Source organism: Neoarius graeffei, chromosome 8, assembly GCF_027579695.1.
Source record: "Neoarius graeffei isolate fNeoGra1 chromosome 8, fNeoGra1.pri, whole genome shotgun sequence".
NCBI classification, from domain to species: Eukaryota; Metazoa; Chordata; class Actinopteri; order Siluriformes; family Ariidae; genus Neoarius; species Neoarius graeffei.
In genome coordinates, this window is record NC_083576.1 from 2,906,559 (window position 1) to 2,978,647 (window position 72,089).

The following is a 72,089-nucleotide window of genomic DNA, read 5'->3' on the forward strand; positions in this document are numbered from 1 at the left end:
TGTTTTGGAAGCAAAGTATGAAATTCCTGACAGCCCCGTGGTGAATGTGTCACATGCCGAGGTTCGTCTGCACTCCATGTTTTGATATCTAGCACATGCTCTTTTTCTTCAACTGTTAAAGTCTGAACCTGTATTCAGAATACACAGACTGTCAGCAACTGTGTGTGTGTGTGTGTGTGTGTGTGTGTGTGTGTGTGTGTGTGTGTATATTATTCAATGCAAAAAGAGGGGTCATTTGCTTGGACCCCAGTCACTCCTAAAACACAGACCAGTGCAATAGATTCAGCATCTCTCGCTCAATTACTTTTAAACATGCAAATAATTATATTATAACTGATTTAATAGATAATAATAAATATTTTAAACACCTGCTCCCTGCATTAGACGGCCTAAACACTGCAGAAAACCAAAACTGCAGAAGCTCACGTCACGGGAAAAGAGTACTTTATCAGACCCAGGCTGTTGTTGTTGTTGTTTACCCAATTGTCTGGCTGCATTATTGTTCTCCACATCAACATTGCTGTTTTTGCTGAGGGACAAATGCGGTGACATGCGCGCGCACACACAACAGCAGCCCTGTATTCCCACTTAAACCAGACAGGAAAAGTGCATGACTTTGTGAAATTAAGAAAAGTCTGCATTCAATGCATACCTGACCTTTTTTCCAATGTAAAATTGAATTAAAATAAATTCAAAGAAAACAATTTATACATTATAGAAAAAATATAAAAATGTTTATCATATTACAATTAAACATTATTATTCTTTTATTATGGCTTGTTACTTATGTTGCCATTTTCCCCCATATATATATATATATATATATATATATATATATATATATATATATATATATATATATATACACACTACCATTCAAAAATTTGGGGTCACCCAGACAATTTTGTGTTTTCCATGAAAAGTCACACTTTTATTTCCCACCATAAGTTGTAAAATGAATAGAAAATATAGTCGAGACATTTTTCTGGCCATTTTGAGCAATTAATCGACCCCACAAATGTGATGCTCCAGAAACTCAATCTGCTCAAAGGAAGGTCAGTTTTATAGCTTCTCTAAAGAGCTCAACTGTTTTCAGCTGTGCTAACATGATTGTACAAGGGTTTTCTAATCATCCATTAGCCTTCTGAGGCAATGAGCAAACACATTGTACCATTAGAACACTGGAGTGAGAGTTGCTGGAAATGGGCCTCTATACACCTATGGAGATATTGCACCAAAAACCAGACATTTGCAGCTAGAATAGTCATTTACCACATTAGCAATGTATAGAGTGGATTTCTGATTAGTTTAAAGTGATCTTCATGGAAAAGAACAGTGCTTTTCTTTCAAAAATAAGGACATTTCAAAGTGACCCCAAACTTTTAAACGGTAGTATATATATATATATATATATATATATATATATATATATATATATATATATATATATATATATATACAAATTTCCACACTGATATTTTTAAACACTTAGGAAAACTCTTGGTAAAGAGGTAGTAAAATATGTTTGGTGACAACAGCTCCAGATGTTTATTTCAATGTGAGCTCGATCTACATTCTTGGAAATAGTCCCAGGTTAAAAACAGAGGAGATACACCATATGACAGACAAGTGCTATGATGTCATAAAATATAACAGCCTATCATGTTCCAATACGCAAATGTAGCTACTGTACGGTAAGTAGAGTGTAGGAGAGTAATGCATTTCTGTACATCAAAAATTGATTCATTAGTTAATTTTTGTTGCAATTAATTAAATACTGAAGAATTAAAAGCAGACACAAATAAATACAGGTTCGCTAAACTCACATGCTTATGGTATATTAGGTATATATGACATATAAGCACATTACGTAAAGTAGTAAAGATCCAAAGTAGCACTTCATCTAGTTGGCTGTGTTAAAAGGTTTGCACACACCGATAAATTAACTTGTTAACAAGCAATCTAGCAATCATAAATCATTTAAACATAGATTAAATAACTAATTTAGAACTTTTAGGGATTCATTGGCTGAACCTTTACAACTTCCAGTGTTTCTTTATCAGAAAGGGTTCCATGCAGAACATTGTTTTGGGTGCTAAGAACCACTAAGTACCCAAGGAACCCTTGAAGAACCCTTTTTTCATTTCTTCTTAATACCTAGGACATATCAGACAAATAGTTCATACTTCTTTGAAAAAGGGGTTCTTCAAAGGTTCTTTCATGGTACTTTGCATAATTAAGAATATTTCCTCCTATAAAGTTTCTACACTACTTGGGGAACCATTTCCAATAGGACCTGGGTTTCCTTTCTAGAACCCCTGTATAAAGCTACACTCTTTGAAAAAGAGTTCTTGATAGGTTCTGTGGATAGTTACATATTTTTAGTTTTCTAAAGTGGTTTAAGTTGGAAATCTGTCTCACAGAGAAACACAGTGCTGTAGAACATTTCAGGGATGCTAAGAACCCTTAAGGAATCCTGCTAATTATTTTCCTTTTTAAATACCTGACAGGCATTTCAAATATAGTTTCTTTTTTAAAAAAAAAAGAACCTTGAAGGGTTCTTTAAGGGGTTCTAGCCTCCTTAAATAGTTGTACTTGGAACTTTCTGATAGATCTAAAAGTTTCCGTTCTTTTTTTTCTTTAAATGCTGTCTGGATCAATACAGTTGTAGTTTCACTTGGAATAATCACTTTTAGAGAAAATTTCTGCTCCAGAGATCTAAAGTGATCCTCCAGATGGACACCTGAAGAACTCTTAAAGGGGACTAAATTTTCTAAGAGAATATTATTGCATATATCCAGCTTGCTACCCATCGCAGGATGCTTGCTGTCAGTGAGGTAGATGAAAATCCCAGAATGTAGCTGACCTGTTGATCCAACAATTATGGAGATTTGTTGATTTCACCATTTTTTTTTTTTGTAGAGAAGTGTAGAGAGATTTTTTGGGGGGTGTATTGAGACTATAAGTACACCATGGTGCCAACGTTTCTAGCAAGCGGGGGGGATAAACAGCAACAGAATTTTACCACAAAAAAACTAGCACTAAAGCATGTACACCAAGCAACAATGAGAAAGTGGCAAGGACAAAATGGAGCACTGTCCTTTCCACTTGCATTGCTATTGGCTCACAAGGCAGACGGTCATTCCTATTCCTGGTTCATTTCATTCACACAGAGCTAGCAAAGGTACTCGGATCGTGACTTATCACTTTTGTAGGTCATTTGTGAGTCTATACTTGAACGTGAGCAAAGGAGCATCCTCTCTGATTCCTGCGTCAGCCGTCGAGTCCAGAGATCGCTCGCCTGTCCATTCAGCGTCCTCTGCTGCATCGCAAGAGTCTCAAATTTCACGTAGGTCTCTTTGGAAAGGTCATCATCCATTTCAGTGTTCCTGCTAATATTACAGTACAGCAGTGAGATCTTGTAGAGAAGGAGCACAATGAGAGGAAGCACAACAACACAAGCAATTCCACTGATGATCAACAGCCACCTGTTTTGTCCAACATCCATGACCGTGTCCAGAGTGCGAAAATTCACACAATGCTCTTTCCCAATTTTGGGAACCAAGCAGACTGTGTACATCTGGTTGGGAAACAGGTTCTTGAGAAGAACCTTACCACTTCCAACCTCAGTGTCCATGGTTTCCTTTATCTGCTCTGCATCATATGGAAAGTACACCACTGACAGGGGCAATTCACTGGGACACCCCTCACTCATCCATACCACAACAGCACTGTCTCCTGTTTCCTCAACCACCTCAACATCTCGAATGTACAAGCTATCTTTCTTCCTAGCTTTATTCTTGGTGTCATCTTTGCTCTGATCCATCTTGGATGTATTGCCAGCAGGTGGAGATCTCTGGATGCCTCCACCTGGGCCTATGTGCAACTTGCTAGCTATAGATTGCAGTGTAGTCCAAGATGGCTTGGATGTGGTGGTGGTGGTGGTGGTAGAAAAGGAAATCAGAGCCTCTGTAACAGCAGGAAAAGTCCTATGAAAGGGAGGAGATGGAGTTGTGAAGTCCATTCCAGCCAAAGATAGCGTAATGGTAGCTTCTGCACTTCCAGCAACATTTTTTGCCTTGCAGCGATAAACACCAGTGTCCTTTAACACAATTCCATGCAGACTAAGGATGGACCACCGAACACCTTCGCCTGGAGACTCCTGCACAACTGAAGCATACAAAGAACAAGGAATTACACTCATCATTAGAAATAAACTTCAATAAACACTTAATGTTTCAGGATAAAACTAACAATTATTACCATTTTGTTATTGTTTTGAAAGTTAATGGTTACCTAGAGGTAGCGGATTTCTTCTCAAACATTTATAAATCACATAAGTCATTTTATTGACTCTTTTATAGAATACAGTACACCCTCAAAGCCACCTAGAAAGATTGGGCTGTTAGATGAGAAGGTGGTGCGGTGGTGAGCACTGTATTGCCTCACAGTAAGAAGGTTCCAGGTTCAAACCTTGGTTGACTGAGATCTTTCTGTGTAGAGTTTGCATGTTCTCCTCATTTCTGTGTGGGTTTGCTCTGGTTTCCTCCTGCAGTCCAAGGACGGGTTATGCAAGGACTTGTTAGGTCAACTGGCTACTCTAAATTGTGTGACCATTAACAAGTTTAATACCATCTTACAGTTCAGAAGATACAAGTAGAAATGAAGCTTAAAATTTGGCCTGTTGATGGCGCTAAAGCTTTTGAGTAGCAGAAACCTAAACTGGTGTGGAGATATCTTAGTAATTTGTCTAAAAGGGTGCCAAACTTCATGCTGATGGTCCACTTTCAAATTTGTCAAATCTGGTAAAATGTAATTGGCCAGTGGCAGCTAATGGCAGTCAATGGCAGCCATTTATCAAGTCAATTAAAAATAATCTATTAAAGGTTATTTACAAAGATTTTTAATTTTAAAATTTGACAGCAACATTGTTTAGAGGGTGGGTGCTACAGCATTTAATGTGTGACTGTTTTGATTGCAATTTCATTCCTCACACAGGTCGTGGACTCAAATTTCGAAGTTGACTGTTACCTGGGTTACTGAGCGCTGATCCGTCCTCTCTGCTCCACAGCAGGCTTGGTGTTGGGTAACCCGTAGCATCACAGCGCAGGAGCACGTTACTGCCGAGGGAAGATGTGATCTTTGTGGCTGAAGTAATCACCGTTGGTTTAACGCACTGATCCAGTTCCGCTCGTTTAAACAGAATCCCAGCCAGGTTCTCTGGGCCACTGCAGGTCACCAATGGGTCCATCAACACCACAGGACCCTCTGCCATCTTGGACATCTCGATAAGTTTGGATAAGCGGCAATCACAATACCACATGTTGTCCTGGATTCCTAGAAACATTGAAGGCATTTTTTTTTCAATAATACATTACATTGCAGGCATTTAGCAGACGCTCTTCTCCAGAATGACATACAACAGACCCAGAGCAGCCTGGAGAGCAGTTGGGGGTTCACTGACTTGCTCAAGGGCAATACAGCCATTCCTGCTGGTTCAGGGAATCAAACCGGCAACCTTTTGGTCCCAAAGCTGCTTCTCTAGCCATTAGGCCATGGCTTCCTCAATGTTAGCTTTTTGCAATGTATTTTATTTTATTACTGTCATTTTTTAAATTAAAATGTCAACTACATGAATTTTGATTAATAAAACACTTTTTAGTTGTGGATTTTTCAAAATCACAATATGAGTAACTTCTGACAGCTAAAAAAAAAAAAATCAGAATTTTTACAAATCAGTTTCAGGCTCAACCCTCTCTGGGTGTTAGGGTTTTGCTGGGATTCGAACCTGGTTCGTTGGTGTGATAATCCAGCAAACCCCCACTAGGCCACCAGGGGGATGACTCAAATGCAGAGGCGTGAGGCGGAAGTAGAAAAAGAATCAAAAGGTTTATTTAAACTATATACACTATATACAGGGCAAAACAAAAGACAAAAAAAAAAACCAAAGAGTATAATCCAAAAGAAAAGCAAAGTGCAAAAATACAAAAGCTAAGAAGATCAAAAAACACAGTACAAAGGAAACTGGAGATAAACATAACAGCACAAAGACTCCGTGACAAGAGGACTGAACTCAGGGGTATAAATAGACAAACTAATTAAGGACACAGGTGAAGATAATTAGGCAATTAACACAAACACAAGACACAGGAACAGTGGCGGCCTCTAGAGGCCAAAATAAACACGACATGAAAAGGAAATAACAGCGGCCTCTAGAGGCCAAAACAGTCCTAGTCCTAACAGGACCCCCCCCTCTAGGAGCGTCTCCTGACGTTCCCAGGGCGATCCGGATGGGCCGAATGGAAGTCCCGGCATAGTCCTTTATCAAGGACATCCCGAGCAGGAACCCAGCAGCGCTCCTCAGGACCATAGCCCTCCCAGTCCACCAGATATTGCAACCCGCCGCGGACCCGGCGGGAGTCAAGCAGGCGATTCACAGTGAACACAGTCTGCCCCTGGAAGATGCGGGGGGGTGGGGGGTTCCTAGGGGCAGGGGCATACGTAGACGTCAGTACGGGCCGTAACAGGGAAACATGGAAAGTGGGGTTGATCCTCAGAGTCCGGGGCAACTGGAGCCGGTAGGAGACAGGGTTCACCCTGCACACCACCTTGAAGGGGCCAATGTAGCGAGGAGCAAGCTTGCGGTTCTCCACCCGCAGTGGAAGGTCCTTAGTGGACAGCCAAACACGCTGCCCAGGGCGGAAAGCGTGTGCAGGTCTTCTATGGCGGTTGGCCTGAGTCTGGTTGGTTCTGGAGGTCTGTATGAGGGTCTTCCTGACCTTGCTCCAGGTCTTGCGACACCGTCTCACATATTGGTTGACCGAGGGCACCCCCGCGTCCTCCTCCTGGTCCGGGAACAGAGGTGGCTGGAACCCGAATTGGCACTGGAATGGCGACAGCTTGGTGGCCGATGACTGCAGGGTGTTGTGGGCGTACTCCGCCCATGGCAGCCAGGTGCTCCACGATGTCGGGTTATCCATAGCCAGGCCTCGCAGGGTGGTTTCCAGGTCCTGGTTGAGCCTCTCCGTCTGACCATTGGACTGTGGGTGAAACCCAGAGGAGAGGCTGGCAGTGGCTCCGATGACCTTGCAGAACCCGTGCCACACTCGGGAGGAGAACTGGGGCCCTCGGTCTGAGACGATGTCCTGTGGAAGACCAAAGACTCGGAAGACATGATTAAACAAAAGTTTCGCAGTTTCAAGAGCAGAGGGGAGTTTGCACAGTGGTATGAAGCGGCAGGCCTTGGAGAATCTGTCAACTAAGACCAAAATGACCGTGTTACCTTGTGACTCAGGGAGACCCGTGATAAAGTCGACTGCCACGTGGGACCAGGGACGCCGGGGAATGGTCAGAGGATGCAGGAGACCCTGGGGACGCTGTCGTGGGTTCTTGGTTCTGGTGCAAACCTCACAGGACAGGACAAATGACCTTACTTCCTGCTCCATGTTAGGCCACCAGAAGCGTCTTTTCAGGAAGTCCAGGGTCCTCCGAGCTCCCGGGTGGGCGGTGAGAGGGGAAGAGTGACCCCACTGGAGAACCTTGGCCCGGGCTTGATGTGGGACGTACAAGAGGCCTGGTGGCCCCGTCCCAGGACCGGGGTCCTGGCGTTGGGCTCGTCGGACAGCCTCCTCAATACCCCAGCGGACAGGGGCCACAATCCGGGACACAGGGATAATAGGCCCGACTTCATTCTCCCTGTTAGTGGCAGAGAACAGTCTGGACAGTGCGTCAGGTTTGGTGTTCTTGGAGCCGGGGCGGTATGAGAGGGTGAAGTCAAATCGACTGAAAAACAGGGCCCACCTAGCCTGTCGAGGGTTCAGTCTCTTGGCTTGCTGGAGGTACTCCAGGTTCTTGTGGTCAGTCCAAACCAGGAATGGATGTTGTGCTCCCTCCAGCCAGTGCCTCCACTCCTCAAGGGCCAGTTTGACCGCTAGCAGTTCTCGATCCCCCACATCGTACCGGGACTCAGCAGGACTCAGGCGGTGGGAGAAGTAAGCGCAGGGGTGCAGCTTTCCTTCCGAACGTTGAGAGAGCACCGCGCCGACACCACTGTCCGAGGCGTCCACCTCCACGATGAATGGTTGGGAGGTGTCCGGGAGAACCAGAATGGGTGCCGTGCAGAAGCGGTCCTTGAGGTCTTTGAACGCCTTTTCTGCCTGAGGAGACCAGCCATAAGATCCACCTGTCCCTTTGGTGAGGTCTGACATGGGTGCTGCCACAGAACTGAAGTTCCTGATGAACTTGCGGTAGAAGTTAGCGAATCCTAAGAACCGCTGAACCTCCTTAACGGACTTGGGAGTAGGCCAATCCCGGACGGCCAGGGTCTTGGCAGGGTCCATTTGGAGTTGGCCTGTCCGTACAATAAATCCCAGAAAGGAGACCTCGGGAACATGAAATTCGCATTTCTGGGCCTTGGCGAACAGATTGTTCTGTAGCAGCCTCTGGAGAACCTGGCGGACATGGTGGCGGTGCTCCTGCACGGTCTTGGAAAAGATAAGGATGTCATCGAGGTAGACAAAAACGTATAGGTTAATCATGTCCCTTAAGACGTCGTTGATTAGGGCCTGAAAAACAGCTGGTGCGTTGGTGAGTCCGAAGGGCATCACCTGGTATTCGTAGTGCCCAGACGGGGTGTTAAAGGCAGTCTTCCACTCGTCTCCCTGTCGGATACGGATGAGGTGGTATGCGTTCCGTAGGTCCAACTTGGTGAAGACGGTGGCGCCTTGGAGCAGGTCGAAAGCTGTGGACATCAGCGGAAGGGGATATCGGTTGCGCACAGTGATCTTATTCAGGCCCCTGTAATCAATACATGGTCGGAGCCCCCCATCCTTCTTGCCGACAAAGAAGAAGCCGGCTCCAGCAGGTGAAGTGGAGGGTCGAATAAACCCAGAGACCAGGGCATCTTTGAGGTATTCCTCCATGGCCTTGCGTTCTGGCTGAGAGAGTGAAAACAGTCTGCCACGAGGAGGGGTAGTCCCAGGGAGCAAGTCGATGGCACAGTCGTAGGCCCGGTGCGGAGGAAGAACGGCGGCCCTGCTCTTGCTGAATACCTCCTTGAGATCCCAGTACTCTGTGGGAACTTGAGATAACTCGGTGAGATCAGGGGGCTCGGCAGGAGACACAGGAGAGCTAGAGAGCAGACAAGAGGCATGGCATGCAGGGCCCCATTCCACAACCTGGCTTGTTACCCAGTCTATGCGAGGGTTGTGGCGAGTAAGCCAAGGAAGGCCTAGAATAACTGGGAACTCAGGTGAAGGAATCAGGTGCAGGGATATTTCTTCCTTGTGACCTTGAGACTGGAGGAAAACTGGAGAAGTAACTTGGGTGACTCTTCCATCACCTAACGCTTGGCCATCGAGGGCAGACACAGACAGTGGGACTTCAAGAGGTGCAGTCGGAATATTGATGCTTTGGGCGAAGTGAATATCCATAAAGTTCCCAGCTGCCCCTGAGTCTATCAAAGCTTGACAAGAGTGGACAGACTCACCCCAGGAGATGGAGACCGGGATGTAGATTCCTTGGCCAGGGAGTCCGGGAGAGAGGGTAGGCCCCGTCACAACCCTCCCTCGGCTGGACGGGGCGGTCCTTTTCCCAAGAGTTCGGGACATGATGCTCGGAAGTGACCAGGTTTGCCACAGTAGATGCAGCACTTGTCCCTCCTTCTGCGCTCCCTCTCAGATGCGGAGAGGCGAGTACGACCCACTTGCATGGGTTCTGGACAGTCACTGAAGGAGGTAGATGGTCTCCAGGTAGAGGTAGGGAGGCTGGGGGGGCTCAAGGCTTGGTGGCGTTCTCTCATCCTGTTGTCCAGACGAATAGCATGTGAGATGAGGGTTTCGAGGTCACTTGGGCATCCAATAGAGGCCAGACCGTCCTTGATGGGGTCAGACAGACCATGGTGGAAGGCTGACACCAGGGCAGTCTCGTTCCATCCACTTACTGCTGCGAGTGTTCGGAACGAGATGGCGTAATCTGCGACGCTTCCTCCTTGCCGGATGGACATGAGCTTTCGGGCTGCGTCGGTACTGATGTCTGCCTGATCGAAGACCCGAAGCATCTCTTCAGAAAACAGCTGGAAATCAAAGCACTCAGGTCCCTGTCTTTGCCAGATAGCAGTAGCCCAGGCTCGCGCCTTACCAGCTAATAAGGTGATCACAAAGGCAATCTTGCGGCGATCCGTAGTGTAGGTGGTAGGCTGAAGCTCAAAGGTGAGTTGACACTGGGTAAGGAACTCTCGGCACTCACTGTGCTTGCCGTCATACCTCTGTGGTGCAGGAAGGCTGGGTTCGCGAGGTGAAGAAGGCAGCATTGCAGGAGGCACTGGAGCAGGAGTGGGAGCTGGATCAGGAGCAGGAACTGGATCAGGAGCAGGAGATGCAGGCAGAGATGTCAGCTGTGCCAGGGTTTTCCCAATTTGCTGAAGCAGTTCCTCGTGGCGAGCGAGGGCCTCACGTTGGCTGGTGAGCGTACGTCCATGAGCGTCCATGGTTGCTCCGAAGCGTGTCGGAGCTGCCATAATTCCCTGAAGGTTGGCCGGGTAGACAGTTGAAGCAGCCTCTGCTGAGTCGGTCAGCACGGAGTCTTTCTGTTAGGGTTTTGCTGGGATTCGAACCTGGTTCGTTGGTGTGATAATCCAGCAAACCCCCACTAGGCCACCAGGGGGATGACTCAAATGCAGAGGCGTGAGGCGGAAGTAGAAAAAGAATCAAAAGGTTTATTTAAACTATATACACTATATACAGGGCAAAACAAAAGACAAAAAAAAAAACCAAAGAGTATAATCCAAAAGAAAAGCAAAGTGCAAAAATACAAAAGCTAAGAAGATCAAAAAACACAGTACAAAGGAAACTGGAGATAAACATAACAGCACAAAGACTCCGTGACAAGAGGACTGAACTCAGGGGTATAAATAGACAAACTAATTAAGGACACAGGTGAAGATAATTAGGCAATTAACACAAACACAAGACACAGGAACAGTGGCGGCCTCTAGAGGCCAAAATAAACACGACATGAAAAGGAAATAACAGCGGCCTCTAGAGGCCAAAACAGTCCTAGTCCTAACACTGGGTTTGGGTTAAGATGTTAAGCTAACTAACTAGCCAGCTAACTTTATTTAATACTGTCAGGCGCGTGCACCTCAAGGCGCGCCTCGGGCTGCGCGTGCACCGAACGACCTCCAGCATGCGTGCTGTGAACAAGGCGCACCTGTTCTCATTAGTGAACTAAGTGTTGGGCTATTTAAGGACTGTGTTGATGGTAATGTGATGCAAAGTATTATGCCACATTCAGTGTGCATTACTGAGCCTTCTTTCCCATTTCTGTGGTTTTCCTGGTTTCGCGACTCCTGTTCCTGATTCTAGTTCTCGTCCTCGTTTTTGCCTCCGATATCCTGTTTGTGCCTCGACCGACCCTTTGCCTGCTTTCGTGTTTATGGCCTTACATCCGCCTCTCTCACGCACCTGACAAATAACTTATTTTAGGATGATATTAGCTAGCTGGCAGCACGGTGGTGTAGTGGTTAGCGCTGTCGCTTCATAGCAAGAAGGTCCGGGTTCGAGCTCCGTGGCCGGCGAGGGCCTTTCTGTGCGGAGTTTGCATGTTCTCCCCGTGTCCGCGTGGGTTTCGTCCGGGTGCTCCGGTTTCCCCCACAGTCCAAAGACATGCAGGTTAGGTTAACTGGTGACTCTAAATTGAGCGTAGGTGTGAATGTGAGTGTGAATGGTTGTCTGTGTCTATGTGTCAGCCCTGTGATGACCTGGCGACTTGTCCAGGGTGAACCCCGCCTTTCGCCCGTAGTCAGCTGGGATAGGATCCAGCTCGCCTGCGACCCTGTAGAACAGGATAAAGCGGCTAGAGATAATGAGATGAGATATTAGCTAGCTAGTTATGTATGTTTAGCTAACGTGCTAAAATGGCAGTCCATCACTGGAACACTAGCTAGCTTACTTAACAGACAGTTAGCTCGGTTTAGTAAACAGTTAAACAATGTTTAATTTTTAAAAACTATTTTAATTTCAGTATAACAGCTAGATAAGATAAAATTTAGGTTACCTGATGAAGTACCTCACTAGGTTTGCTTGTGAACTGTCTCAGATAAAATGAACTGTTTTATAATTGTAAATAAAACAAACAGCACACAAGTATGCTATCATCCTAGATAATGTTATCAATGAGTGAATTGTGGAATTCAGCAAGTCACCACCAAGTTACCAAACGTTAATGTGAAATATTACACTGTATAAATAAAGCACATATACTACCGTTCAAAAGTTTGAGGTCACCCAGACAATTTTGTGTTTTCCATGAAAAGTCACACTTTTATTTCCCACCATAAGTTGTAAAATGAATAGAAAATATAGTCAAGACATTTTTCTGGCCATTTTGAGCATTTAATCGACCCCACAAATGTGATGCTCCAGAAACTCAATCTGCTCAAAGGAAGGTCAGTTTTATAGCTTCTCTAAAGAGCTCAACTGTTTTCAGCTGTGCTAACATGATTGTACAAGGGTTTTCTAATCATCCATTAGCCTTCTGAGGCAATGAGCAAACACATTGTACCATTAGAACACTGGAGTGAGAGTTGCTGGAAATGGGCCTCTATACACCTATGGAGATATTGCACCAAAAACCAGACATTTGCAGCTAGAATAGTCATTTACCACATTAGCAATGTATAGAGTGGATTTCTGATTAGTTTAAAGTGATCTTCATTGAAAAGAACAGTGCTTTTCTTTCAAAAATAAGGACATTTCAAAGTGACCCCAAACTTCTGAACGGTAGTGTAGATACTCTATGTTCAACAGCAAATGTCCAAAGAATATATAGCGACAATATTTTTATGTAAATAAGACTGCTAGTCACATTTGCTAGCAAGGCGAACCGAGCCTAATCAGGATGGAAGAATGGTGGACTCTTGTCTGAGAAATAGTATTTTGTATTCGTATTATTTTCTTTCTAAGTGAAAACTCCTCTCGATAGTGGACGTCTGAACCTAACTGTAGCTTCTGGAACCTCATTTTGCAATATGAGGCCTACTGGAAGTCATATGTTTAATATCCTGGAGTGTTTCCAACACAAGCAGTAAAACATCAGGTTCTTCGCTTCAGCAGCACATCATTCATATCCGGGTCTGTCGCAGGACCTCGGGTTTGTTGACTGTAAACACAAAACGAGTCGTTTCCATGATGAATATGAGCAACTGCATGGTGAAGAACACCAAGACACTGGTTATACGTTCCATAATCATTCCTGTAATCATTGTTCCTCATATTCAGCTCCTTTAGTGATCCTGCTCCAGGATTCAAAAGCCCTGAGGTATTAAAAAATAAAATAAAAACAATCCTTATGCTTCTTATTATTAACATTAGTAATATTTTACTCTAGTTCTACGATGATAACAAGTTGGTACATGATGTTTAAAATCGCTAAATGAAGTCTACAGATCAACTTAAACCCGAGTCGCATGTGGAAACCGATTTAGCAGATTAAGCTGGATTTAATGAGGTGAAGCATGCACACACAGAAACTCGGGTTATCTTTAGACATGATAAACTCACTGCGGGAAAGCAAGCAGGTCAGATACAGTTAGATCGGTGACGGAGAGGGGAGAGCGTTACTGTTAGTCACTAAACAAAGAAACGTTGTCAACGTTGAGGTTGATAATTTTCCTAACCACAATTCTAACTCGCTTTTACTTTCAATTTGATTACAATTTTTGTGGATTGATTGATTTTTCACTAAATAAAGTTTTTTTCTGTAATGAGTTAATGCTAATGAAAGCATAATGATCATCATTTTGGTCATTTACATTAATCGCACAAAACTAGTATGTACTCTGTACTTATATACACCATGTTCCCATTTTTCATTATTTGCCCCAAATATAAATATCTCATCTCATTATCTGTAGCCGCTTTATCCTGTTCTACAGGGTCGCAGGCAAGCTGGAGCCTATCCCAGCTGACTACGGGCAAAAGGCGGGGTACACCCTGGACAAGTCGCCAGGTCATCACGACACATAGACAACCATTCACACTCACATTCACACCTACGCTCAATTTAGAGTCACCAGTTAACCTAACCTGCATGTCTTTGGACTGTGGGGGAAACCGGAGCACCCGGAGGAAACCCACGCGGACACGGGGAGAACATGCAAACTCCACACAGAAAGGCCCTCACCGGCCCCGGGGCTCGAACCCAGGACCTTCTTGCTGTGAGGCGACAGCGCTAACCACTACACCACCGTGCCGCCCAGCATACAGTATTTTACGATTAAAATGTAAATTTTATAATAATACTGTAAGTGCTGAAGATTAATCTCTTCTCACGTTTTGTTTGTTCGTATGTTTGTTTTTCCCGTCCCTGGCCAGAATGTACACACAACAGGATTTATTTCTGTTGGGTATTAGTGAAATTAGCAAACGTGACCTCAACATCCAATTAACATTAGCTGATCTTCTCCAGGTGAGACAGTGAGGCCACTGATACCTGACAGTGAAGCTTAGCAAGAAGAAATATAGATTTATATAAACACTCAGTGCCATACTGGACATTCAAACGGTTATCTAATCATCTAATCAGCCAATCACATTTCAGGATACCGACAAAAACCAAAAACATCTTCTCATTTTCCTGTTTTGGTTTCCATGGTCACCTCAGATTCCTGTTCTTCCCTGACAGGAGTGGAACCCGATGCAGTCTTTTCCTGTTGGAGCTTCTCCATCTCATGGTTCAATGTATTGTATGTTCTGAGATGCTTTTCTGCTCACCACAGTGGTAAAGAGTGATGATTTTAGATACTGTAGCTCCTGTAAGCTCTGTCTGTTCTCCTCTGACCCTCGAGGTGTTTCCACCCACAGACAGACCTGCTGCTCACTGGGTGTTTTTTGCACCGTTGTGTATAAAGTGTAGAGACTGTTGTGTGTACAAACCCCAGGAGATTAACAACTTCTAAAATATTCAAACCTCAACAACAGCTATGACATGGTCAAAGTCACTGAGTTCACGTTTTTTCATGTTCTATTATTGAGGTGAACATTAACTCATGTTCTTGAGCAGCTCAATATACTTCCTAAACCTACTGTGAATCCATCATCATCATCATCATCATCATCATGACTCACCCAGTATGATCTTCTGAGACGACCTGCTGGTGGGAATCATTCCAGAAAAAGGACTCCAGATGTCCAGAAGATCTGAGGGCAAAGTGTTTAACTTATTGCTGGAGATGTCCAGGTATGTGATGTTCACCAGGTAACCTGCAGCTTCTACAGAAACACTTGTTAATCGATTATTGTGCAGATCCAACGTCCTGAGAGCAGGCATCTCTCTGAGCACCTCCCAAGGGAACGTGGAGATTTCATTTCCATCCAGACGGAGTTCATGCAGGACCTTCAGGTTGTAGAAACTGGAAGGATCCACAGAGCTGATGGAGTTGTAGGTGAGCCACAGATACCTGAGCTCGGTGAGGTAGTAAAACGCCTCATTTTTTACTCGACGCACTGCTGTTTTCTCCACACGCAGCTTCACTGTGTCCAAGGGGATGTTGACGGGGATCTCGGCTGTGTCGGGGTCGTTACACAACACTGTCCTGGGAGACAGAAGATGCACAATGGTGAAAAATTCAAATCTGGGAGTTATACATTTTGTTATACAGTGACGGTAAACCAGTTATTCTTATTTAAATCACATTTTATTCATATTATAATTATCTTACAACTATATTTATGCTGATCAAATCTGCAGCAGGAATTGCAGTAACAGCAAGATGCTTCTCTCACAGCTGGAATGCTAAATTTAGCATTTAGCGAGTTAACTACTTAAGCTAACTGGTTACCAGGAAATAAGGAACTTTTGTTTTCCCAAAGCTCATGTGATTCAGACAGATTTAGAATTTTTGAAATGTGAACTAGAAAAAAAAATCATTGTTGCTGTAATTCATGAAAAGTGTTAAATATAAGATTTTAAAAATATATAATTTTATTGGCACAAAAATGAGGAGAAAAAAATCTATATATTTTTAAGAAATTAAAGAAACAAAAAAGAAATTAAATAATAATAATTGCTTCTCATTTTCAAGGAACATTTCTGATTATTTAAAAAAAATATTATTTTTAATATTTATTATTTTGAAACAGAACAACTGTTTTGTTATCCTTTTCTTTATCTGTGTGTAATGGAATGAAATGTGTGACGTTCCTCACGTGTATTTCACGTTTTATTTTTTATGAATATTACTTTATTACATTTTTGCTTTTACTCATTTGCAATGAAACATGGTTTTAAAAAATGTGAAAAAACTCTCTCTCTCACACGGGCGCACACACACACACACACACACACACACACACACACACACACACACACACACACATCAAAAACTCAAAGACTGCATTCATATATGAACTGACTTCATTTTAATTTATTTTTATATTTTTTATATTATTTCAAATTCCTCTTTTCTCTTATAACATGCTCATTCAATATGTGTATAATATAAATTCATAAAAACATATTTAACAATATTCTGTTCTTCTCCCAAATATCGATGGTTTATACAAATTCAACTGAAATATTTATTCTAAAATATTAAATCTGTTTTCTTCTTTTAATCTCCGTAATAAATATTTATACCAATCGTCATGGAGCCCCAAAGAGCCGATCCTGAGGGCTGCTGATGACAGCTGTAGAATGGAAATGATACTGTAATCATAATTATTTTAATTACATATTAATTAGATATTAAATACTTTTTGCATGAAACTTTTTTAAATTAAAAAAATATACTTTAATTTGAGAAAGGCAGCAGAACTCATGAAGTTTGCTGTTGGGGAAAAAAATACTGCAAAGATAAAAGTTGAACTCTGTGTGTGTGTGTGTGTGTGTTACCTGGTCCCGTGGAACACACAGGTGCACTGTGAAGGGCAGAAAGGCTGTGTGAAACCCCAACAGCACAGCAGAACCTGAAATGCCAGGACACACCGCATCCTTCTCTGAGTCACACACACACTCTCACACTCACACACATTCACACACTCACACACTCACATCACACACTTTCAAACACACACAGGAATCCATGCTGAAGGGGAGCGGCTGTTCATCCTGACACTTACACTCACTCTGAGATGAGGAGACGATGTGTAGATGAGGTTGGATTACAGAGGATTTCTCAGTGTGTGTGTGTGTGTGTGTGTGTTAGAAAGGAAAGGTGATGACCTTTCAGGACATACTAATTGGCTAACAGAGTTTCCCTGATCATGTGACCTGATTCTGTTTCTCGTCTCTCTCTCTCTCTGCACTGCATGCTGGGAGATTGGTGGTGGAGGGTGTGGTGAGTGTTGACTGAGAGCTTGCGACTTTCTTTTCTAAAACTTTTCTCTTGTTTTTTCTTGTGATATTTAATTTCTGAGTATTTTGTAGTTGTTGGTAGTGTGGTTTAGTGTGTGTTTTTGTTTGTTTGTTGGCTGTTTGGAGGGGATGGTGTCTCCCGGGACGCCACTCCTGTCCTTGAAACATGGACTAAGGGTGGTACCACAACCTGTTGTTCCAGTGGAGCAGGTGTTGCTCGCGGTCGGAGCACAACTAGGTCATGGAAACATCGGGGCAGTGATGTGGCTGTGGTGACTGATGGTAGGGAAGTGAACAGTGGTGTGGCTGATGTGACTGATGGTGGGGAGGGGGGCAGCGGTGTGGATGTTGTGACTGACGGTGGGGAGGGGGGCAGCAAAGTGGCTGAGAGTGTGGAAGTGAACAGCGGTGTGGATGTTGTGACTGATGGTGGGGAGGGGGGCAGCAGTGTGGATGTTGTGACTGACGGTGGGGAGGGGGGCAGCAGTGTGGATGTTGTGACTGACGGTGGGGAGGGGGGCAGCAGTGTGGATGTTGTGACTGACGGTGGGGAGGGGGGCAGCAGTGTGGATGTTGTGACTGACGGTGGGGAGGGGGGCAGCAGTGTGGATGTTGTGACTGACGGTGGGGAGGGGGGCAGCAGTGTGGATGTTGTGACTGACGGTGGGGAGGGGGGCAGCAGTGTGGATGTTGTGACTGACGGTGGGGAGGGGGGCAGCAGTGTGGATGTTGTGACTGACGGTGGGGAGGGGGGCAGCAGTGTGGATGTTGTGACTGACGGTGGGGAGGGGGGCAGCAGTGTGGATGTTGTGACTGACGGTGGGGAGGGGGGCAGCAGTGTGGATGTTGTGACTGACGGTGGGGAGGGGGGCAGCAGTGTGGATGTTGTGACTGATGGTAGGGAAGTGAACAGCGGTGTGGATGTTGTGACTGATGGTGGGGAGGGGGGCAGCAGTGTGGATGTTGTGACTGATGGTAGGGAAGTGAACAGCGGTGTGGATGTTGTGACTGATGGTGGGGAGGGGGGCAGCAGTGTGGATGTTGTGACTGATGGTAGGGAAGTGAACAGCGGTGTGGATGTTGTGACTGACGGTGGGGAGGGGGGCAGCAGTGTGGATGTTGTGACTGACGGTGGGGAGGGGGGCAGCAGTGTGGATGTTGTGACTGACGGTGGGGAGGGGGGCAGCAGTGTGGATGTTGTGACTGACGGTGGGGAGGGGGGCAGCAGTGTGGATGTTGTGACTGACGGTGGGGAGGGGGGCAGCAGTGTGGATGTTGTGACTGACGGTGGGGAGGGGGGCAGCAGTGTGGATGTTGTGACTGACGGTGGGGAGGGGGGCAGTAGTTGGCCAACGTCATCTGAATCTGCTTCACCCGCTCAGGTTGAGTCCGGAATCTCTGCGCCTGGAGCTACGGATACCGGAAGTCGTGTTTCAGTGGAGTTGATGGAGGCTGAACAGAGCAGGACGGAGCGGGAGGAGGTCGGTATGGGGAGATCTCAGCAGGATGCAGAGTGTTCGGCTGAGTTATTGAACGTTAGACCTGACAGTGTGGCAGAGGAGCTGATGAAATCGGATGGTTGTCATAGTAACAGTGTGACTGATATGGAATATAACTGACTCTGACAGCGCCTCTGTAACAGAAAGTTTTTCTCAAAGTGAAGAAATGTACACGCTCAAGTAAATTAATAGTTTTTTGGACGAGACTTTCGGTAAAAAAGTGAACATTAAAGATTATTTTCCGGATGTTGAAAATGTATTAAATCAGTTACTACACTTCAAAGAGCTGTTGACATGGACTTATTAGATGGGAAGAAACGTTATCGTCTAAAGAAGCAGGTCACTGGTCTGAGAAAAGGTTTAAAAGAATCTAAAAGTAGAATGGTAAAGAAAAAGAAACTCATAAAACAAAAGTTTTCAATGGCTGCACAACACCAGGTGTTTCATCTCTGCTGGTTCTATCTGTCTGTCTCTTTACTGCTCTGTCTCTCATTTTTCTACATGCAGCGTTTAAGAGAAGCTTCTTTAAGCTTCTTCAGACTCTGACAGACCTTGACAGACTCTGACAGACTTTGACAGATTTTGACAGACCTTGACAGACTCTGACAGATTTTGACAGACCTTGACAGACCCTGACAGACTCTGACAGATTTTGACAGACTCTGACAGACCTTGACAGACTCTGACAGATTTTGACAGACTCTGACAGACCTTGACAGACCTTGACAGCCTCTGACAGACCTTGACAGATTCTGACAGACACTGACAGACCTTGACAGATTCTGACAGACACTGACAGACCTTGACAGACCTTGACAGCCTCTGACAGACCTTGACAGATTCTGACAGACACTGACAGACCTTGACAGCCTCTGACAGACCTTGACAGACCTTGACAGACTCTGACAGACCTTGACAGATTCTGACAGACACTGACAGACCTTGACAGATTCTGACAGACTCTGACAGACCCTGACAGATTTTGACAGACTCTGACAGACCTTGACAGACGTTGACAGACTCTGACAGACCTTGACAGACTCTGACAGACCTTGACAGACCTTGACAGACTCTGACAGACCTTGACAGACTCTGACAGACCCTGACAGAGCCTGACAGACCTTGACAGACTCTGACAGATTTTTACAGACTCTGACAGACCTTGACAGAATCTGACAGATTTTTATAGACTCTGACAGACCTTGACAGACCCTGACAGACTCTGACAGATTTTTACAGACTCTGACAGACCTTGACAGACTCTGACAGACCTTGACAGACTCTGACAGACTCTGACAGATCTTGCCAGACTCTGACAGACCCAGACAGACCTTGACAGACCCTGACAGACTCTGACAGACCTTGACAGACTCTGACAGACTCTGACAGATTTTGACAGTCTCTGACAGACTCTGACAGACCTTGACAGACTCTGACAGACCTTGACAGACCTTGACAGACTCTGACAGACCTTGACAGACTCTGACAGACCTTGACAGACCTTGACAGACTCTGACAGCCTCTGACAGACCTTGACAGACCCTGAAAGACTCTGACAGACCTTGACAGACTCTTACAGACCTTGACAGGCTCTGACAGACCTTGACAGATTCTGACAGACACTGACAGACCTTGACAGACTCTGACAGACCTTGACAGACTCTGACAGATCTTCACAGACTCTGACAGACCCTGACAGACCCTGACAGACCTTGACAGACCCTGACAGACTCTGACAGATCTTGACAGACTCTGACAGATCTTGACAGACTCTGACAGACCTTGACAGACTCTGACAGACCTTGACAGACCCTGACGGACCTTGACAGACCCTGACAGACTCTGATAGATTTTGACAGACTCTGACAGATCTTCACAGACTCTGACAGACCCTGACAGACCCTGACAGACCTTGACAGACCCTGACAGACTCTGACAGATCTTGACAGACTCTGACAGACCTTGACAGACTCTGACAGACCTTGACAGACCCTGACGGACCTTGACAGACCCTGACAGACTCTGATAGATTTTGACAGACTCTGAAAGACTCTAACAGAACTTGACAGACTCTGACAGACTTTGACAGACTCTGACATACTCTGACAGACCTTGACAGAGTCTGACAGACTCTGACAGACCTTGACAGACCCTGACAGACTCTGACAGACCTTGACAGAGTCTGACAGACTCTGACAGACCTTGACAGACCCTGACAGACTCTGACAGACCTTGACAGAGTCTGACATACTCTGACAGACCTTGACAGAGTCTGACAGACTCTGACAGACCTTGACAGACCCTGACGGACCTTGACAGACCCTGACAGACTCTAACAGATCTTGACAGACTCTGAAAGACTCTAACAGAACTTGACAGACTCTGACAGACTTTGACAGACTCTGACATACTCTGACAGACCTTGACAGAGTCTGACAGACTCTGACAGACCTTGACAGACCCTGACAGACTCTGACAGATTTTGACAGACTCTGACAGACCTTGACAGACTCTGACAGACTCTGACAGACCTTGACAGACTCTGAAAGACTCTAACAGAACTTGACAGACTCTGACAGACCTTGACAGACTCTGACAGACCTTGACAGACCTTGACAGATTCTGACAGACTCTGACAGACCTTGACAGACTCTGACAGACCTTGACAGATTCTAACAGACTCTGACAGACCTTGACAGACTCTGACAGACCTTGACAGACCTTGACTGACTCTAACAGACCTTGCCAGACTCTGACAGACCTTGCCAGACTCTGACAGACCTTGACAGACTCTGACAGACAGCTAAAGAACTGGAGACCCGTAGCGCTTCTATGCTTGGACTATAAAATCATTTCAAAGGTTTTATCAAACAGATTCAAAAATTTTATTGTGTTTTTAATTAGTGCAGATCAAACTTATTGTATTCCACATAGATCAATGTTTGATAATTTATTTTTAATGTGATATGTTTTTGATGTCTGTAAGTTATACAATGTTAAGTATGGTATTATATCCATTGACCAGGAAAAGGCTTTTGTTCATGTTTATCATGAGTTTCTCTTCTCCACACTGCAGGCTTTTGGAATTGGGGGGAGTTTTTTATCCTGGGTAAAACTTCTCTACAATCAGGCTTGCTGTTTAGTGAAGGTGGGGAGAGGGTTGAGCTGCCCTGTGCCAGTTCGGAGAGGGATCAGACAGGGCTGCCCCATCTCAGGCCAGCTCTACAGTATTGCTATTGAACCTCTCCTGTGTAGGCTGAGCAGCGGGTTACAGGGTTTATGTCTCCCAGAGCTGGCTCAGAGCCACTCTGTAGCCATTTCAGCTTATGCAGATGATGTCAACGTTTTTATCCAAGATCAGAGAGATACCCAGGAACTTAAAAAAAGTCTGGCAGTGTATGAAAAAGCTTCTTCCGCCAAAGTAAATTGGGACAGTTGTGAAGCCTGCTTGATAGGTCAGTGGAGCGTAAGAGACATCCCTGATCTTCCTGGGAACTTATGATGTGGGGAAAGAGGCATCAAAGTTCAAGGAGTGTACCTAGGGTCTGAGGACTTCCAAAAGCAGAACTAGGAGGGAGTGCTGGAGAAAGTAGATGCCAGGTTGTCTAAATGGAAATGGTTGCTTCCCCAGCTGTCCTACAGGGGAAGAGTTCTGATAGCTAATAACCTGGTCGCCTCTTCTCTTTGGCATAGACTGATCATCTTAGTGCCACCACCAGTTCTTGTGAAGGACGTACAGCGGCTCTTGGTGAACTTCTTCTGGTCGGGTCAACATTGGCTGAAAGCACCAGTTCTCTACCTCCCTGTAGCAGAGGGAGCACGGAGGCTACTCAATGGCTGTGGCTATTGCTGGCTGACTTCTGCCCAGCTGCTGCTGAGGAAGGCTGGCCAGCTGGGACTGGGCAAACAGCTGTTTCTCTTTAGATCTTCTGAAGTTGACCTGACTGGAATAACACCTTTCTACAACTCGGTGCTTGAAGCATGGAGGACGTTCAAGTTCACAAGGACCGCTGACCCCAGACCTGGAACATGGATCTTTGAGGAGCCACTGTTCCACAATGACTTCTTCACATCCACCACGCTTTCCTCCACATCATTAAGAGCCAAGTTTGTCGAGGCTGGTGTTATTAAACCTTGGCAGAGTCACTAACATCAGGTCCTCCAGGGTGCTGAGGAAGATAGTGGAGGAGGTCTGGGAGTCCCTGACTGTACCGCTGAGGGTATATGCACAAAACCGTACCCTAATTGACCAATGGCACAAGGCTCAGGACTACGTCTTTCCCGCACTAAGCATCAGGCCTGCTGTTGAGGAGTGGCGAGAGGAGAGCGGGCTGCTTCTGTCCCTGAAAACACCAGCGCTGGGCAACTTCAGCTCTTGCGGGAAGAAGCAGATCTATCACAGCTGCGTGAAAATACTGAACTTCTGCCCTCTGGCCGAAGTCAGGGAGTCGAGGTGGACTCAGGTCTTTACTTCAGACTGCACACCTAAAGGCTGCTGGTGGATTTCATACAAGCTACCTGTTGAAAAACGGATGGCTGACCTCCAGTGGAGGATCCTTCATGGAGCGATAGCTACAAACAGACACAAGGCTCACCTGGATCCAAGCACTGGGGAGGGATGTCCATTTTGTAATCAACCAGAAACATTAGAACATTTAGTGTCTCTTTGTCGTCGCTTAGTGGGTCTGTTTAGGATACTGAAAGAGTGGGTGGAAAAGCTGGGGGAGAAATTTTCTGTTCCTTTGTTTATCTTTGGGCCAAAATACACAACTAATAAAAGACAGACTCTGGTTTTAATTAACTTTTTACTTGGAAGTGCAAAATTGGTAATATGGAAGACCAGAAAAAAACAGATACAGGGCCGAGGTTGGACTGATGTGGTGCAGAGCTTGAAAGGGTTAGTTACAGCTCGTCTCCGAGTAGAACATGCTTTTTACAAACTGACCAACAACCTGGACACTTTTATAGATTTGTGGGGAATCAGACAGGTTTTATGTTTCAATTTTTTTATTACATATGGTGTCTGGGTTTGGATGACTTTTAGAAAGAAATGTTCTTGTGTAATGGATCTGATGAGTTGAAGTAATGAATGTTTACTAATGCATTTTTTCTTTTATATTTTTATTTAGAGTTTACTTTCAGTAGATCAGAACACAAATGGAAATTAAAGTAATTAAAGATGATTTTGAAAGTCAAAGTCTCTCTCTCTCTCTGTCCCTGTGCGGACTGTTGCGTGTGTAGTGACACCTGAGTGTGAGCTCTCATCTGGACCATGATTTATAACTATTGGCTCAAAGAGAAGCAGAGAAAGAGAACAATAAAGGAAGGAAGAGGATTAGAGAGAGAGAGAGAGAGAGAGAGAGAGAGAGTTAAAAAAACAGAGGAAAACAGTTTCTTTTAAAAATCTATCAGTTATTTTGTCAATGTTTTATATATATTTATGAATGGAAACTTGAGAACTGGGCGGCACGGTGATGTAGTGGTTAGCGCTGTTGCCTCACAGCAAGAAGGTCCTGGGTTCGAGCCCCGTGGCCGGCGAGGGCCTTTCTGTGCGGAGTTTGCATGTTCTCGCCGTGTCCGCGTGGGTTTCCTCCGGGTGCTCCGGTTTCCCCCACAGTCCAAAGACATGCAGGTTAGGTTAACTGGTGACTCTAAATTGAGTGTAGGTGTGAATGTGAGTGTGAATGGTTGTCTGTGTCTATGTGTCAGCCCTGTGATGACCTGGCGACTTGTCCAGGGTGTACCCCGCCTTTCGCCCGTAGTCAGCTGGGATAGGATCCAGCTTGCCTGCGACCCTGTAGAACAGGATAAAGCAGCTACAGATAATGAGATGAAATTTGAGAACATGATCTAAATTCATCTTTCTCCTTCAGTAAACACTTCCTCCTCCTGGTCAGAGTCACACTGAATCCTGGCTGAACATTGAGTGTGAGCTGGGAACACACACACACAACTCGGCAAAATTTCTTCAGTTCCACCTCCAGGCGTATTTTTAGGAGGAAACCCAGAGAGCTGTTGTGTTCTGTGGGAGGATGAAGAAGGAGAACGATGCTGGTGTTAAAATTGCGCCCCCTGTAGGTGACATTTGTCCCAAACTGTATTTTAGTTTTAAAATGAATTACATGTGCTGTATAAAATATTTATAATTAAAGTGATAGATGAACAAAAATAGATTATGCCTCGTGGAGAGAGAGAGAGAGAGTTTTAGACCGGAGAAAAGGAGAGAAAGAGTGTGATTGGGAGAAAGCAATAGTAGGAAAGAGAAGTAATGAGAAATAAATAGAATGAGAGAAAAGAGAGTGATATACTGAGAATGTGGCAACAGCAGGAAATGGGGAGCGAGAGAGAGAGAAGAGACAGACAGACAGACAGACAGACAGACAGACAGACAGGGTGAGGCCGAGAAAAACAGAGGGAGAGACAGTGTGAGACAGACAGACAGACAGACAGAGAGAGAGCGAGAGAGGGGTGACAGACAAAGACAGAGAGAGCAAAAGAGAGAGAGACAGACAAACAGGGAGACAGACAGGCAGAGAGAGCAAGAGAGAGAGACACAGACAGACAGACAGACAGACAGAGAGAGAAAAACAGAGAGAGAGACAGACAGAGAAAAACAGAGAGACAGACAGACAGAGACACACACAGACAGAGAGAGAAAAACAGAGAAAAAAACAGAGACAGACAGAGAGAGAGAAAGAGAGAGATGGAGGGAGAGAGAGACAGAGAGATACAGAGAGAGAATTAGACAGCCAGATAGAGAGAGAGAGAGAGAAAAACAGAGAGACAGCCAGAGAGAGAGAGAGAGAGAGAGAGAGAGAGAAACTATAAAATAGTTATAATTGTTATAATTAAAGTGATGGTTATCAGTGGATTGTGTCCCTTTACATCAAAACAAACAAACAAACAAACAAACAAACAAACAGCCTCTGTAGTTTTCCGGCTTATCGCCTCCAGTTGAGCACAATGAGCACAGGAGAGAGTTTATTCCCAAATACACCAGGGTATTTATTTTATTTCACGCAAGCATATCAGAAAAGCCACTGTCAAGCGGGCGGCACATTTATGTACAAAACAGAGTCATGGTACAGCGTGGGCTACTACGCATTCTTCAGGGAGTGTACAAAAGATGAGTGCAAGGAGAGAGAGAGAGAGAGAGAGAGAGAGAGAGAGAGAGAGAGGGACTTCACCACGAACTAAACACACTTACAAACAAATCAAACACTACCATCGAGAGCAAAGCAGCAGAAAGGAAGAGGATTCGATCACTGCACATCAGGAGAGAAGCGAATGAGCCAGGGACACACTCGCAACTTTACCAACTCAGAAAAAGAAACTTTTTTTATTCATTTTTTGGATCTGTTAAAAATGAGTAACCATTAAATGCATGAACCATGCCACACTTAACACCGAGGTTCACAGTCTTCACCTAACATCATTATGGGGATCCGGAGAAAGATCCCAATGCACTTACACTGAGAACGAGCTCACGATAATGGGCGCAAAAGTGCACGAAAAACTCTCAAACACCAACAGAGCAAATGAAAGGATGATGATCTCACACCTTCGTCATCCCGGACTGTAACGACTTTCAGCAAGATAACGGTCATGTGACTGTCAGGGAATAATATCATCATGGTATCGGAGATGCACACATCAGAGCTTGGGATAGGGGATGAGGTCATTCGACATGCACAGACTGTTTTTCTCCTGAACAATGCAAAACCAAGATGCAATTTAATCCGCAACAAATTTACCTGCATCAGTGTGCGATTTCATTTTGTCATCAGTGTTATAAAAGCATCATTGAGTTGAGAACTTATTTAACAAAGTGTGAATTAAAAATAAAGTTCATAAAACAAAAAAGACACAAATTATATTTTAGAACTCAAATAAAAAGACGACGATGTCACTGATACACGTTAGTGCGAGGTGAGATTTTTATATTTCCAAATGCAGAAATTAAAAAATATATATATTTTCTGTGCATCTGAGAAACATGACCTAGCTAGATTAGCATTCGAGATTAGACAATTTATTCAACAAAGTTAATTAAGATATCGCTCAATTAGACATTTTTTCCTTAAAATTTAAAAATAAACAAACTCCATGAACACCCAATGTTGTTTTCAGAAATCACTCAAATGACAACGATGTCATTTTGATGCACAGTCAAGTGAAGTGTTTTTCCAAAAAAAAAAAAAAAACAAATCCAGATGAATTTAATTTTCAGAGATTTTCTGCACATCTGCTTACAATTTTTCTTTGTTTTTTTTAGAAGATATGTCATTATCGTGACTCAAAGAATCATGAACATTCCCACTGGACAGTTTTCTCTGTAAACATGAGCGAACAAGAGTCGACAACTTTTCTGACAAAGTTCTACAGATGTACAGCATTGAGTTCAGATCAAAAAAAAGAAAAGAAAGAAAGAAAGAAAATGTCAATGCTTTATGTGTCACTGTAACACTGATGCGTGGGCCTCGGTGTACAATTTTTCATCATTTTCGAGTTACAGGTCATTAGTGTTACTGAAAGTGTTAACATTACGTTAACGAGCAGATTTTCTCTTCAGAATGATTTATTCACTAAAAAATATTTGCAGATCTTTTTCTGTCTGTTCTCTAACATATGAAAAAAAAAGTGTGGGGGGGCACTTACTTTTGAACAGTGAGTACTGATGGATTTTTACTCGTGTCATCTATCTCGGGCTCTAATCTGTACATCTGTGATTATTACATCATCTGAGTATTTGATCTTGTCGTCATGCCTCGCTTTAAAAACTCCACAAACACGAAATTCATCTTTTTTTTTCTTTTGTTCTTTCTTTTTTTCCTTTGAACACCACCCCTCCCCCTCCTCCCCCATCTCCCTTTATTTCCCCGTAACACGGAATGTTGTTGTATATTAATTCACCTGAAACTGATGTGCTTCCATACAGTATGTGGACATTTACAGAATGGCTATATACAAAAAAAAACTTAAAAAGGAAAAAAAAAAATTATGGTCTACTTACCTGTAACTATCATCTGTAAGAAAATAAAACAGGGGTAAAAACACTGTCAGCTGTGCAACTGCTAGTAAAGAACTCATAACCTTTTTTTTTTTCCTTTGTCTGGATATGTTTTGTAATGATATCTGTAGAAAAATAATAAATAAACCCTTTGTTACATTATTTCTTTCTAATTTTGTCTTTCTTTTTTCTGTTTTTTGACTCTTTTTTTTTATTTCCAAAATAATGCAGAATGTACAAGCAGTCTGCTGCGTCTGGGCCAAAACTCTCATAGATTAAAAAAAAACAAAAAAAACAAAAAACTTTTTTTTTTAACCTTTTCTTTTTGTTCATGTGCGAAGTTCTTTTAAAAGGAATTCACTGGAAACACAAACACACATGAAATAAAATGTGCTTTATACCCATTAACCGACCCGCACGTTAATACTGACGTCTTAAATCAAAAGAAAGAAAATTATTATAGTGTGGCTGAAAAAGATGAAGCTATAAACGTTTCTTGACAATCTCATGTAAGCGTAATTAAAAATATCAAATAAAAAAATCCACCACTAGTTAGACATAACTGTAATAATAATATTAATAATCATAGGGTTGGCCATGGGGTTGGTCATGTGACACACCATTGGTCATTGGATGGCACCAGCCAGTGCCTGAGGCTCTGCCCCTTCCTGTGCTACTTCCTGCTTTATGTGTAGGCGTTGAGTCGCTCTTTGGAGCGTGTGGAGTGGATGTCGTGCAGCTCCTGCTCCTCTTTGGACTTGCAGTCTTCGTATTTCTGCATCTTACAGGCGTCCTTCACATAGGCCCAGTTAGCCGACAGAACCATCAGGTAGTGGATCTGAAATCAGAGACATCAGGAAACGTCAAGTCACGTCACATTCAAACGTATTTAGGTTTAACCGTATTCATTCCCCGCCCCTCGCTCGAGGCCCCGCCTCTGAAAGCTTAAAGCATAGCTGTAGGCTAAACCTTGAAGATGGATTGAAACTCGTTATTAAATTTCTATTTGATTACAAAATTTTTAAATAAATCTGAATATCACGTGCTCATTTCTGATTGGACAAGCTGCGTCACATGACTCACAAACAAACAGAATTGCACTTTACTCTGTTATCGAGTCGATCGAAAATGATTTAACGTGAAGTTACTCATGTTATCATTCATCGTGAGGAATAAATCTTTCTTCTGAAAAATGTGATGTGTTTTTTAAGGGTAGTATCTCACTGGGCTGCGACAAATTGCGAACATCATTCGCGAGAGAGTTTCAAAAGTGTCTTGAAACATTCGCGGGGCTTCTCAATTTCCTCGCATAAGTCACAAAGTGTCGCTCCTTCGTCGCTGAACTTTTGAACACGTTCAAAAAATTCATGCCACAAAATTTCTCTCAAAATAGCCGCAAATGCGTCGGTGGTGTCGCAAAGCTGTCGCGAACCCTTCTCAAGCCAGTTTCCGTAAGGCTTCCTCTACTTCCCTGCCTGCCGAGGGAAAGCCGGGCTGCGACCGCCTGCGACTAGTTGGAGACACAACAATTGCGGGAAAATATGCGAATATCAATTCAGTGTGATTCCAAGTGAAAATTGTCGCTAATTCACATATTTTATCGCAATTGTTGTGTCTCCAACTAGTCGCAGGCTGTCGCAGCCCAGTGAGATACTGGCTTAACGTTCCTCGTACAAATGTTTCCCCGTACAGCGTCTCTAAACTAACATCGTACGAACATCCTTAATAAAAAACTGAACACAGCTAATCACAGGCTATTTTACGCTCGTTTTGTCATAACCTTCCTCCAGCTCTCTGTTTCCTGTCGGCTCTCAGATTGATGTGTGATGCATCCAATCAGCAACGAGTATGTAATGTTCAATAAGTCCCGCCCCTTCCTAATTTTAACTTGATGCATTTTTATATTTTCTTGCTGCGTTTTCTTGATTGATTGATTTTTGTTTGTTTGTTTGTTCTGAAGGTGTGTGATTTGTCGTACACACTCCTGCTCATTTCCCGTCATTTTGTTTGCCACCTGTTTCAGTGTTGTTGCTCTGTGAGGCCTCGATGATGTCACAGCGTTCTGAGCTAAATTTAACTCCGACACCAGCAGGAGGCAGTGTTGTACCGCAGCGGGACGCTTCCACTTCAAAAGCCCTACGTGTTTGTGTATTTTGTGTGTTGCTGTGTGTGTGTCTTTGTCTTGTTTGTTTGTTTGTGTGCTTTCTGTGTGTGTTGTGTGTGCACAATTCATTATATGTTAAGACATCAGTAGCTGAGTTTGTTGAATATTTGCATATTTATGAGCGTAAAATGAATATGGATCAAAACCAGAATCTAATGATGATGATGATGATGCAGTCAGATATGCACGTGTCAGCTACACAGTATGCAATTTTTTGCATGATGATTTATGTACGGTTTATGCATATTCATAACACATTGCAATGCATATTCATAACAGTGTAAAATAACTAATGAATATGTAATTAATGTCAGATGTAATGTACAAATTGTGCATATTTCGTCTGAAAAATTAAAGCTATTTATATTATATAAAATGTGCTATTTTATTAATATACATTCCTTAAAGCTGCATGTTGAGTGAGGCCATGCCCACAGCTTTCGACAGCCAGATTGCATTTGTGTTTGATGTGATGTTTTCATTGTATGTATTGTGCCATAGGCGATACATAAATCACAATTATGCAAATGTATGTAAATGATCTATGCTAGATTGCAAAAGGCCACATGCTATTTGTTTCCTCACAGACAAAGCAAAAGGATTCATCTCTTATTTTTTAATGTGTTTTCATGCATTGTGTTTGTATATTATAAGAAATCTATATCATTTGCATGTAAATGTATGCAAATTTCTGATAGAGGCCACACCCAGTGTCCCTCCTCATAGAGAATGAATGGAGGTTTTTCTTTTTGTTTAAGTGTTTGAACAGCTTCCATTTTTGTGCATTGTGTTTATCATAGCCATTTATAAACATCGTTAATTGTTATTCATCAGATGTATGCAAATTATTTGTGATGCTCACAATAAGCGAAGCCAAGTTGCATTTTAGTTTTTGAAAGTGATGAGTCCATCATCATCATCATCATCATCGCTCTCTTTCACTCTCAGAAAATGGACGCCTACAAATGACTGAGCGATGTTTGCAACAAGCTCACGGGCCCTTTCTTCTTCTTTTAGTTTCCATAGCAACTCAGTGACAGACCCCACATCTCTCCAAGATCGAAACAGAGAGAGAGAGAGAGAGAGAGAGAGAGGAAAATATGAAAAGCAGATGCAGAACCAAATGGAGAGTGACCTGTACACTGAGGCCCCGCCCACTCTCTTAACAGCGCTGTTTATTCAACCCTGACAAATACGAACTCAGTTTCCCATGCTGCCTAGCGAGGGCAGGAATGACTCATCCCTGTGCTCTGGTATTTACATGCAGAGCAGCACAGACGAGCTGAAGTGAGTGATGTAATTCAGCCATTTTGCTGCAGTCAAACCTCGATACATAAATCAAAGCTAATGGGAAAAAATGAAACAGAAGCAGCCTTTACATGTCACATAAACATTACAGTTCAGTGGAATTCATTTTCCTCAAATATCCCAGCTTGTTAGGAAGCTGGAGTCAAGCAACATACAGCACCTCTGGAGCAGGTAGGGCTAAGGGCCTTGCTCAAGGGCCAAACGGGGCAGTTTCACAGTGCTGAGATCCGAACCTGGGTTTTAAAGGCTGATTTACGGCCACTTTAATCAGAACTTGTTGTTGATTCTAAGATCCCTGTTCTTGGCTGCAAGAGTGGAACCCAATGTGTTCTTCTGAGATGCTTTTCTGCTCACCACGGTTGTAAAGAGTGATTATATGGGTTACTACATCCTTCCTGGCAAAAAAAATGTTAGAACTACTTTGAATCTGTCCATTTTCCTTTGATCTCTTTTATCAACAAAGCGTTTGTTTCCACCCACAGAACTGTCGCTCACTCACTCAATGTTTGTTTTTTGTTTTCCGCACCATTCTGTGTAAACTCTACAGACTGTTGTGTGTGAAAACCCCAGAAGGAGATCAGCAGTTTCTGAAATACTCAAACCACCAACTACCATCTGGCTCAAACCACCAACACCCATACCACAGTGAAAGAAAGTCACGCTTCGCTGTGAGATCACAATTTTTCCCGTTCTGATGTTTGAACATTGTGAACTTTAACTGAAGCTCGTGATTTGTAGTTGCGTGATTTGATGCATCAAGGGATCAGCTGATTAGAGAACCGGATCACACAGCAGGTGGATGGGTGTACTGTCCTTGCATGTAATGTGCGTGTCTCCTCTAGGAGGCGCGATTGCATGAAACACACCAGAAGAATAAACAGACAATAAAGCAGATAAAATGTTGTTGTGAAGCAAATTTACTGGGGAAAAGAAACCTTGTGTGATTAATTATAAACCGAACAAATTCTTACTGAAACATTTCTGAAGTGTTTTGGCACAATATCATGATTGTGGATTTATGATTTTTACAGAGAAGAACAAGCAGCTGGAAATGTGCAAGAGGAAATGCTAATCTACGAAGTGGACCAATCCGTTGTTGCGGTCTGCGTCGCCCTGGTTTATAGTTGCACTTCTGCAGACGTGCACATCAGACTACAGCATAGATTTGACACAGAAGTATGAATTGGCCTTTGACCATTGAGACTGACCCATAAAGCCTGTTGGAAACAGTGGGATCTGAACTCACACCCCTGAAAAGACGGGCGCTTTAATCTACTCAGCCATGCTTCCTCACTGCTCGCTCCACGACCTGGGTTTTATTTTCCTCTTACACTACAGGAAGTTAGCAAAGGTTCATGTCATACCGATCACACATTTTTAATCATTTCATATTACACTCAGGGGCGGCACGGTGGTGTAGTGGTTAGCGCTGTCGCCTCACAGCAAGAAGGTCTGGGTTCGAGCCCCGTGGCCGGCGAGAGCCTTTCTGTGCAGAGTTTGCATGTTCTCCCCGTGTCCACGTGGGTTTCCTCCGGGTGCTCCGGTTTCCCCCACAGTCCAAAGACATGCAGGTTAGGTTAACTGGTGACTCTAAATTGAGCGTAGGTGTGAATGTGAGTGTGAATGGTTGTCTGTGTCTATGTGTCAGCCCTGTGATGACCTGGCGACTTGTCCAGGGTGAACCCCGCCTTTCACCCGTAGTCAGCTGGGATAGGCTCCAGCTTGCCTGCGACCCTGTAGAACAGGATAAAGCGGCTACAGATGAGATGTTCACAAGTTCCTGTTCTCACTTCCTGGATGCTATAGCAACAATAAACAGCCATTCTCTCACCAGCCTCTTTTTTTCTCCCTCTTGAAGTTAAAAAGACAAAAAAGCAGCTTGTCATGTTTCCAAAAGACATGAAGAAGCATCAGCTCCTCTGTCCTGAAGAAGTTACCGCTTCACCTCTGACACTGGAGACTCCTTCCAGAAATCTTACATAAGTTCCAGAAAACTTCAGTGTGTTAATGATTTCACAGGATCTTTAAAGCTGTACTGCCTTTCAGATTTTCCAAGTGCAGGTCATAAAAAGATTTTTCCCAACACCCAATTATTTTGGTTTAGTGACTAAAAGCTACTGAATTCGAATCACAGACTTCCAATTTTATAATTTGTTAAATAAAACAATTAATGAATTTATCTCCATGTGGCCTTAAATTCTCCGCTATTTTTTCCTGCTTCCCCATGACCCAATTCAAGATACTACATCATGCATCACGTGGTGGGCTTTCCCCGTTCGCACAAGGCATTGTGGGATATAAATTTGAAACAGGAGAGAAAAATGGAGGACGTGAGTGTGCGAATGAAACGTGAAAGAGCGACTACAGTAACGGAAAGAAAGCGAGAAGAAAAGACGTTATGTTATATATGAAGGAAAGGAAACGCAGGACCAAACTAATAAATATGGGCGCTCAGCGAGCACCTCGGTGTGATCAGCTGTTCGTTTAGCGACAGAATGATGGAACTGTCAGTGCACGCTCAAAGGGAAACCTGTAGATGGCAGTAATGCAACACTGTGGATGCCAGCTGCCGTAAAACCCAAAAGAAGAAGAAGAAGGTAAACCTGCGCATGCGCACACGGACTTCCTCTGTCTGCTTGACTGCGCCAAGCGAGCGATTTCATGCACATTATTTGCTTTAATCCCCTCAAATTAAATAACTTCCCAGCCACAGAATGGCCTGATATTTTGTGAGATATTACAGAAATAAACAGATATCACAATCACCACGTTTCAGACGGAACTAAATTTCACCGATTTTATGAAATTGAAAGGCCGTCTAGCTTTAATCTGTTTATGTGCAGCTTCTTCCGTACACATCCCTGTGAATTAGCTGTTACTGTACAAACAATAACACATTAATCTACACTGCACCTTCCGACCAATCAGAATCCAGGATCCAACAGCGCTGTGGGATACAGATGTTCATGTCTTTCATTGATGGTCTATTAATGCTAACGTTCATGGATATTATCTAACTAACACCATAAATAATGTTAGTTAAAGGAATCCTCGCTATAATTCACGTCACTGTGTGTTTTAATTTATTTATTTGTGTAAAATGCGCTGTAGATTTACAGTGAACTCACCATGGCGATGACAGCAGCTCCAGCTCCAGCCAGCGCACACACAAACAGGTGAAAGGTCATATCCAGCTGTGGACACACCCCATATTTCACTCACATTAAAGACTGTGTTTTATTTTTACAGCTTCAATAATAAATGAATGGTTGAGTTTGAAATGCACCTCTTTAGATAAACACATTTTGAAGAATTTCTCGGATCCTGAACACACCGACTTCTCCTCCCCGATAGTCACAACACCTAAAAGATGTCAATAATAATAATAATAATAATAATAATAATAATAATAATAATAATAAATTGTACTACAACAATGGGATAATACATTTAGTTTAAGTAATAGTCATATTTTTATTTATTTGCTTGTTTTTCTGTTATTCACCACATATTTGAACACTTTTATGTAAATAATATATTTTTCACAACAGCCTGCAATTTACTAATATCTCACCTTCTTAAAACATGTTTACTGAATACTTTACCGCATGTATAATTAGTTATGATCAAGTTAAAAATGAAATAAAATAAGAGAAAATGTCTGTTACTGTGAATAGTTAAGTGAGCAGAAGATGAACTGATCACCAAAAGGCATAAAGGTAAAGACGACACATTTCTTTTCAGCGTTTTCTGCAGGATTTGTGTATTGTTTTTGTTTTGTACAATTGGAGAGTGAAAAAAGAAAAGGAACACCATGCGAAAGTTTGGGCACCCCAATACATTTGAGTTCTCAGGTAACTTTTACCAAGGTTCCAGACCTTAATTAGCTTATTGAGCTGTGGCTTGTTCAAATTCTTCGTTAGGAAAGGTCACATGATGCAGATTTCAAAGCTGTATAAATTCTCTGACTCCTCAAACTTGTCCCTAAAATCAACAGCCGTGGGCTCCTCTAAGCAACTCCCTCGCATTCTGAATAATAAAATAATTGATGCTCACAAAGCAGGAGAAGGCTACAAGAACGTAGCAAAGTGTTTTCAGATAGCCGTTTCCTCAGATCGTAATGTTATTAAGAAATGGCAGTTAACAGAAACAGTGGAGATCAAGGTGAGGTCTGGAAGATGAAGAAAACTTTCTGAAAGAACTGCTCGTTGGATTGCTAGAAAGGCAAATAAAACCCCTGTTTGACTGCAAAAGACCTTCAGAAAGATTTAGCAGACCCTGGAGTGGTGGTGCGCTGTTCTACTATGCAGCGACACCTGAACAAATATGACCTTCATGGGACAGGCATCAGAAGAAAACCGTTCCTGCGTCCTAGCCACAAAATTCAGCGTCTGAAGTTTGCAAATGAACATCTAAATAAGCCTGATGCATTTTGGAAACAAGTCCTGTGGACTGATGAAATCAAAATAGAACTTTTTGGCCACAATGTGCAAAGGTATGTTTGGAGAAAAAAGGGTGCCAAATTCCAGGAAAAGAACACCTCTCCGACTCTGAAGCATGGGTGTGGGTCGATCATGCTTTGGGGTTGTGTTGCAGCCAGTGGCACAGGGCACATTTCATTGGTCGAGGGAAGCATGGATTCGAATAAATACCAGCAAACTCTGGAAGCAAACATCACACCATCTGTAAAAAAGTTGAAGTTAAAAAGAGGACGGGTCCTACAATAAGACGATGATCCAAAACACACCTCAAAATCTACAATGGAATACCTCAAGAGGCACAAGCTGAAGGTTTTGCCCGGGCCCTCACAGTCCCCTGACCTAAACATCATTGAAAATCTGTGGATAGATCTCAAAAGAGCAGTGCATGCAAGACAGCCCAAGAAACTTGTAGAACTGGAAGCCTTTTGCAAGGACGAATGTGTGAAAATCCCCCAGGTAAGAACTGAAAGGTTATTAGCTGGCTACAAAAAGTGTTTACAAGCTGTGATACTTGCCAAAGGGGGTGTTACTAGGTACTAACCATGCAGGGTGCCCAAACTTTTGCTTCGGACCCTTTTCCTTTTTTGTCATTTTGAAAATGTAAAAGATGAAAAAAAGTTTTTGCTTAAAATATAAAGGGAATGAGTCATCTTTAACTTTATGCCTTTTGGAGATCATTTCATCTTCAAGTTGCTTAACTGTTCACAGTAACAGCAATTTTGACCAGGGGTGCCCAAACTTTTGCATACCACTGTGCATATACAAAAATAAACTATGACAAATGTTCATCAAGCACCTGTACTTTTGTTGAGGAAATGAAACTTTCTTCTGTTTTTTTTTTAAATTATGTTTAAATTGATCACTGTGAGAAGAACAGACTGTAGGTGCTAAACACAGACTGTCTCAAAGAATAAAAAAAAGCCCTTTCTACCTTCCCATGTGCTAAAATGCTTTAGACGTGACTACAAAAGGAGGAAATTCCTTGAAGATTTAAATGTTAATGTAATAACTGTTCCCTGAACCACTTCCAACATTTTATATTTTTGTTTTGGGAAAGCCCCAGGATGACTGAAAGCCTGTTAAGGATGTGTTGACTTGCTTTAACATGATTTAAAGTTTAGGTTAAAGGTTAATGTTTATATTTTCAGTCTGAGATTAAACTAATTAACTACAGTTATTTACATCTTTACAAAGGGTGCCATTAATTCTGCACTGGTACTGGTAGATCTATTTACCGAATTGGCGTGGGTCCAGACACAGACTCACTCCCTCCAGTAGAGTGGTGTTTTGGCAAATAGTCCAGATGTTGAAGTAGACGAAAACGGGTAAAGCGGTGAAAGCCGTCACTCCGAGCCAGGCCAGCATGAAAATATACGTCAGCATGATGAACTGGAAAACAGCAGCGTGATCAGAAATATTAGACCAGATCTATTGGCATGGGGGTAAAATAAATGTGCATACATACCATTAATAGGCTACTTATGACATATGTGTGAATGAAAGTGTGGGATTTTGTCTTCAATTTGTACAAGATTTTAACTGCAATTTTGAAATCTCATCTCATCTCATTATCTGTAGCTGCTTTATCCTGTTCTACAGGGTCGCAGGCGAGCTGGATCCTATCCCAGCTGACTACAGGTGAAAGGCGGGGTACACCCTGGACAAGTCGCCAGGTCATCACAGGGCTGACACATAGACACAGACAACCATTCACACTCACATTCACACCTACGCTCAATTTAGAGTCACCAGTTAACCTAACCTGCATGTCTTTGGACTGTGGGGGAAACCGGAGCACCCGGAGGAAACCCACGCGGACACGGGGAGAACATGCAAACTCCGCACAGAAAGGCCCTCGCCGGCCACGGGGCTCGAACCCGGACCTTCTTGCTGTGAGGCGACAGCGCTAACCACTACACCACCGTGCCGCCATTTTTTTTTAAAGATTTTTTGGGGGGCTTTTTCACCTTTATTGGATAGGACACTGTAGCGACAGGAAACGAGCGGCAGAGAGAGACGGGGAGGGATTGGGAAATGACCTCGGGTCGGAATCGAACCCGGGTCCCCGGATTTATGGTATGGCGCCTTATCCACCTGAGCCACGACGCCCCCCGTGCCACCATTTTGAAATCTAGAATTTTAAATATATTCATTTCCAAATTCAAATTCAAGCAAACAAAATCCAAAACAAATCATGACACTCACACTTTTGGTCAAATTTGTATGTATTCAGTTATTAGGTTTTCTCTTTTTCTTTTTTTTATATAAATAAAGTAACTTTAACATATGAAAACATGCAACGAACAGGAGGACAGAGGATGGGAAGGAGCAGCAGCCTAGCCTGACTAAAAGTAATACTGGACAATGTGCAATATAATGTGCAATACCTCTCCTGCTGGACTTTTTTTTATATCTAATTTTTTTTATATTTGTGTAAATACTTAATTTACCTAGAAGTTTTCTCTGTTTTCTATTCTCTGTTTATCTGTAATGAGGCTGCTGGAATTTTAATTTCCCTGAGGGAACCCTCCCAAAGGGATCAATAAAGTTTTATCTAATCTAATCTAATCTAATCTAATCTAATCTAATCTAATCTAATCTAATCTAATCTAATCTAATCTAATCTAATCTAATCTAAAAAAATACTAAACAGTAATCAGTAAGCCATAATAACTGAAACAAAGTCAATATATGATGTGAGATGGAATTTCCTTTGCTTTAAAAAAATTAAAAAAATCCATCTCAGGTCCAGTGAGGTCAGTTTGATGTGGAAATGATCTGTAGGTTTTCCTGAGCATCTTACAGAACCAGCCCCAGTTCTTCTGGACACTTTGACTGTCACACTCACTTCTTCATTTTACACCAAAACCCAGCAGCCTTCATTATGCTTTCTTTTTTCATCTGAAAAGTGCTCTCTTATGGAATATGCTGCTCAGAGAAAAAACAAACTATTTTTTCTTCTTCTATAACATTTAATTAGTGCTGGAAAAACCCCAGAACATTTGGAACTCTAAAATGTTTTTGTAATGTTTTGACTCGATAATGTAGACGTCATAAAGTAGAAATGTATAACAAAGTTTGTATGAAAGAAAAAAAAAATAGGGGTCCTAAGACTTTTGCGCAGAACTGTATGTGTATAATATACAAAAACTCAATATTTATGCTGATGACACACAGCTGGATGTTTGGTTCAAACCTGAAAACAGACACTAGCTTTATAGACTTGTGTGACAGAGTGATACAGCATTCTTTATCTGGTTTGTAAAAGTTAATGCTGACTTCTCTACATACAAACATAACTTTGGTGTTCCTTAAGATTCTTTTGTTTGACCGCTACTTATTTTTTCTTCTTTTTCCAGTTCATAACCCTAACCCTAATGATTTTCCTAAGTCTGATATTCCTCAAGGTTCTCTTCTTGGACCACTGATTTTTTTTTTTTTTTTTTTTTATTCTTTGATTATATAGTTTACTTCTTGGTGCAGTTCTTTGTAGACACAGTATTAATTTTAATCTATGCTGATGACGCACAGCTGTACGCTTCAACCAATGACTGTACCAAACTTTATGCATTGTGTGTTTATTGTATATCTGGGTAAATCTCAGGAGGACTCCATACCCATGCACTAACGCAGCGACCGCAGGCAGTGATCTTAAAATCTCCATACAGATCTTTAATGGCTCCACTTGTAAAAAAGCCCTCGACCATCAGCAGGATCCCATAGACGAAGAAAGCCGAGGCGATGCCGTAGATCACGTATTTGATGATGTCAATGCTGGAAAGAGAAGAGGAGTTACACAAACTGTAATGGACACTCGCTTAAACGTACGTATATAACCGTTATTAAACGCTCATCTGCAATATTGTTCAGATCGCAATCTCATTTTCAGTTCATTCATTTACATTGTTGTTGTGACCTGTATTTGATTTGATTGAAATGGTAACAGACTTACACTCCTAACACACAGTGTTAGATAATTGAGCCTATGTTGTAGGTGTGGCTAGTCAAAAAGTCTCATATAATTTGCATGTATTTGCATATCATTTTGTTTAAGTGCATTTTAAAATTGGGATAAAACCCATAAAAGGATGAAACCAGCATTATATTTTTTTTTCCTGTATTTTCACAGTTAACACAAATAAAGTACCAAAAAGATCTAATGTTGCAATAGTAGAATATTTGTTTTTACTCCTTCACAGCTAATTTGCATAATAAATAATTTAAATCTTATGTACGAAATTGTGACCCAGTGGTATGATCATAATGAGGAAATAATCCTTTGCTCACTAATATGAATATAAGGGTTGACTCTGGCAGTGGAACATGTTCACTAAACACCAGCTACAATGAAACAAGCACATCATGAACTTCATGAGATCAGTAGTTACTTCTCCGGGTGACGTTTGGATCGTTTATTATGATTATGAGCTCACATGGTGAAGACGTCCAGCGAGTCTGTAGGAGACCTGATCACTTCAAAGTAGTTCTGTAGGATTAAGACAGTGCCGGAGAGAGCCTCATGACCACACCCACAGAACAGAGCCACGCCCGCATAGAGCAGGATGGTGGCGATCAGAGATGGGTATGGGATCCCACGCAGACACTTCAGACAGCACTCCATACATCCTGACAGACAGTGAGAAAGAAAGAAAGAAAGAAAGAAAGAAAGAAAGAAAGAAAGAAAGAAAGAAATGTGAGATCAGACTCAGCTGGAGGCTATGGAGCAAAAACAGACAGGAATCACCACTATCTATCTATCTATCTATCTATCTATCTATCTATCTATCTATCTATCTATCTATCTATCTATCTATCTATCTACCCCAAAGTATGTGCACCCCTGACCATCACACCCATATGTGTTTCTTCCTCAAACTGTTACCATAAACCTTGAAGCACACAGTTGTATAATGTCTCTGTATTCTGTAACATTATAGTTTCCCTTCACTGGAACTAATTGCCTACAGGTGGACCCAGAGGAACAGGAACTCGATCGACTGTAAGTGGCCACCCATATGCTGTGATCATGCCAAAGTCTAACACCAAGCTCCATCTCTCTTCTCGTATTCCTGGAATAAGTAGGATGTGGAACTCTCTCCTATCCAATGGTTAGAGAAGCAGCTTTGGGACCAAAGGGTTGCTGGTTTGATTCCCTGGACCAGCAGTAATGGCTGAAGTGCCCTTGAGCAAGGCACCTAACCCCAACTGCTCCCCAGGCTGTTCTGAGTATGTTGTATGTCACTCTGGATAAATAAGCATGTCTGTAATGTAACATAATCTGTATTTCCCACTTCTCTGAATATGGATGCATTTAAGACACCTACTAATGTGTATGTTTTGGGCTTAATTAAATAAGGTTGTTGTCAAATTAATTAGTCATCATTGCTTATTTGTGATGTGATAGTAATGTGCCTTGTCCTATGGGTCACTTTTCATCTAGTTTGATGGCTCTATCAGGCCCTTGAATCACTTACAACCCATTCCAGCATGATGATGCTCCTGGACACACAGCGAGCTCCATGAAGACGTGGTGTGTGAAGGTTGGAGTGAAGAACCTGAGTGTCCTGCACAGAGCCCTGACTGAACTCAACTCCACTCAACACCTTTGGGATGAACTGGAACTGGAGCCTCAACATCATCACCAACATCAGGGTCTGATCTCACTAATGAACACAAATCCCCACAATCACACCCCAAAATCTAGTGGAAAGCCTTCCCAGAAGAGAAGAGAAGAGAAGAGAAGAGAAGAGAAGAGAAGAGAAGAGAAGAGAAGAGAAGAGAAGAGAAGAGAAGAGAAGAGAAGAGAAGAGTGGAACTCATAACAGTGAAGGAGAATAAATCTAGAATGAGACGTTCAACAGAACATATGGGTGTGAGGGTCGGGGGGACATACATTTGGCCATACAATCTATCTATCTATCTATCTATCTATCTATCTATCTATCTATCTATCTATCTATCTATCTATCTATCTACAGTGGTGCTTGAAAGTTTGTGAACCCTTTAGAATTTTCTATATTTCTGCATAAATATGACCTAAAACATCATCAGATTTTCACACAAGTCCTAAAAGTAGATAAAGAGAACCCAGTTAAACAAATGAGACAAAAATATTATACTTGGTCATTTATTTATTGAGGAAAATGATCCAATATTACATATCTGTGAGTGGCAAAAGTATGTGACCCTTTGCTTTCAGTATCTGGTGTGACCCCCTTGTGCAGCAATAACTGCAACTAAACGTTTGCGGTAACTGTTGATCAGTCCTGCACACCGGCTTGGAGGAATTTTAGCCCGTTCCTCCGTACAGAACAGCTTCAACTCTGGGATGTTGGTGGGTTTCCTCACATGAACTGCTCGCTTCAGGTCCTTCCACAACATTTCAATTGGATTAAATGATATGGGACATGAAACATAAAAGCACGCTATATCAGTTTCTTTCCATTAAAAATATGAATTAATTGCATCAACAAATACAAAATCATCTATTAAATTCAGTGAAATCGTTATATTCGTGATGATTATATGGCATTTCTGCTCGACTTCCGATATGCATTTTCTACAACCGGAAGAGCCACTGTCACTTGATCATACGTCACAAAAACTTTCGGGCACAGCACAAGCAGGTAGATGAATGGAGAAGTGGATGACAAGAAAATTGTTTTTATAGTCTTTAACGTACATTGGACATCATACATTGGACATCATGGTGTATTGTGCTGCTTATGGTTGCAATAATTCCAATGGGAAATGCCCTGGAGTAAGTTTTTTTGCATTCCCCAAGGACCCGAAGCTGAGGAAAGTGTGGGCTCACTACTGCCGTAGAAAAAACTTTGCACCTACTGTTTCCCACAAACTGTGTTCGGACCATTTCACAGAGGATTCTTTCAACTTTAATACTCAGGTACTGAACGAAATTAATTGCCAAGCCAAATTTAAGAGGCTACTTAAAGATGGAGCCGTTCCCAACGTCCCAATTCAGGAACAAGACGGCGGAGTGAAACCAGAAGTGCTACGGCCACCACGAGGTGCATTCGCTAAGCGTCTAAAAGCCGAGGTAAGGATTAGTATTATAATTTTGGGTGTATCAATTATTGATTATCATAATTCTGACTCATTTACTCTTATATGAGTGATTCCACGCTTATGGGTACTGAAATGGGGACATGAACTTATTTTTGAAAATTCACCTAAAACCATTTCTTTTTTTTACCATCAGGTCACAAAACATGTAATCTTTAATGAATGATATGTTAAAAGATAACTTTAATTTTCTGAGATGTAATAAAAACATACGTATATGCCAAAGTCAGAACGTAACAGAAGTGTTGTGGACATATATATTCTCAATTTTAACAATGTAGAATTACTTTTTGAAACATAGGAAGGTGATGTTTTAGCAAATATAATTAATAAACATGTGTAGTAGAATAAACATACACATTCTTTCAATAAGATTAACATGGTATAGAGCTAGATTGTAATTAATTTGTAACAGACGCGAGATGGACAATCGTAACAGAAGTAATGTAACAGACATCATTTTGGAACTCATAGGCTTGACTTTGGCATATAAATATGTTTTTATTACATCTCAGAAAATTAAAGTTATCTTTTAACATATCGTTCATTAAAGATTACATGTTTTGTGACCTGATGGTAAAAAAAGAAATGGTTTTAGGTGAATAAGTTCATGTCCCCATTTCAGTACCCATAAGCGTGGAATCACTCATATCTGTCCTTCTTTGTTTATGTACCGAATCGAAGAGTTGTGGTGAAGTTGTAGAAGATTTTTTTTGAACTTTTATTTCATTTTATTATTCTATATTTTATTTCTACTATTGTTTAATTCTTATTATTTTTCTTCCCCATTTATTTTATGTAATTTTATTATCTATCGTTTACTGTTTTGCTTTTACTTCTGTAAATGGACTCTGGAAGCATTGTATCTCAATCAATCTCGAAAAATATCAGCAAAAAAAAACTAGCTTGCAACGGACTTTAGCTAGATCTATGATGAACTTTCAATGTATGATACAAAAATAATACTTCTTTCAACAGATCATTAGCCTTTGAGCAGAATTGTTTTTAACTTACCAGGAAGTGTTATCGAGCCGACCGCTTTCAGTTTCATGGGGACTGAATGAACTCTCACTCTCAGAATCATCTGACCCGTCAGAGTAAAGACAAGATCCATGTTCATGTGAATTTCCAGCTATCGGTTCGAATTGATAGGGTCTAACTTCACATCTCTGTGAAACATCGGGAATGTCACTGTCGATGGTGTCCATTTCGGTAACCTGTTTACATTAGATTCCCAAGCGCTGGCTCCTTGGAGAGTTTTTGTTACGTCACGGGTCACGTGACCACCTAGCTCATTAACGAATCCTTGTTTTACGCTGATGTATAAAAAAACTTGAATAATGTGATGATTTTCACATTTTTGACGCCCTGCAGTGATTTAGATGGCATTTCTTATGTCCTTTATACATAATTATACCCAGAAAAAAATCCATGTCCCATATCCTTTAAGGTCAGGACTTTGACTCGGCCATTCCAAAACATTAACTTCATTCTTTAACCATTCTTTGGTAGAATGACTTGTGTGCTTAGGGTCGTTGTCTTGCTGCATGACCCACCTTCTCTTGAGATTCAGTTCATGAACAGATGTCCTGACATTTTCCTTTAGAATTCACTGGCATAATTCAGAATTCATTGTTCCATCAGTGATGGCAAGCCGTCCTGGCCCAGATGCAGCAAAACAGGCCCAAACCATGATACTACCACCACCATGTTTCACAGATGGGGTAAGGTTCTTATGCTGGAATGCAGTGTTTTCCTTTCTCCAAACATAACACTTCGCATTTAAACCAAAAAGTTCTATTTTGATCTCATCCATCCACAAAACATTTTTCCAATAGCCTTCTGGCTTGTCCACATGATCTTTAGCAAACTGCAGATGAGCAGCAATGTTCTTTTTGGAGAGCAGTGGCTTTCTCCTTGCAACCCTGCCATGCACACCATTGTTGTTCAGTGTTCTCCTGATGGTGGACTCATGAACATTAACATTAGCCAATGTGAGAGAGGCCTTCAGTTCCTTAGAAGTTACCCTGGGGTCCTTTGTGACCTCACCGACTATTACATGCCTTGCTCTTGGAGTGATCTTTGTTGGTTGATCACTCCTGGGGAGGGTAACAATGGACTTGAATTTCCTCCATTTGTACACAATCTGTCTGACTGTGGGTTGGTGGAGTCCAAACTCTTTAGAGATGGTTTTCTAACCTTTTCCAGCCTGATGAGCATCAACAATGCTTTTTCTGAGGTCCTCAGAAATCTCCTTTGTCCGTGTCATGATACACTTCCACAAACATGCGTTGTGAAGATCAGACTTTGATAGATCCCTGTTCTTTAAATAAAACAGGGTGCCCACTCACACCTGATTGTCATCCCATTGATTGAAAACACCTGACTCTAATTTCACCTTCAAATTAACTGCTAATCCTAGAGGTTCACATACTTTTGCCACTCACAGATATGTAATATTGGATCATTTTCATTCAATAAATAAATGACCAAGTATAATATTTTTGTCTCATTTGTTTAACTGGGTTCTCTTTATCTACTTTTAGGACTTGTGTGAAAATCTGATGATGTTTTAGGCCGTATTTTTGCAGAAATATAGAAAATTCTAAAGGGTTCACAAACTTTCAAGCACCACTGTATCTATCTATGTTCCTGGTGTGTGTGTGTGAATATAACACACTGCTGCTCTCCAGTAATTGAGTCTATAAAAGCTGGAGTTGTTCCTGATGTGTGTTACAGCGGTGCTGAGTTACAGCTGACAGGGGAACGGCACGGATAATAACCACATAATAAACCTACAACCTCTCTCTCTGTCTGTCTCTCTCTGTCTGTCTATTTCGCTCTCTCTCTGTCTCTCTTTCTCTCTGTGTCTCTCTCTCACTCTCTCTGTCTCTCTTTCTCTCTGTGTCTCTCTCTCACTCTCTCTGTCTCTCTTTCTCTCTCTCTCTTGCTCTTTCTGTCTGTCTGTCTGTGTCTCTCTCCCTGTCTGTCTGTCTGTCTGTCTGTCTGTCTCTCTCACACACACACACACACACACACACACACACACACACACACTGCTGTGTGATGGTACATTATTAATGCATGTTCAGTGTGCAGTGATGGGACAGACACTCTAACTGCTATATTTAGACAGGACTGTCATCGGCTGCTTTTGTTTTAGTGTCTGGTTTATGTTCGCTAAATATTTCAGGTGAGGGTCTGACTCCTGAAAGCGTTTGATCTCCATCCAGTCCAGTATGAGGGTTTCATTCCTCACCTGCTCATCACCATAAACACTAAGCCTGACTGTCTTCAGTTCAAACCCAAGAAACATCATGAGGGTTACAATCATGGATTTTACAGCTCAGTTTGGATTGAAATTTTGAGATTTGTAACAAAGCAAAGAAAAATGTAAAACTGAATGTTTATACATAAGGAGATTTGTTTAAACCAATGACTTAAAAAAAAAACCATGGACAGCGTGGCTTTATTGTCTTCTGTTCTGTAAAAACGAAGCTGAAATTCCTCTTCCACGTTGAGCCAGAGTCGGCGCAGTAGAGATGAGAGTCCCTGCCCCTTCTCTTAATACCAAGTACGTCACAGAGGCTGTCAATCACTTCATTTACAAGTGTCGCCACGCCTTCTTACAATATAGTAGAATAATGTTTTAAAAACTAATTTCTGGGGGAAGATAGCCTGGGCCCGCCCATCCTAAGTGTGACGCAACACGGGGGCCTGTTGCGAACTTAGTCTGGCAAGGCAAGCTATCTCCAGCTCTTCCAAGGTCCCGAAAAATCGGGAGCCAATCAACTTTGAGCATCTCCAACGGCCCTGGGTAGAGGCGTGTTCAAGGCAGTGACGTAGTAGAACTGCGACCGGAAGCCATAGATTGTTTACAGAATCTATGCCGGAAGCGCTTCATTCACTAGAAACATTACGAACATGGAGCAGCGGCAAGCCTTTGACACAGCGGTAGATGCTGTATTGAAAGCATTCAACAGGAAGTTCTCATTGAAAACGGAGCAAAGAGCAGCCCTGGAGGTATTTATCTTCTTCCTGTTACTCAAGCAGTTTCCGTCGCGTCACATACGTCAGAGGAAAGAGTGATGTGATTGGTTTAAGCTTCGTCACAGCCTTTTCTGGCTTCGACCAGTAGCAAACTGAGGCATTTCAGGGAGGCGGGTCAACCACGCGCTTTGGGAAACGGTTGGGCTTAATATCTTTGCCAGACCAATGCTCGCAGAGCTTTGAAGTTGCGTTAGCCAGACTAGGGGGAAGATAAAATGTGTGGATATCAGCATAAATGTTCAAATTAGACACTGTAGATGGAAACGCAGTTTAGATGAGAAAAATGACATGGATAATGAGTGATTTTGTAATTGAAACACGCAGAATGGGCAAAGCTACACATTATACTGCAGCCAGCCAGCAGGGGCGCTAGACCTGTGGTGGCTTCACTTTTTAGAGACGATACATCGTCCATGGTTTCTACAGTCATTGGTTTCAAAAACACATCAGATTAAGCTAATAACTATTTCTTAATTAAAAATCCATCCCTCAAAAGAATCCACATTTATTTCAATTATTTGTTCAGTAATTAATTCTGTTCTATGCCCTTTATCCATTGTAGCATTTATCAGAAAAAGAGGTGACTTTATATGTTACTATGTCGATTAATGTTTAATATCTACATTTATTGGATCTTAGGAGACCTTACTGTTTCTGATATTTTGATTTGAGGAAAAAAATATTTTAAAAAATGAGGCCTTGTTCATTCATGTTGGAGTAAAACGAATACTGTATGTTTCTTTACAAAACATTTACATTTAAAGAAATTTAAACAAAATAAATGTAAGCAAATTAAATGGAAAGATAAATAAATATTTTAGATTTAAAACCATTTTAAAAACAGGCTTCATTTTATTTCAAATTTAAAAAAAAAAATGATATACAGTATTATAATTTGCAAAGAAACTGCATCATTCATGACCTCATGAATAATTCAGAAAAATGTGATTGTGTGAGGATGATTTAGTTCGATTTCATTCAATTTTTTAATGCAGAAAATCCAAAGAAATAGGCACAACCACTCACCTGATTAACCCTAACTATAACTATATTGTAGTAATATTAACAGTTATTATTATTTTTAATAATTATAATTAATAATTCTCTGAACAGATGATCTCAAAACACCAAAATGTAGAGTTAAAACAAACTGGTATAATTTTATGAGTAGTTGCACATCAATGCATCATTTTTTGGGGAACTTTCACCATTATAAACCATGATAAGTGCAAATGTGCAGTAAAATTAGAACTCTCACATCATGAGACTGAAAGTGAAAAATAAAAAAATGGAAATGAACTTGAGCCTTCAAACAAACAAAAGACCCATACAGGAGAGTGTTAAAGCTCCTACAAACCCAAATACCCCCCCATAAATACCCCTCCTCAACCCTCCCCTCCCCCTATTCACTCCTGCCCCAAACCCATCTGTCAGTCTGACACCTCGTTCTGCCCCCAAATCACTTCTACTGCAATTAACCCTCTGGTAGTGCGCACTATTTAGCAATAATGCTTCCCAGTGTGTTCCTCCTGAGAAATATTCGAGTTCATTTTGAGAAAGCGGTGTTGATGTGCTGAAGTTTTCTGTAAGGAGAAATGTGTTTACGTAACATTTCTGGAAGGAGTCTCCAGTGTCAGTGCTCTGTAGCAGTCAGAGGTGAAGCTGGAATTTTAGAGTTCCAGAGTTTATAGCTATTATAATGTGAGAACAGGAACATTAAGTGTAATTATAAATGGATAAAAAGTATGTTTCATTCTTTAATCAGTAAAAAAAAAATTGAATCACTGGTTAAACTGCTGTGGTTTAAGAGGAATAAAGCACTTTAGGATGTTTAAGTCACTGTCGTTGATTGTTTAATTATATCACCTTACACACACATACACACACAGAATGTGATTTTCCCATTCAGAAGAGCAGAACTGAATCTCCATTTGCTCCCCAGCTCTCAGTGACCCAATTACACTGTGCGTGTCGACACACGCTGATGGGTTTTATAGGAGTTTAAATAAAATCTGACAGCGCGAGAAGCCCGGTGTTAAACACCCTTGGCACAATAGATTCCCTCAATGCTACTCCTGATCGACTGATCTGATTCGTTTATATTTATTATGGTTCATTCTTATATGATCTGACTCATTTATAGCTACTCTGATTCATTGCTATCTCATCTGATTCATTTATATTTAGACTGAATATGGTTCATGTGAATCTGATCTGATTCATTTATATCTGATCTGATTCACTTACATCTATTCTGATTCATTTATATTCAGACTTGATATTGTTAATGTGAATCTGATGTGATTCATTTATATCTGATCTGAATCACTTACATCTATTCTGATTCATTTATATCTGATTTGATTCATTTATATTCATACTTGATATGATTTGTGTGAATCTGATGTGATTCATTTATATCTGATCTGATTCACTTACTGTATGTCTATTTTGATTAATTTATATCTGATCTGATTCACTTACACCTATTCTGATTCATTTATATTTGATCTGATTCATTTATATTCAGACTTGATATGGTTCATGTGAATCTGATCTGATTCATTTATATTTGATCTGATTCATTTATATTCTTACTTGATATGATTCATGTGAATCTGATCTGATTCATTTATATCTGATCTGATTCACTTATGTCTATTCTGATTCATTTATACCTGATATGATTCATTTACATCTAATATGATTCATTCATATATGAGCCAATTCATTTACATCTGATTTCATTCATTTATATTCCTACTTAATATGGTTAATGTGAATCTAATCTGTTCATTTATATCTGATCTGAATCATTTGTCTCCGATTTGATTCAGTATATCCGATCTGACTGGTTTATATCTGATCTGAATCATTTACAATCTATTCTGATTCATTCATATACTGTATGATCCGATTCATTTAAATCTGATCTGATTCATTCATGCCTCAGCTGATTTGTTTCTATTTGTGCGATTGAACATTTGACATTTTAAAAGAACGTGTGTGTGTGTGTGTGTGTTAACTCACTCCATCTGTGTTTAGAGTTAAAATAATCTCTTATCCGTAGAGGCACCTGTTCCACCCTCTGACATTTTGTTCATTATTTCAATGTGAAACAAAAATCTGAACAATGAACTTTTTTCCTCACATGCTAATAATATTCTGAACTGAGCCTGAGGGACAATTGGTGGAACGACAGTAACGCTGCGTGTGTGTGTGTGTGTGTGTGTGTGTATCTGCGTGCGTGCGTGCGTGCGTGTGTGTGTGTGTGTGTGTGTTCAGAGGGGAAGTGAGATAATCAGGGGCCAAACAATAGGACAGAGTCCATGGTTGAAGAGAATACAACAAAAATAATCTACACATGTGAAAGTCTGGAAGTCAGATATCTGCACAAAGTACTGTGTGTGTGTGTGTGTGTGTGTGTGTGTGTGTGTGTGTGTGTGTGTGTGTGTGTGTGTGTGTGATAACAGCAAAAGGTGTAAGGTCTTACTAGTCCACAGTCATTTATCAAACACTTTATCTACCGAGAGCTTGTGTTCTACATGAAATTCTGCAGGAAGCAGCTTCCAAAATTGAAGGGAAAAAAAAAAAATTCAGAAAAAAAAAATGAAGCTTGACATCAAGAACGTGTTTCTCTCCTGATCTGATCACAATTTCGGTGACGAATAAGATAAAAGCAAACACGGAGGACAAAGTACTGATGAGAATGAGTCTAGAATATAAGAGGAGATTTACATGATGAAAGAAAACTATTTCATTACCAACATATGAAGGTTGCTGTTACTAAAGTTCACTGTGTGTGTGTTTGGGACGTTCAGTGGTGTGTGACGTTACGTTCCACTTTACAGTCAAGTCACACAAGCAGCTCAAGTGCCTTCAAAGATAAACAACGTCCTCATCACCAGAGTTACACCAAACTTTATTACATCTGTATTACTGAGAATAATAAATCTAATCTGGAAGGAGAGCAAGGCTGGTTACTTAGCCAGCACAAGCTAGGACTTGGAACAGAGTATTGCTATTTTTAAAAAATCAGCACACACAAAAAATGCTCTTACCAAATATTCTGTATTTTAAAAGCTCTATTTATAGGATTGTGAAGAACTCTAGGAGAGAGGTGCAGTGCTGACACGCAAGAAAAAAATAAATCAGCCCCTTGTTATTACAAGAAAACATCTCATGATTTAAAAAAATCTCATTCTTACGAGAAAAGCATCTGAATATTAATAGAAAACCTTTCATTATTACAAGAAGAGCTTCTTGTTATTCAATTTTTAAACTAATTCTTCTGAGAAATGCATCTCATTATTATTATTATTATTATTATTATTATTATTATTATTATTATAGTACATCGTCTTATAAAAGAAAAAAATATTTAAATGCTTTTGTATTACGATAAAACATTATCATGAGAAAAAAATATTAATTTTATTGATGGAGTTTTATTTATTTCTTGCATGGCAGAAATGTACATTTCAGACATTCACATGATGACATAATGTATTTTACAAATCGATACTCTCACAATGAAATGGCTGATTCCACGTGACAAACCATCACCACATGAGTAAAGAACGTATTTATTCATAACAACAATATGCTATCTTAAAATTACGAGATAGTTTATCTCGTATTTTCTTGTAAGAACGAGACATTTTTTGCATCCTGTCAAAATACTGATCGGAATTCATTCATTTATTTATTTATTTAGTTACTTTTGCAATTCCGTTCTCTGCACGTTCATGACAGGAAAAGAAAACCTCAGTGATCACACAAGATGAGATAAATTTATAGGCTGAACTCATAAACATGGTAGGTACAGCGGCTCTGTGGTGGAACTCTAATGGCCTAATGTTCTCTAACACAATAACGATGAGTGCTAATGAAATGCCTTTTCTCCCATGAGGCCGTTCTCCTCCATCACCCCTCCCTCGCTCCACTCGTCCACTCTGTACTGCACATACTGAGCTCCCTGTGTGGCTCAAAACCCTCTGATAATCCATTTTCCTTAAATCATCATCATCGTTAAAGAGTGTCACACTGAGCATCTCTCCCATCCAGTTACGGTGATATTAACTTTACGATGCTTTTTTGGTGAAACGGGCCGTGTTTATTTTGTATATAATGTTTATAGTGAATGTAACAGACGCTAAATAAAAACTGAATGAAAAATTGATTTTAGGAAGAGTGGCAAGATAACGAGTCACAAAATAATCCAGTTTATAAACCATATTATAGCTTTACACACCATGAAACTGAGATCTGTTCATGGAATATTTCAGCCACAGTGATCTGGATTTTGAATTTTGTAAATGTTCTAAATTTTGAGGTTTTGAATCAAAGAGAATTTCAGTGAAAAATAGTTCACTGTAAGAGCCACACAGAATGAATCTAGCAGGTAGAATTTATTTTGACTTCACTTTGCACTGAAATCAGTCAGGAAGGAAAATTCTAAGTGCAAGAATCTGTGAACACTGGAAGCACAATGCAAATGAAAACATGAGTGCAAGGCGGCAGCATGTCTTTCTCAAAAATACTAAAACTGATTCATAAACGAGTAAAAGAGATTTTAATGCAAAAATACACTCACTAGAAGTACCATGTCACTCACACTATAGTGCACTATTACTTACATTGTTGTTCACTATTACTCACACTGTAGTACACTATTTCTCACTGTAGTACAGTTTTTTTTGCTCATGCTGTAGTGCACTATTCCTCACATGGTGGTTCACTATCACATCGTGGTGCACTATTACTCACATGGTAGTGCACTATTACTCATTACACTACACTACACTTTTGCTAAAAATGTAGTGCGCTATTACTCATACTGCAGTACAGTTTAACTCATAATATGGTGCACTATTACCCACACAGAGGTACAGTTTTACTCACACTGTAGTGCACTATTACTCACACTGAGGTACGGTTTTATTCACACTGCAGTGCACTATTACTCACACTGAGGTACAGTTTTACTCACACTGTAGTGCACTATTACTCACACTGAGGTACGGTTTTATTCACACTGCAGTGCACTATTACTCACACTGAGGTACAGTTTTACTCACACTGTAGTGCACTATTACTCACACTGAGGTACGGTTTTACTCACACTGCAGTGCACTATTACTCACACCGAGGTGCAGTTTTACTCACACTGCAGTGCACTATTACTCACACTGAGGTACGGTTTTACTCACTGCAGTGTACTATTACTCAAACTGAGGTACGGTTTTACTCACACTGTAGTGCACTATTGCTCACACTGAGGTACAGTTTTACTCACACTGAGGTACGGTTTTACTCACACTGAGGTACGGTTTTACTCACACTGTAGTGCACTATTACTCACACTGAGGTACGGTTTTACTCACACTGCAGTGCACTATTACTCACACTGAGGTACGGTTTTACTCACACTGCAGTGCACTATTGCTCACACTGAGGTACAGTTTTACTCACACTGCAGTGCACTATTGCTCACACTGAGGTACGGTTTTACTCACACTGCAGTGCACTATTACTCACACTGAGGTACAGTTTTACTCACACTGCAGTGCACTATTACTCACACTGAGGTATGGTTTTACTCACACTGTAGTGCACTATTACTCACACTGAGGTATGGTTTTACTCACACTGTAGTGCACTATTACTCACACTGAGGTACGGTTTTACTCACACTGAGGTAGGGTTTTACTCACACTGTAGTGCACTATTACTCACACTGAGGTACGGTTTTACTCACACTGCAGTGCACTATTACTCACACTGAGGTACGGTTTTACTCACACTGCAGTGCACTATTGCTCACACTGAGGTACAGTTTTACTCACACTGCAGTGCACTATTACTCACACTGAGGTACGGTTTTACTCACACTGCAGTGCACTATTACTCACACTGAGGTACAGTTTTACTCACACTGCAGTGCACTATTACTCACACTGAGGTATGGTTTTACTCACACTGTAGTGCACTATTACTCACACTGAGGTATGGTTTTACTCACACTGTAGTGCACTATTACTCACACTGAGGTACAGTTTTACTCACACTGTAGTGCACTATTACTCACACTGAGGTACGGTTTTACTCACACTGCAGTGCACTATTGCTCACACTGAGGTACGGTTTTACTCACACTGTAGTGCACTATTACTCACACTGAGGTACGGTTTTACTCACACTGCAGTGCACTATTACTCACACTGAGGTACGGTTTTACTCACACTGCAGTGCACTATTACTCACACTGAGGTACAGTTTAACTCACACTGCATTGCACTATTACTCACACTGAGGCACGGTTTTACTCACACTGTAGTGCACTATTACTCACACTGCAGTGCACTATTACTCACACTGAGGTACAGTTTTACTCACACTGTAGTGCACTATTACTCACACTGAGGTACGGTTTTACTCACACTGCAGTGCACTATTACTCACACTGAGGTACAGTTTTACTCACACTGTAGTGCACTATTACTCACACTGAGGTACGGTTTTACTCACACTGCAGTGCACTATTACTCACACTGAGGTACAGTTTTACTCACACTGTAGTGCACTATTACTCACACTGAGGTACAGTTTTACTCACACTGTAGTGCACTATTACTCACACTGAGGTACGGTTTTACTCACACTGTAGTGCACTATTACTCACACTGAGGTACGGTTTTACTCACACTGCAGTGCACTATTACTCACACTGAGGTACGGTTTTACTCACACTGCAGTGCACTATTGCTCACACTGAGGTACAGTTTTACTCACACTGTAGTGCACTATTACTCACACTGAGGTACGGTTTTACTCACACTGCAGTGCACTATTACTCACACTGAGGTACAGTTTTACTCACACTGTAGTGCACTATTACTCACACTGAGGTACGGTTTTACTCACACTGCAGTGCACTATTACTCACACTGAGGTACAGTTTTACTCACACTGCAGTGCACTATTACACTGAGGTACGGTTTTACTCACACTGTAGTGCACTATTACTCACACTGAGGTACGGTTTCACTCACACTGCAGTGCACTATTACTCACACTGAGGTATGGTTTTACTCACACTGCAGTGCACTATCACTCACACTGAGGTACGGTTTTACTCACACTGTGGTGCACTATTACTCACGCTGTTGTGCAGTATTACTCACACCGGAGTGCACTATTACTCATACTGTGGTGCACTATTACTCAGGCTATGGTTCACTATTATTCACACAGTGGTTCACTATTACTCACACGGTGGTGCACTATTACCCACACTGAGGTCTGGTTTTACTCACACTGTAGTGCACTATTACTCATAATGTAGTATGCTGTTATTCAGACTGTAGTGCACTTTTTCTAATAATGTAGCACACTATTACTCACACTGTTGTACACTATTACTCACTGTAGTACAGTTTTGCTCATGCTGTAATGCACTATTCCTCACATGGTGGTTCACCATTACACCGTGGTGCACTATTACTCACATGGTAGTGCACTATTACTCATAATGTAGTATGCTATTGCTAATAAAGTAGTGCACTATTACTCACACTGCAGTGCACTATTTCTCATAATGTCACCCATAATTGCTCACACTGTAGTGCACTATTACTCAATGCAATACACTGCTATTCAGACTGTAGTACCACATTACTTATACTGTACTACATCATTAGCAATAGTGTACTACACAATTATTCAAACTGTAATGCACTATTATTCACATTAGTATTTTAGCAATCACACTGTACTACACTACTGCTAATAATGTAGTACATTATTTCTCACACAGTCGTGCACAATTACTCACACTGGTATTTTAGCGATCACACTGTAGTGCACTATTATTTCTCAGTAAACAAGTCCTAATTAACCAAATGGCATTGTACACTAGCATCATTTTATGCGAATTGTAGTACACTATCATTCAGTGAACAAGCCGTAACAAAATGACATCACTACAAGTTACATAATGTCTGTGTATCTTACAAGATAACACGAGCTCTATCATTTAATTAATGACCAGAAGTCTGTGGCGTGTTTCTGTTTCTGTATTTTCACAGATAAATGCCAAAGCTCATACAGGGAAGAGGACATACATGACCACTGCCATGGCAACAGGCGGTTCGACAGCCCATCATGCACTGCTTTCAAAGGAGAGAGGGAAAAAAGCACACATGAAGAGCTGCCATGGAGATGGAGGGAAAAAAGGAGGAGGAGGCGAGAGAGAGAGAGAGAGAGAGAGAAAAGAAAGGGATATATAATGGGTTCTATCTATCTATTTCTGTCTATCTATCTTATATTTTTAAAAAGAGTGTATATATCAAAAATGGTGTAAAAAATATGGGTGGAAATATTTCACATCTCCCTCAAGCACCTGAACGTAAACATGCCCATACATGGCTGTGTTTGGAGAATTTCAGTCTGCAGACATGCTGTTGTTATAAACATGTAATAAACATCAAGCTTCACATGTCACAGGAAGCAAGCGAGTGCATGGAAATAAACGGGAGAGCGAATACACAGACGACGTCTGTGAAGGAAAAAAAGAGGACTGAAATGCGCAGCAAACAAAGACAAGCCTCTTGGACCCTTTACACACACACCATCCACTGCCTGCACACACCCACCTCTTTACCAAACCATCGTTCATTCACACCATCTATATTGTGTTCATGGATTTTTTTCAGCAATTCCTCACAAAGTTATTGATGCACATGAATAATTTGATGTTATTACGACCGAGAAATTAATTTTTAATAATTGCATTTCATTAAAAATAATTAATTTTGTGCAATATTTAGTGCAATAATTTAACATGAACTCTGATATGGCCATTATGCTCCATCAGAGAGAAAAGAGGAGGGTGCAGAGGGGATTAGTCATGAGGGTAAACAAGCAAACAAGATAGATGGATGATGGACAGATGAGAGAAAGAGTGAGAGAGAGAACAAAAGATTAAGATGCATTCCTTTACCTTTCTGGCTCTGTCCCTCGTCCATGTCCTCCTCCATGTCTTTTCTTTTCTTTTCTCCCTGATTTGGGTACGATTTAATCGACTCAACGATGGTTTGTGTGTCGCTGCAGAAATCTTGCTCGTTTTTCTCACAATAGAGACTGAGACTGGGGCTCTGAGCTCACCCCCTCCCTCCCTCTCTCTCTCCCTCTTTCTCTCTTTCAGTCCCCCTCCCTCTCTCCCTCTCTCCCTCTCTCACAGGGACGCGACTGTCAGTGCAGATTCTTTTCAGTCTGTTTCCCTTTCAGTAGTGAGAGGCTTTTTAGGGCAGTGCTACACACAGGCTGATATCTGTCTTTAGGAGCAGGTATGCAAATGAGGGACAGAAAAGAAAGAACAAAAATGGACAAGTGCACACACACACACACACACACACACACACACACACACACACACGCACGCACACGAAAATGCAACAGCAGCAAAATACAAACTGCACCCAAGAAAAGCCGACATAAAAATACATCCATTCATCACTTTAGTGTGTGTGAGACCTGTACGGCATCCTCACAATAATAATAACATCTAAAGCGGAAAATAATCATGCATAATAATAATAATAATAATAATAGAAAGTCATGAATAACGCTGATGTTTGTCAGTTAAATCAGTAATATTCGTGCATAAGTATGAATAAAATTATTTATTTAAAAAATTATTATGCATATAATAATCATACATCAAACTAAATGATTGTGTAACAGTGAATGTTAAAAAAAAAAAAAGTTTACACACTCCCTGATAAAATTGCACGTTTTTATGACATAAAAAATGAAACCCAAAAAATGTTTCCCCCACCTTTAATGTGACACACCAACCAACATTCAAATGAAAACAAATAATATTTTAGAGGGAAAACATTTACAATAACCTGGCTGCATAAGTATGCGCACCCTTTCATACTGGGGCAGGTGACTGTTATCCATAACATAATGATCCAATCACATTCAAACTCCCACTTAAAAGCAATCATCATCCATCTGCCCTCAGTGAAGTGATTCTGATTAACCTCAAATAAAGATCAGATGTTTCTGTAGGATCTGAATCTAAAGAGCTTAGAAAGCATGGGCAGGATCTCACTGTTGATCAGGAGAAGGTGTTGATTGGGAGAGGGGTAAGAAAAGAACTTCCACAAGATGAAAACCATCTGTTGATGAAGGCCATCATCAACAGGTGGAGAAAATGGAGCACCACAGTGACATCCAAAACTGACAAAAAGACAATAAAAGACTTAACAGGGAGGCTACAGAGAGACCTACAGCAACATTACAGGAGCTGCAGGAACATCTGGGAAGAGCTGGTCACTTGTGACAACAATCTTTCATGTTCTTCACATGTCTGTGCGATTAGGTACCGTGGCTAGAAGGAAGCCCTTTCTCACAAAAAAAAAAACATTCAAACCCAAATAAATCACCCTGAACCATGTGGCAAAATGTATCATGGGCCGTTGAGACCAAGAATATTTTGAACATAAATCGAAAAAAAAGTTTGCTGTAAAAACAAGGCAGCTTATCACCCAGAGAACATCATACCCAAGGTGAAGCATGGTGGTGGCGGCATCAGGCTGTGGTTCTGCTACTGTGTACAAGAGATGCCCTCAGTTTGACAGATCTGGATCATTTTTTGCAAGGGAAGAGTGCACACACACACACGCACGCACACACGCACGCACACACGCACACACACACTTATAGCTGTTACAGGCCTAAAGACAAACACAAAAGAAAGAAAGCACATGGCTGCCCAGTAGGTTTATATATGTGTGTGTGTGTGTGTGTGTGTGTGTGTGTGTGTGTGTGTGTGTGTGTGTGTGTGTGTGTGTGTGCACCATTTAATCATGCTCACAGCAAAGAAAGTTGCATGCACTTGTACAAGTATTTCAACATACACAATATGGTAATGTGTATCGAAATTAAATTTAATTAACATTAAAAATATTTATAATAATAATAAGACAAAGGCCACACCCTTGGCATTAATGATGCTGCTTTTCTCAGCAGACTGTGATGCACACAAGATCTGTGGGAGAGGAAAAGTGGTCGGAGACTTGGCTCCTCTGTGTGTGTGTGTGTGTGTGTGTGTGTGTGTGTGTGTGTGTGTGTGTGTGTGTGTGTGTGTGTGTGTGAGCAGTGATTGTGGATCTAATGAACAGCACATACATTCTGGCTAGACATGCTTTTGTGTGGTTGTGATATGTGACTGTAAATGTTCTGTCATACACAAATACACAAATACACACACACACACATACACACACACCCCTACTTAGCACTACAGGCACAGATGAGAAAGCACACAGCAGATGGCCGTGTGATCTCTATGAGGGCAGCTAGCCGTCTGCATGCAGTTAGCTGGCATTCGAAGACCTTGCACGCGGACACACACACATATACACACACAATACACTTGTGTGAATGGAGTGTGTGTGTCTTGAAAGGCTCATAGTGAGCCCTACCATCTCAATTCCCTCTATTCTCATGCCTTGATTGTTCAGTTACCATGGAAACATACTGATGTATTGCCTCGCCACGAGGCAGCGACTCAGATATTTGTGTATATTTAGGTTGACAAGACATCCTGAAATTATATATGTTAGAATTTTGTTAATAAATGATCATTTTTTAATGACTTCTGTGAAGTGGCTGTGAAGATGGTATGAGCTCCAGTTTGAACCGGATCTGTCCCGGATTTGGGCCAAATGTTCAATGTTCTCATACTGATCCGGTGCAGATCTGTAAAACAGATCACTTCTGAATTCTGAAGATCTGTGTAAGACGCACACAAACTGACACCAGGGCCGGATTAATCAATAGGTTTTATGGGCATGTGCCCAGGGTCCCGCCCAGCCATGGGGTCCGTAAAAAAAAAAAATAATAATCCATTGCTGTTAGTGTAAGAGATCCATAGACGTCCCTGATGTAACCTCGTTTCTAAGTAGTAGGCTACCCACCCAGTTTTCTACTCTTCTGCCAAGCCCCTGTCCCCTTTTGTTTAGGCTAAATCAGAGCGGTAGCTCTGGGCTAAATAAAATTATATAATTGGTGCAAAATAGTAACATGCCCGCCCCCTTTTCTCTACCACACGGCTAACTTCAACGTCAAAACAAAACAACAAAAGCCTGCAGACATGAGTGTAAAAAGTGGATGGAGCAAACGTAAAAAGAAATGAGAAAAACAAGAAAGGGAGGCGTTAATGTTAAGAAGCCTGCCATCAATTGACACATTTTTCATATGACAGAATACTGTAGCTATAGCTGTGGTCGAGCAAAATGAGGACAGGCTACAAGACCACACCGTTAGCTCAGAGGCCAGAATCAGTTCTAGCTGATTCACGGCCACCACCACTTGAGGAGCCTACTGTAGCTGCAGCTCGCTCCATTCTGAGCCTAACGATAGCTGCTCTCAACCTCAACCTACATGGATGTACACTGAAACTGATCCGGCTCTATGGCGGAATATGACTGAGGAGGCTTGCGCTGTTCTGATTGACAGAGGGCCTGCAGCATTCCAGAACCGAAGGAGAAAGTATCCCATGTCAGTCCGCGATGTGGGCTTGGGAGGTAGAGTTCGCTCGCTCACTAATGATCTCTTTGAATGTACTCTCCACAATGGCGTGAAAGTAACTAGAGAGTGGTTAGTGTACTCCCCTTCCACGGGAAACATCTTCTGCTTTCCATGTATGCTGTTCTCTCTAAAGAGGAATCAATTAGTTAGTGGGTTTTCAGATTGGAAACACCCCGAGCGTCTGCTTGACCACGAAAAAAGTTGCCAGCATTCAGCATGCATGCTAACGTTGTGTCAGCGTTCTGTCACTGGTGGGAAGGGGGCCATAAATGCTAAACTGGTGCAGCAGCTAGAGAGTGAAAAACGATATTGGCGAGAGGTTTTGAAACGCGTGATTACAGTGATCCAGTTCCTCTCTGAACGTGGACTAGCCTTTCGGGGGGATAACGAGTTACTTGCCTCTCCACACAATGGCAATTTCTTAGGCTTTTTGGAGGTCATTTCTAGATTTGATCCATTTTTGGCTGAGCATATCAGCAAATATGGGCAGAAGGGTAGGGGCATTGTGTCTTAGAAGTCTTTCTAACAGGTGCGTCAGGGAGTACAGTCATAGACATAAATTCTGACTGTTTTATTTCTTATTTAATGTTACAGATTCTTATTGAAGATATAGGCCTACTTCTATTTACTTTTACGTGTAATGTGTTGCAATTCATTGCCTAGACATACCCTGGAGAGACAAGGAGAGGAGAGCTAGCCTTAAGGATCCAGTGGAAAGAGAGGACAGAAGTGAGGAGATCAGACAGATAGACAACCAGACAGACACAATGATAGGCCTCGGAGACCTGACTGGAGAAAGGAGAGCAATGGAGGATGCCAGTCAGAAACAGAGAAAGCTGTCAGACACTAAAACATTTTAAAAGTCCTCCAATTTCGCTAAGTTTATATATTATTTTCATTCAGCAATTCATGGGCTACTGTATAAATGTTCATAAACACTAAAATAGGCCTACTTAAATTATTTAATTTTAAGAGCTTTGATGGTTTTAGCATATAATGCTTAATTTGTTTTATTTTTCATATGCCTGCCTAAGGTTTTCAGGAGTTTAACTTCAGTGGTTCTTAATGGTTTTCCAATAGTGGGCAGTGCTTCCGGTTGAAATCAGAATAATTATGTGTTCTGTCTAGTGCACTAACATAACAGTTCAGTTTTGTTGATATGCAATTGGAACTATTCTGTCCGGTAGCATTCTGTTGTGACATATTAGGCTACAATAAAAAACACCCACCTGCCACACCACGTTTTTTTTTTTTTTTTTGGGGGGGCATCCATCCAACATTTCTGCCCAGGGGCCTGTGGCCGCATAATCCGGCCCTGACTGACATGCACGGCCACTGAGAATCTGTGTTATATCACATCCTGTCTTCCTCAGTGATTGTTCACTCTTGTTGCTATGGATACCTAAAGAAAGCAAACTGGCAATTCTGGGGTTTTGCTGACAATAATAAACCATTCAAGCTTCAATTTTACTGCATCGCAGCAGCAGTTGATGGATTTCAATGAAGCGGAGTGAGGTGAGGGGTGAACCGTGGCTCTAAATGAAGAGAAAACACAGGTTAGAAGAGAAAGAGGTGCAAAAAAAAAAAAAAGGAGTGAAGTTGATTTGGAAGAGTTTTTCCACCGAGACGCTTGTAATGACATCATTCTACCAGAGGGGTCGCCAAATCCCCACATTCAGCATCTTTATTTAAAAGGAAAAATTCAAGACTTGAGAGCAGTAAATTGATTCTGTATGGTTGGTGATGCATTTCCTTTAGAAACAGGAAGTCACAATGACAGCATGTTGAAATGCTCAACTGATTTATTACACAACATCCAACAGCGTTCGAGACACAAAAACAAACTTGACAATAACTTAGTGAACTAGCTAAATATGGAGAAGTGTTTTTAGAGTTATGGAGTGTTTTTTTTTAAGGTGAGGTCAAGTGAATTGAACACCTGTAAGTTGGTAAAACACTCCTCCAAGTCACATGACCACCAACTCAGACGACTCCGCCCTCTTCTACTCACGGGCGCAGATAGAGGGTGGGACAGGTGGGATTCGTCCCACCCAGATTTAAATTCACCTCGTTCGGTCCCCCCCCCCCCACTTATAGGGAGGAAAAAACGTCTATGCTGTCTTTCTTTGCATAAGGCAAACCTCACGGAAAAATCAAAAGACTAATTACCATTCGGTTTATTGAGGTGCACAGCAGTACAGACATAGTTGCAACAACTCACACAAAACAAAACAAAGACTGATATTCGGTTGGTTGAGCTGCGCAGACTGCACAGGTTGCGAGCTCGAGCTTGGTTGCTATGGTTACCCACAACAAGTTTGACAGGCATATCGGGGTTAGGGTTGGTTTGCTGGCAGCTTTGTCCCCCCCAGTTCAAAAAACGTATCTGCGCCCCTGCTTCTACATGAACTCCAAATATTTATTTTCATTTTCAGGTGTAAAAGGGGCGAACAGTGTGTGTGTGAGGATGCACTGCCGAAAAGAAAACAAACAAACAAAAACAAACCAACCAACAAACAAAAAAAAACCACACATGAAACATGTTTACTGCTACAACAGCCACAACTATACAGCGAGACACACCCCTGGGGGCGGGGCATATAATAGGATAGGTTGAACACTAGACTAGGACAGGATGAGGCCAAAATATTTTTATCATTTTCCTGGAAGTGGCAAACTATCAAATAAAAATTAAAAGGAAAATTAAAATGTGTCCAAAACGACTTGGGTATAAATGACAAATAATGAAATAAAAATAAACTGTGGAGAGATACAAATATAACCACAACAAACCAAATTAAAAATTAACCATGTTCAGATATCTGATTTTTTTCCACCAAATATTTTATCAAACATTTTAAGAACAGATATAACTAGAAGAATAGAACAGAATGCCTTTATTGTCATTATATATTTAAAAAACGAAAAACCATACAACGAAATTTGGAGTGCAACTCCAGTAAGGTGCCGTTAGTACAAAAAACCCCCAAAACAAAACAGAAATAAACATGTCCATGCATGCTGATTTATTATTAAATGACGTTTATTATTGCTCACACACCTGCAACATGTTGTTTCATCAAACATGAGACTCAGACGTTCTTAACGTACTGTTTCCCTTAAACATAGTCGATCAGATAAAAAGTATTTAGTGTCTGATTTTTTTTTTTTTTGTCCTGGATCTACGAGGCTAGTAATGGAAACTTAGACCCCGGTCACACCGCCCGAACTTTGCTGGAGCGTTCCTGGAGCGGTGAAAAAAATTCATCACCGCTCGTAACCGTTCACCACCGTTTAACAAAAGTTGGCCCCCGTTAAAGCAACGCCGTATACGCTCGGCCACCGCTGATGTTTCTCGAGGGGCCCTCCTACCGCTCCGAAAGTTTTGAGCTGCACAAAATATTGCGAGCGGTGAGGAGGGGGCAATTTTCCACCGCGGCAAAGTTCACCCCCGCTCCACCAACGCCCAGTCAAAGTTTGGCACCGCTAGACGCAAGTTCGTGGACGCTTGGGTCCGCTAGGCCAACGCAGAAATCTTGAACGCTGGACCACCGCTGCTTCGCCAGCGTTGCCCGGGCGGCGATTAAACGTTGCACAAACTTCGGTGGAGCGGTTGTAAGCGTTTTACGAGCGGACACGGGGTTGCTGGAACGGTGTCGGGCGTTGAAGCAGCTATCCATGGCGGCGATGAACTTTGGTTTGGCGTTGGTATAGAGGTGTCGGAGCGGGACCAGAATTTGGCTATAAATACGGGGAGAAATGGACCAGGAGCTCATTTGGAATCGAGCTGCCGTTGAGTTCAGACCTCATCTATATCGAATTTGCTCAAAGTTACAGTAAAACTGTATCACCATGGATGCTGAGAGACTTGCTATGATTGGTGCACTAGTCCAGCAGCAGAATCAGAACCTCCTCAGATTGCAACAAGCTGTTGACAGATTTTTTGATTTGATTTGATTTGATTCGATCATAATGTAAAATGAAGTACAAAATACATTAAAATCAGGATTACACAAGAAAGCGCAAGCACTTATTTCCATTGTGGTCCCATTAAAACACGTAAAACAGCAATGGCAACGTTATGATTTGACTTAATATTGACTCACTGTACTATGTAAATGGTGAAAATAATAATAATAATAATAATAATAATAATAACCATAATAATAATAATAATAATAATAATAATAAATTGACTTAAATTGACTAGACTAGTAGACAATGAAAATGCATTATATAGACTAGACTGGAATTTGATTATAAAATTTGATTTCAAAAAGTATGACTAGTACCTATGGCTAACAATTATAAAGTAAAATGTTGTATATATTAATAGTAAATATTAAATGATGTTTAAATAATGATAAAGATAATATAATAGCAAATAATAATAACATTAAGGAAAAGACAGCAAAAACATAATGAAAATAGAAATAATCTGACTGACAGCAAACAATAAACAAAAAATAAAGTAATATGAATGATAATAAAAAGTATAAAGTAATATAAATAATAATATAAATAATATTATTAATAACAAACGTTTTTATAGATAAAAATATGATAATAAGATCAACTAAACAACAGTGAAAAAAGGGGAAAAGCTATACAGACAACAGAACAGTAATAAGAATTTTAACTATAGAAAAAAAAGGAGAAGAGAGAGAAGAAGGAGAGACAGAGTTGTGTGGGTCAGACAGTGGATACTGAGAAGGCCTGAACATGGACTGTATGACAAGCTGATGGTGGAGCTTCTATCAAAAATCTGTCAGAACTTGTATTAAAACGATCCGTTCAGCTCCGTAGTCACAAGCGGTGCCGCTAAACCAACTTTATACCCCCACCGAGCCAAAGCCCGCATGCGCAGAACGCCGCTATACCAACGCTCGCGTCACCGCTAAACCAACGCTAAAGCAACGCCGGCTTCAGCGGTGCACCGCTAAGCCAACGCCCGTGTTTTCGATTTTTTTCCCATTTTGTGCGCGGTGACGAGCGTTGTCGAAATTCGGCCCCCCCTCCCTACCGTTCAAGGAACACTCCAGCAAAGTTCGGGCGGTGTGACCGGGGCCTTAAATCATTATACACAGTGCAGGTCTCATTACACTACACACTCGTCATGATGCTGTAAAGTGGAGATTGCGTACGTTCAGTCTGATCACAAATACAATAAATATGTTTATCATCATCTTTCCTAAATGCTCGTTATTTCCAAAGCAGAGCTGGAGAGGCGGTCCAATCCCTGCAGAGTGCGTTGCAACTCCCATCAGTCACCATGCTGGACACACACACACACACACACACACACACAGTTAATCACCATTACCATTAATCAGACTCGTTGCTTTATAAGATCTCTGAATGAACTCATGTCCATTATCCCTCAGCACTGCTGAATTCTGATTGGTCAGAAGGTGTTGATTAATTTCCTTTCACAGCAGCTCTGACTGTAGTGCACCTGAAAATCACAGGTTTATATTATGAAAGTGCTTGATGTACACTGTGATCTGCTCATCCTGGACATGTGGGTGACTAATCAATCAGCTGAACACCGACTAAACAAACTGGTGAAGCTTCAAAACCCAAAATCTGATTGAGTTTTTATTCTAGCCTCTCTCTCCTGCTGTTATTTCTCTGGTGTGAGTGCTGAAAGCTGATGACGCTGTAATCTTACTGGTGCATGTGTTTGCGAGCGTGATGGTGGTAGTCGGATGGCCTGCTCTCCCAGCGTGGGCTTGATGTTAAAACGCTCTGTTAGACAAAAACAGAAAATAAAACATCACTACTATAAATAAATAAATAAGTAAATAAATAGTCAGTCAATAATGCAACAATAAGCAAATTAAATGTAAACAATTACATAGCAATTAATGCTACTACTACCAATAATAATAATAATAATAATAATAATAATAATACAGAAACATGCAGTGACCTTCAAGGTCCAGGCACGACATCGCATCACTATAATTACATGAGCGTTAGCGTTTATCTCCTTAGACTCATAATTTTCAGATAGAAAGCTAAACTATACCTCCAAAACCTAACATCTGGTCAAAAAATTGTATCTATAAATAAGTATTTGTGGAAAGTGGGAGCTTTTCCTGATCTTTTTTCTTAAAGGGAAAAATGATAAAGTGTTTTCAGTCAGATTTCCTCAAACAACTTGTTCAATATCAGTAAAATACACGAGAGATATCAAAATCACAAACAATGTCAAATACAATAATAATAATAATAATATCTTCGGGGTCCAAGAACAACATCATTTCACTGTAATTACATGAACATTAGTGTTTACATCGTATTCGAATTATGAATAATATATTAAATTTGGTATATTACATTCTGGAAACTATCATTTTTTTCATGGTAAAATGAAACTTTCCAATGTTCAGCTATCACTAAAAATGTAGTGACTGTAGCTGTTAAGTGCTAAAAGTCTATGTCACCTGAACACACCCAAATCTGATGGACTTCCTTCCAGAGTGATCTCGTTAATTACATTTAGTATAAACACACAGGTGATTATAGAAAATCATGCACTCTGATTGGTTGAGAGATTTGGATTATTTCTTGATAATCTCTTCGAACGACTCGGCAAAATGGTGGCTGATGGCTTCGTTATTTGTTGTAAGTGAGGAAGAATTGCACATGATGAAAGAAAACGCTGATCCTAAAAGCACTAAAGATGCTCCGAAGTTTGGTCTAAAACTCAAAGGGAAGGTGGGGTTGGGATTCATTTTATCGATTTCAAAACAAAGTATTTTATGTGACTCGGCGTACAGTAGATAAGTGATACAAGTCTGCGCTACACTGTTATTACATTTACGTGAAGATTTTGAAGTTTGAAATTATTTTTTAAATATGATTTTTTAAAGTAATCACCTGTGTATTTATACTCAAACAATTATCTGCCTCAGGCTCAGTGAATATCGCGGAATAATAACCTCAATCTCGACTTCATCTCAGATGTTATTCACCGATATTCACTGAGTCTGAGGCAAATAATTGTAAAACAAACAACAATCATAAATCTGATATTTATGAAAAAGGACAAACAGCTGGTAGGTAAAATATAATTTAACAGGTGATTTGTCTGATACTTTTTAAACAGTCCTTCTCTACGTCATCATTCAGAGATGTCCGCAAGTGCCGGTGACACAGACGGCCTGCGCCGGCGACTCAATCCCAGAAAAAAAAGACTTGCCTTTCAATATTCAAGTGATTTATATCGTCTCCGCTGCCCAGAATTTGCTGCAAATCCAATTATTCCACCATGAAATTGTCTTTGATTCGGGTTGAGTGTGACCGGAAGTGACGCCATATTTGTTGATCTGATTGGCTGAGCTGGACCACGTGACCACACCGTAACGTAACGTATGTAGTTATGTTGCAGAGTCAGGCTACGCTGCCTGACTCTGCAACATAACTACATACGTTACGTTACGGTGTGGTCACGTGGTCCAGAGGGGAACTGAGAGAGCCAAGCACATGAACACCTGGAGGGAAATTTCATACAGATTTTGCAAGTATTTTACAGGAAAACGATGAGTAATTTATTCCCTGAGGATGCACCAAAGGCACCAGAAGACATGTAAATTTCAACATTTTCTGGCCCCCAGACCCCCCTAGCATTAGCATTAGCTCTTTGCTGCGACAAATTCCAGAGCTGCCAATTTTTTTTTTAGCCGGCTACTTCAGATTTTCTGAAGAACCCTGTCATCGTTCACAAATTAACAGATGGTGACTTGAGACTCTGAATAAGGGCCTCTGCATGCTCTTGCGACAAGGCTTTCGCAGATAGCTTTTCGCAGACAGTTGTAATTTATCGTTGAGCGGGGAGTAATAGGCGTGCGCAATGTTATTCACCGCCACAACGCAAGGGGGCGCGAAGTCGCGAAATCGCTAGGAGTAGTTGGTGGGTGTGGTTAGTGGAGTGTTTATCCTGCGGTTACTTATAATGACTAGAACTGGAGTCGTATAGATGTACGTACTTCCTCACTTCCTCGATCAACCGCTCTTCGTGCTGCTCCATCTTCGCTCGTGTTTTTAAAAATGGCGGTCGTGAAAACAAACCAAACTGGGAAAGTAGGGAAGCGGAAGTGTGTGTACAGCAGATGTAGAGTGGACCAATCAGAGCCCTCTTGTCTGCGAGGCTTCTGCGGTGGTCACAATTTTTGGGAGGTGCGCGCAGAGCGTCTGCGAAGGTGGGGGGGGGCTACGCAGACACCATCTGCGACGCCGTCTGCGAGGACTGGGTTGTCAGCATAAATTGGCCTTAAAGACACGTATCGATCAGAGGATGGTAAATTGTATTGTACCAGGTTAATTATTGGACCGTTGTCTGACGAACCGAAATTGTTGTGGGAAATTGGATGACCTGTGTGTGTGTGTGTGTGTGTGTGTTAATTACGTGGGTTCTGGCTCCTCTCGTCTCTCCGGAGCTCCACATGCCGGTGGATGATGTTGTGGATTTTCCTGTGGTTGGTGCTGAGGCTGAGCTCGGCCAGCTCCTCACTCAGACACAGGTTGTTCTTGATGGCTTTAGATGCGGTGGCTCGAGCCACCATGGGCAGCTGCTCCTGATAACGCTGATCGGTGAAGTCCAGCGCCTCCTCCTGGACACTCTGGATCCTGCCGAGACGAAGCAGAGTCGAGATTAAACTCTTGGTGATTTAATCCTTGGGTTGCGTCTCATCGAACCACCGAACCAATTTTACATTCAGATTTAAAATCACAAACCTAACTTCTAACATTTTAGTGGGAGGTCACTACCTTTCTGCACAAACAAAGAAAAAAAGAACAGATTGTTTTCTTTCACTGTGTTATATATAAAACGAGTAAAATAACGAGTGACAGGATGGTGTGATGAAGCTGAGTTACTCTTAACTCTCCTGGAGTGATGATTTTCCTACAACAGCACGTCCTCTAGTGGTTTATTTACCAAGTACGAGCTTTATTAATTAAAGAATGACACATTATAAATTTTATCTGTTTATAATTACATTCCTTAAGCAAGTTAGTTCCTGTTCTCGCTTACGTTACAGCAGCTATAAACAGGCACTCGCTCTTCTGTCTCTTAACAATACAAAAACACGCAGCTTGTCATGTTACTGAGAAACCGCAGAGAAGTGTGAACTCCTCTGTGCGGCTCTGTTTGTGTGATACGAAAATAAAATGTCGAGAAGTTCATTTGCACCGTCAGTGTAGATCCCTGTTCAATCATCATCATCATCATCATCATCATCGCTCCCTACTGGACATGCTCTGAACTGCAGCAACAACACGTACGGTATAAATGAGGGTTAATTCTGAGCTGTGAATATTTTTACGAGTATTTAAAGCCTGTAAATTGTTTTCAGTCCAAACTTCAGAAATATTTTATGTAAAAGCAAAAATGATATTTCAAGACCACATATTAAAACAGATTTCATAAACCCAGAGAGGATAAAACTGATATAAAAATTACAGAACACTTTTGTGTGTGTGTGTGTGTGTGTGTGTGTGTGTCTTGCCTCCTGTAGGTCAGTAGTGTGTAAATCTCCTGAATTAAAGCCTCAGCTGCAGCTGGTTTGCAGTGAATCGTACCATTAATGGACTCCTTCATCAAACTGATGTTTCGCTTCATCAACACCTGCCTCCACACACACACACACACACACACACAGAGGGAGAGAGAGACAAGTAGTGTTTATATTGTGTGCTAATTAGATGTATTCCACAGCACTGCTGCTGAGTTCTGGATTCTGATTGGTCAGAAGGTGTTGATTAGTTCTCTCTAACAGCAGCTCTAACAGTAGTGCAGGTTTATATTAATGCTCTCGTTCTAATACATTATGGTTTCTATAGTAACAGCTCATTCACAGGGATGTGTACAGCAGACTATATGTAAATGAAAATGGATAAAAAATACAAAAGAAAAGAAGCACAATAAAACATGAATAGAACACTTTTGGACATGCTGTTATAGGAAAATAATCAGCCCCCCCCACACACACACACACACACACAGTGGTTTATTCCTCATGTAGTGCCCATTTGTTCCATGATTCCAAAAGCCATGAAAAATGTTAAAGGTTGGATGGATTAGAACACACGCTCACTGATACGGCTGCAAAAATAATTTATTTGATCCATTTGCAGCAATGAAAGATGAATTAAAAGGTTGCTGTAAATAGGAAAAGAATTTATATTTAACAAAACACTGGCAACAAAAGCTCACTAAACAGATATAAGTAGCACGGTCAGAACAGTGTGTTTCTCACTGCTACTATTTTCCATTGGCCTCCCGAAAAATCTAAGGCTTACGTCAAATACACCCCTCATCCCTCACATCACAACAAAGACGGCAAACAGCAAATACAACATGAAGCAGCAAAAACATAAATGCAACTCAAATCCATTACCCAATAATCCAAAATCATACTTACTGTAAAAAAACAAAAACATTCATTTCATGTGCAAAACTACAAAATGGCTAAAACACCTCACTGAATGAAGACTTGAATAAGAGGTCAATCAGACCGACGCTGACCTTCTCGATCTGAGCCCAGTTGCTCTGCTTGGTCCCGAGCGACGTTCCGTTATCGTACGAGTGTAGAGAGAAATCCTCCGGGAAATACCAGGAAAAAATCTCCGCCACCAGATAACCATTCGAGAAATCTCTAAAACACAGCAACACACACACACACACACACACACACACACACACACACACACACACACACACACACATTTATAGAACTGTGTATTTTAAATTGATTTTGTTGAAGTGTTTATCATTGTGAAAGTTTGGTATTAATTTCCTGTAATGTTACATGATACATATGTATCTTATATTATCATATATTACTTATGTTATTATTTTTTACAAATACAATTTTATTAGTGTAATTTTAGTGTAACTAAAACTAGTGGTGTGTGAATAAAGCTTAAAATAAAGCTGAAAAAATATATTAATAATAATTACTGGAATTTTTAGCTCCTTTTATTAAATTATGTAATTGATATTAGTGGCAACATTTTTATTTCAAACAGTACATGTATTATATATGGGTTAAATTTGGGGGGAGGAATAGATAGATAGATAGATAGATAGATAGATAGATAGATAGATAGATAGATAGATAGATAGATAGATAGATAGATAGATAGATAGATAGATATAAAAAAGTTTGCCACTAAGATTCATTTGTACTTCTATGCTGAGCTTTTTAAACTATTTTATTTTTCTCCCAGTGCCAAAAAGACCCATGTTGTGTTGAACGAATTAAACAGTTTATTTTATATTTGTATGATTTGAGAATGTTTCTGTGGACTGTTTGAGTTTGAGAATTTGACGTTTATATCAGTACAGTTTTTTTTAAGTGAAGCATTTGATGTCAGAATATTTTATTTGCATTTTATTTTATGATTTAATTTTATTTCTATATTATTGGAATTTTTCAAATGAGTAGTAGGATATTTGCATTAATAACTGTAGTTTTATATCAAGAATTTCATTAATTATTATGAAAAGAAAACAAACAAACAAACAA

At 41.3% G+C, this 72,089-nt stretch overlaps 3 protein-coding genes across 5 annotated transcripts in view; all 3 read right to left on the reverse strand.

The window, feature by feature from the left end:
• Positions 1-3,160: 3,160 nt before the first annotated feature.
• lrit3a (info leucine-rich repeat, immunoglobulin-like and transmembrane domains 3a) lies at positions 3,161-16,988 on the reverse strand. The gene is made up of 4 exons (XM_060926782.1): positions 16,891-16,988; positions 15,126-15,592; positions 5,032-5,337; positions 3,161-4,170 (listed from the first exon to the last, which is right to left on the reverse strand). Exons 1-4 carry the CDS (start codon positions 16,986-16,988, stop codon positions 3,176-3,178), a joined length of 1,866 nt encoding a protein of 621 aa, XP_060782765.1. The 3' UTR covers positions 3,161-3,175.
• An 8,843-nt stretch (positions 16,989-25,831) lies between these two features.
• Positions 25,832-57,132, reverse strand: gpm6aa (glycoprotein M6Aa). Of its 2 annotated transcripts, XR_009655189.1 has the most exons (8): positions 56,951-57,132; positions 40,248-40,440; positions 39,432-39,588; positions 37,050-37,203; positions 34,620-34,696; positions 34,462-34,527; positions 28,482-28,699; positions 25,832-27,877 (listed from the first exon to the last, which is right to left on the reverse strand). XR_009655189.1 is itself a non-coding variant. In XM_060927220.1 (7 exons), exons 1-7 carry the CDS (start codon positions 56,985-56,987, stop codon positions 28,547-28,549), a joined length of 837 nt encoding a protein of 278 aa, XP_060783203.1. In that variant the 5' UTR covers positions 56,988-57,132; the 3' UTR covers positions 27,884-28,546. The 2 variants fall into 2 exon arrangements, 1 of the variants encoding a protein (XP_060783203.1); XM_060927220.1 differs by lacking the exon at positions 25,832-27,877 and having other exon boundaries at positions 27,884-28,699.
• Positions 57,133-65,130: 7,998 nt separating this feature from the next.
• Positions 65,131-72,089, reverse strand: part of spata4 (spermatogenesis associated 4) — an 8,961-nt gene continuing 2,002 nt past the window's right edge. The window contains exons 2-6 of one of the 2 annotated variants that reach the window (XM_060926783.1): positions 71,087-71,216; positions 70,068-70,186; positions 68,966-69,186; positions 66,224-66,300; positions 65,131-65,827 (exon numbers count right to left, since the gene is read on the reverse strand). In XM_060926783.1, the coding sequence (XP_060782766.1) occupies positions 65,816-65,827; positions 66,224-66,300; positions 68,966-69,186; positions 70,068-70,186; positions 71,087-71,216 (559 nt within the window). In that variant the 3' untranslated portion in view covers positions 65,131-65,815. The remainder of the gene's footprint in view (positions 65,828-66,223; positions 66,301-68,965; positions 69,187-70,067; positions 70,187-71,086; positions 71,217-72,089) is intronic. The other variant, XM_060926785.1, reaches the window with a different exon arrangement.

Bases quoted from the DNA above. Each gene is read 5' to 3' on its own strand.
- gpm6aa (XM_060927220.1), bottom strand. From the start codon at position 56,987: ATGGAGGAGGACATGGACGAGGGACAGAGCCAGAAAG. The intron at 39,589-40,247 runs GTGAGCTCATAA...TTCTCTTTCCAG, and splicing joins TCGCTGGACGTCTTCACCAT to CATTGACATCATCAAATACG. The intron at 34,528-34,619 runs GTGCATTTCAAA...GTGTGTCCACAG, and splicing joins AAATGTGTTTATCTAAAGAG to CTGGATATGACCTTTCACCT.
- lrit3a (XM_060926782.1), bottom strand. From the start codon at position 16,988: ATGCGGTGTGTCCTGGCATTTCAGGTTCTGCTGTGCTGTTGGGGTTTC. The intron at 5,338-15,125 runs GTGAGTCATGAT...CAATGTTTCTAG, and splicing joins GTCTCAGAAGATCATACTGG to GAATCCAGGACAACATGTGG. The intron at 4,171-5,031 runs GTAACAGTCAAC...TGTATGCTTCAG, and splicing joins ATCAGCGCTCAGTAACCCAG to TTGTGCAGGAGTCTCCAGGC.